A 72,089-nucleotide genomic window follows, 5' to 3' on the forward strand; every position below is an offset into this window, starting at 1 on the left:
AAAATCCTACAATCACGCAGCATCAAAACGTTAGGAGTGCGCCCTTTGCACAATAGTTCTGCGGTGGTTAAGTCCCGTTACTGTTGCTACAATGCCGAATGACCTGCGCCATGAGCAGCGTCATGTGCCGGGGCCGTCAACACGCCAATCGCTGCCTTTAAATCAAGCTTTTTCACATAAGTATGCTTATTGAGAGAAAGCAAACTGCTGCTAAATCGCTTGTTTTTTTTATTTTTTAAAGACGATAGTCTTTCTTGGGGACCTTCGACGCAAAAATTTTGGTCTCTATGTGTGTCTGTACATTTATCTGTTTGTCCACCCTTAACGGCACCTTAAACGGCACCAAAGAGATTAAACAATACTGTAAACAGCCGACCCCATCCGGAGCACCCACCAGCAGCACCCACCACCACCCACCAAAGGTTCAGCGTTCATACTTTTGCGATTGTCAATTAAAAAGCAATTATTACGCATATCCGAGGCACCATAACAACACGTAAATATTTTGTATGTGTGTCTTTAACTAGAAAAAGCATACATAAGTGATTTTAAGGATCGTAGCCTTTATAACGCTGCGCCGACCATGCAACGCTTGCACGAAACAGCAAGTGTTGATTGATTGATTGATATGTGGGGTTTAACGTCCCAAAACCACCATATGATTATGAGAGACGCCGTAGTGGAGGGCTCCGGAAATTTCGACCACCTGGGGTTCTTTAACGTGCACCCAAATTTGAGCACACGGGCCTACAACATTTCCGCCTCCATCGGAAATGCAGCCGCCGCAGCCGGGATTCGAACCCGCGACCTGCGGGTCAGCAGCCGAGTACCTTAGCCACTAGACCACCGCGGCGGGGTGAAACAGCAAGTGTTTCCAACGCTTTGCTATGACGACACGGTGGTGTCACCTACCCGTCGCCTTGCGTTCTACACCTTAGCACCTCAGAGACGGGCGCTCATGGCACGCGCCCCGTTTTCCAGGAAAGCTGCCAGGTAGCGCCCATGTCTCACGTGTGACGTGACTTGATGAGCTCGTTCGCCTCCGCTACACGCTCGAGGCCCTCTAACGCAGCGCCTCCCGAATAGAATTCATCAATTTTCTAGCGCAGAACATCAAATAAACGTTTTGTTCAGTCTCTCCAGACGTGAGATCTTCTTTCCATGACATTTGCGGTGTGACATGCAGATACGGGGCCAATATTTTTTTTTGTAACAATGATATGAATGACCAAGCTTACTACATGTTGCTGCCATTAACGTTGTCGCTGATGTTTTGCTGTCACAATAACAGTGCGTGTACGTTGACCGTGCGACCACGGTGAGGCCTGCAGAGATCCGCAGCGGGTTCAGTAAAAGAAGCGGCGGAGTCACGTGCAAGGGCGTACCGTTTAGCTACGCTCGCTCAGCTTTGCTGAAGTCGGAGCACCATTACGGCTTCCACGAGTGCGTGAGCGCTGTACTGACAGACATTACAGTTCCTGCTAAGCAAGCTGCGTGCCAAGGTAACGATGTAACATACAGTGGCGCTAAGGAAATGTACAAAAAACTGAAACGAGTGCTTTCTTCCTAAGACAATGGCGAAGAAAGCACTAGTTGGTGGTGGTGGTGGTGATGATGATGATGATGATGATGATGATGGTGGTGGTGGTGGTGGTGGTGGTGGTGGTGGTGGTGGTGGTGGTGGTGGTGGTGGTGGTGGTGGTGGTGGTGGTTGTGTGATGATGATGATGATGTCTCAGATATGGTTCATACCCACTATTGAAAATCGGCCAAGAAAAGATTGTAATTCGGGCTTGAAGAGGGAAACATATTGCAGCAACATGGCAAGTTGGGCCAGTTGGATTACATTCATATTTGAAAGCATGGGGCAAGCGCTGTCCTTGTCAGCCTCTTCTGTCCGTCTGTTTCTTTAGTTCGCTTCAACAAAATTTTCAATATTCAAGAGGGAAATCTCCATATTCTATTTTAAGATTCTGATGTAAAATATTTGGTGGAGGCACATCGCGAATTTAACCACTTATTCTGTCCAGTTGTTTCTGAACGAAAGTATCCTGAGCTGTTCGAAACCATGGCCAACGAGCAAGGAAAAAGAGTCTGAATCATTTATAAAAGAATATTTAGATCGTCTTTGCAGATAGCTATAAAACTTCAGATATGTCTGAGCCGTCAGGATACGGAAACGACGAGGCAATGTAGGCAGTCACACTTTCATATACGTAACGTATCCACTTACAAACCTAGGGAGCCCTAGACACAGTCACGAGGCTTCTCATTCCAACATAACCAGAGCCTTGAGTTTGTAAGCAGGGCCACCCGAGAACATTACGCACCCAAAGTCTATTATTTCTCCCATATACATTTTCTATATTATCATCAGTGTGGTCCTTTGTAGTCCATATCAACGGCTGATAAGTCTGCGAAAAATACCTAAGGCACGTTGTGCTTTAGATGCGATGCTCTTTATGTGGGAAGCCCAGTTTATCATTATAAATTACTCCCAAATTTATAAGCGACTCAACCTGGTGAATGGGTTTTTGTTAATAGTACATCGAAAATGAGATGAGATCTGCTAATAGGAATATCAACAACACACTTTTATTTACATTTAGGATCATGCAGGAACTCTCTAGTGATATCTACAGCATGTGCATATACGTCGGCAGTTCTTTATATAAAGAGTATATATAACTATCTGCCACAAAAATGCAATAGCATCTGCATATAGAAATACCTTCACGTCTTGACTATTCAGGATTGAGCTCATTAGTAAATTAAATAGTATTGGCGACAAGACAGCGCCTTGGCGGACACCACGAGTTTGTTTGAACTTTGGCAATGCGCAACCATTCTTAGAGCAATAAAACTATCCTGCCCTCATAAATTACCACGCCCACGCAACTATATATTTTGGAAAATGGTGTCTCTGTAATATATCCAATCAAATTGAGTGTTCCACACTGTCATATGCTTTGGCTATGCCTAATGTGACTAGACCAGTATGTTGTCTCTGTTTGCGAGCAAGTTAAATGCAGCTTTCTAAGTCTGCGTGTGACCCACGTGGATGCTGACCCAAACTGAGCAGTTTCAAGACCCAACATGCCAAGACGCAAACAACGTGGGGCGGAAACAATACATCTGATCCGTCAGATTGTAAAAAAATCGGGCGGTACACGCATTACAATGGCAGGCCACCTTGTCAAGACTGTTCTTCAACCACGCCTTGTGTACCAAGCCCAGTTCCACCATCTAACAAAAGCAGAATGGGCATGTTTCGAAAGTATTAATCATGTAGCTAAGCGTGCGATTACTGAGCTTCCGCGCATGACGATGATTCCGACTCTACAAGCAGAATCACAACACGATTGATGAATTGGCATATCAGCGCCGTTCGGCCCGTGCACTGAAATGACAGCATTTCCAAGCGCTGCAGCGTGAGATCGATACATGACATTCGCAGTACCCATTCCGACCGTTACGGCCACTACCGCTCTATGGCAGTGTACACAGCTCACGGACAACAAGCCGCTTGGCCGTCTTCGTCGTCCGATTCCTCGCCAGGCGACTGCGTTGGTCTCCCATCTTCATCGCACCGACAACACACCAGCAATCCCTGTAGGATGTGTCGATGCCAGTATCACCAATGGCATGGTTCATACTGCCCTGGTATGCCCCCAACTACCACAAGCAGGACAAACATGCACGTATGCAGCTAACCCTGAACGACCGGCATATCTCGCTGAGCTCGCCGCTATACGGGACGGCCTAAACGCATTGCAGCGTTTCGTCGAAACGAACCACTTCTTTAAGATTGTGCTTCGCACTGATTCTACGGAAGCGATTCACGACATCCGCCGTGTGGCCCGATCAACAGCGTTTTCAGGTGCCATCCATCAGCTGGGAAGAAACAACGGCACAACCATACGTATCGAATGGGTTCCACGAGCGCCAATGTCTGGTCAGCTAGAGGCGGATTCTGACACTCACTCCCCAGCCATAATTTACCCACTGCCACTATTTTCCGAAGGCAACTGCGGAAAACTGCTGCGCCAAAAGGAATGTCACGAATGTTAGCGCGTAGCGTGGCCACACATAGCGTTCAGTGACCAGATGTTCGTTAGCTCTTACGCCTGGATGGCAGATGGAGTGGAGGGTGTCAAAAACAGCACGACGAAACTGTGAAGGAACATAGATACGAGTGCAGTTGTGTGAAACATCGCACCAGAGCTTAACGTCGTCGTCGGGAAAGTTGACTTGTTCCAGTCAAAGTGAAGAAGAGGATCGGATTCGTGGAAGCTCATCGTCTAATGCCTGTGCCCCCGCGACCGAGGACAATGAAAGGTTGGTGGTGCCTGTCATGGCATTGATGGTAATACGTCTGTGAGCGTCCGCTGCACTGTTAAAGCTGCCTTTTACATAACGTATGTCTGTGTTGAAGTCGGCAATGAATCGCTTAAAGGAGAGACTCCACCGTCATCTAAAAGCAGCACTCGCCTCGCAGCCTCACACCGAAGATTGGGTATCACACCTCCCCATCGTGCTTCTCGGCCTGCGTTCCTCACTTCGGCCAGAACTTGCCTGCTCTGTAGCCGAGATGGTTTATGGCTGCACACTCGGTTTGCCTGGTGACATCGTCAGCCCCGTTACTACGCTGAGTGTTTCGGATCCATCTTCTTTCGTCCAGCGTCTGCGGATCTTTATGCAAAACTTGCGCCCATCATCAACTTCAGCTCACACCAATAACAAAGTTTTTCTGCCGCCAAACCTACAGACATCTTCACACGTTTTTGTTCGTGTCGATGCGTCTCGCCATGCTCTTCAGCCTCGCTATGACGGTCCTTTCCCAGTCATCAAGCGTTCAGAACATCATTTTACAATCCTGCGTAATGGGCATGAAGACACAGTAGGCATTGAAAGGATCAAGCCGGCACCGATTCTGACAAGCTCCATCTGATCATTTTTTTTTTCTTCAAGTGCCCACGGCCACTTGTCTGCAGGGGGGGGGGGGGGCTATCGCACGAGCACCACACGAGCACTAATACCACCGTGTGGTTCTGACCTTCCTGGTGGGCTTAACCGCTTAGAGGAGGTAGCGCTTCGGAGACTTCGAGTGGTGGTTGCTCTTAAGCTGGCATTTGGAACCACCTGCCCCTTTTTTGACGCTCTTATAACTGCCGTGGACGTGACACACTTGCCCTGGTCATGGCCGGGCTTATAGCAAGCGCGCCTTCGTCATCTTCGAACAACGGGTCACCATCCCGGTCACCCTCCGGACTTACAAGAATGGTTAAGAGGACCATTCCATCGATCTCTGTTAAACTTTATGCACGAGTGCAACTTGTTTATTTAGGTGTGAGGAACCTGTGTTTATCTATGCTTTTTGTGCCAAAGGGCGGTCTTTTGAATAAAAAAAAAGTCTGCGTGTGCACACCGTATTGAACAATCCACTCTGAAGCCAACTTGATTTCGATTTAATAATAAATTCTACGCTATCCAAAGCATAATTCTTTTATGGAGCACCCAATCAATGAGCTTCACCATAATATCAGTAACATAAATGGGCCGAATGTTTTCGATGTTATAGCCGAACATTAGTCATTTTTGTATCGGAATTATTTTGGATAATTTTCAATCATGCCCCTCGACCTCATCTTCTTCGCCACCAAAATGCAATGGCTGCGACATAATCAGCAGTGTTTATTTTTTCTTTCTTTTTTCGAAAGCGTGTCTTATTATGATAGCGCTTGTCCAAGACGTCTACCGCGAAGAGCGAAACTTCATCATCACTTTCAATGCTTCACCTCCAGGAAAATGGAAAATATTCTTCCTCGATGTTGGAAATGTGCACATGAGAGAAAGGGAACACTTTTGTTTAGCGAACAGTTCTAACTTAAGCTCCGTACCAGAGATGTTCCGCGCAGGGAATTTCCTCTTTTTCGAAAAAATTTTGCCTGTCACTTACAGCCAAAGAAAAGAAGGGAACCTTTGTGATATTGCAGGAATTTTCAGGAATGGTTGAATTCTCCTATGGCGACCAATAAATAGTTGTCACAGTGCTTTTTCATCTGTTGAAATCGATTCTGGCACATGCACCACGCAAGCAAAGCCCTTGAGATTTGTTTCTGATATTTACGCAGAGCAATTTCTAGTTCACTAGTGGCGTTAGACTTGACACCCACAATGTGCGGTGTACGAACGGTATGTGAATTAATAAAATCATGCTTTTGTTGTGCGGCAGTGGAGGGGCTAGTGAAGATTTCAAAAGTCGCCAGTACGTGAGACACGTGTAATTACAGCCTGCGTGTGCATAGGTGGGACAGGGAATTAATGCTGTTGCGTAGGAAAATAGGCTTAGAATTTTCTCACCGTTTGCAGGAAAAAAATCCCCGAAACAGAAAATGTTATGTTCCCGAATGGGAATTCTGTGGCGTAAACCGGAACCTTGCTTCTCCGTACCAGCACTACCAGTCAATTGGCCCGGCGTTCGAAAGAAATATCGGGAAGAAGATGGCCATGCTTCAGCCACGTCTTACTTCTTCCTTCCTTTAACACCCCGTACGTTTCACTAAACTTATTTTTTTGTATCAGCAAATTGATTATCTGTTTGGTTCTTTCAACTATCAGCCAACCTCGTTACGTTCATTTTGACTCTAGCGCCAGAAATAAGTTACAAACATATGTAGGCACGAGATGGAGCTCACTCAGACTCATTTATGAAATATATTTAACCCTTGTGTCTCCCTCGCACTCCCACTCATGTAAATATTTCTCACCAGGACTCACTCATACTCTGGCTCACGGTTTGCTGACCTGTGGTTACAGATTTCTGCACAGCACTAGCATTTCGTATGCAGGTCGTTATGTAGTGGCCTATCTGGAATCTCTTAAGGTATATTCCGTTCACAAAACGTAACGCTGTGGAAGCATAGCAAGAAGTTCGGCTATCATAATACATAACTCCGAGTGTTTTGTGCCTACATTTAGTGTTTGCAAATGTTCGTGCAAGCCGATAACAAACCTGTGCTTGAAGCGCCGCAAGGGGCTGCAAGTGGGAAATCACATAAATAAAAGTTATTCTAGAGCGGTGTTCTAGCCCCAGTTTTCCACAATTTTTGGTCAAGGTGTCAAGCATGTTTGTACGTTATCAAAAATAAATAAATAACAGTTTCGAGTTTTTTGGTAAGAGCAGGCTCCCTACAGTAAGTAGCATGGCCAGAGCTGACACATTCGGTATGTGCCCCTCCCGAAATTTCTTTTAACTTGGGACGCTGAGCAATAAATGGCATTTAGGCCACACTTGCCTCCCCAGCCCTCACTTCAAACTAAGGACGTGCCTCCCCACTACCTGCGAACAAATTGTCGGCTACGATAGTTCTTGTGTATTTATTTTTATCGCATAGTGTCAACATTGCTTTTTAAATAAAATTTATAGACTGTGAATTTTAATTGATACTGCGTAGTGTTGTTGCCTGCACTGTAAACTGATAGAACTAATAAACGAATGCATTAACTTTAAAGCAAGTCTGGCTAGAACTAATGCTGCATTTCTTTAACTCCTACACTGTATTCTGGTTTGTCCCCTCTATCATGTACAAACTGTACAGTGATGGTCTCATAAAAATATTTATTATCATTTAAATAAATAGTTAATGCTTAGAACGCCGAACTATTGCTTGGTGCGAACACAGCTACAGCGACAAGTCACGCCAGTTTCTTGACTGTCGCACGCTATGTATAAAATGGGATACGAAATTAAAACCGTTATGAATCTCGAAAAAAATGACTGCCGCCGCACGAGCGTGGCAAAATGAAGTACCATTTTGTTTATACTTATGTCGACGTCTTACTACGATGAACCACTGACAGACTGAGCTATAACTATGCAATAGTGTAAATAGGCGATATTCCATATCTGTCTCTCTCTCTTCCTTTCTCTCTCTCAATCTCTCTCTGAAACTACACTTATTGCAAGTACCCAACCACGCACGCGCAGTACTTCAGCCCTAAGATATTGGCGACGCTAGAAAGATCGCAAAAGTAGTGGTGAGAAAAATTGCAGCGTAACATAAGGTACACCCAAGAGGATTCACGAACCTCTCCCCCCCCCCCCCCCGCCAATGTTGTTAGCATGCGAGAGGAAAACTCTGGCACGCTAGCTTCGAATTGCCAACCTCAAGGATCATTCATCAATCAAAGAAACTTCCTTCTACTTTCTGTGAATCTCAGCTTCGCGTGACAGTTACGCGGAACAAAAGAACAACGAGCTGAACGAGAACGCTCAATTTCGGGGTCGATACGGCACGTTTTTCAAGTCGAAAGAAGACGGGTGTCGCGTTTAAGGAACGTGGAAAAAAAAGCCCTCGTCTTAGCTTCCAAGTTCAGGGAGGTCGTACGAGAAAATAACCAGATTGGTGCAAAGAAGAGGAGTAAAAAAAAATGAACTCCGTCTTATGGTGGATTTCGACAGTCACAGCGCAAGAACGTGACGTCCGGTTCAGAACGAGAGTTTGTGCGAACACAAAAGAGCCTTTTTCCGAGTGACTCCTCATAAGTATAGGGCACACGATTCGCAAATAGCGTGCGAACCTTCGAGCCTTCTGCTTACATATCGGTGAGCCACGTTCGTAAATATAAAGAGAAGTCATATCCATAAACCAGTGCGCGGCAACACAGCGACCACAGGAGCCCCGAGATGTGAGCTCAGTGATCGATCAGTGATCAATCAGATATCCTTCAAAGGTCTTGACACGAATGAGCTGGGTGTAACTTTCAGGATTCATGAAGCGTGGTGGACAATATTTACATGCTTGCAAGAGTGCACTTGTCTCGGTGTAGCTCTTTCAATGCGTCAAGTGAAATGTTCTCATAATTGGTTCGGCCACAACCCTGCACGCTGACCATCTCTTCAGTGGGCCCGAAGCAAGAGAACTTCTGTCCAGCCACAGGTGATCGCGCACCTTGTTCACTGCACGTAGGGATCTAAGAAGCACCGTTTCGTTGCGGAGGACAGAGTGGAAAGGAAAAGCGTGGAGAGGGAATCAACTATGCTCTCCTTGATTTGCTACCCTCGATACGTAGAGAGGAGAATATAATGATTGAAGTACGGGAAAACAAGTATCGCAGGTTAGGCGCGTGCTGTGGTCGATGTCCAACGCTTCTGCAGCCGGGCATTCAGGTCTAGCGTAGGTACCGTGAGTAAGTTAGCGTGGCTTTCATGACAGGTTATCTGTGAGGCCATGGCGCCGGAAAATATTAAAGTATAGTTAAGTTGCATGACGATTAGTGCAAGCTTTGCCTGTCACAAATTTACCAAACTTCGCTAATATTCTTGTCATGCACACTAGCCAAAGAAAGGAAGCGTTTAATTAGGTTGAGCTTTGACAATTTGTTCTACTAAATGTTGTGCTATAAACGGCATGAATTTCACCAAAGTTTACCATTCGGGTGATTCGTTCGCTGTTGAATGTAGAAAAGATCGTTTGAAAACTACCAACAAGCTCACTCGGAGACACGGACAAGGCCCCTCTTTTTTTTGGTGTTCTATTGCCCTAAAAAACTTTGGTAATGCTTTCAAAGCGTTATATCACCTAAGGGGTTCCAAACTTACTCAGTAATAAGAAACAAACTATTTGTAACATTGCCTTACGAATAGTGTGAGCTTATATTTTATAGGTTATGGTTCATTAACTCTCAACCGTTTGCATCAACGTTATGAATATTGTAAAAAAGCAATATTTGTTTTCCATTCATGCCAATCACCACCTTAAGCATTAAGCGTGCTGTCAGCTTAAGTCCGATTCCCCAGCAGTCAGTGTTCATTCGATACGTATGCCACTCCCATTGCTGGTTGCTCAACTTTTATTTTAACGAAAACACTAATTCTTAACATCTGAATTCACGCAGATACTGCCATTAGGTAAGCGAAGACTGATTTTTTTTCTCTTTTCTTTTTGACAGTGACAAAATGGGCATTATTTCATGTTATACATTGCTCCGCACGCACCAACATAATGTGACCAGTCAACATTATCATCATTATTCTAACTGCGCTCACTGCAGCGTCTCCCCCGTGTTTCGCCAAGAAACCCGGTCCTGTGCCTTCTGCTGCCACGTTATACCTGAAGACTCGCAGATCTCGTTTGGCCACCTTATTTTTTGTCTCCCTCTCATGCGTTCACCTTCTCTTGGAATCCAGTCAGTTACCCTTGACGACCAGCGGTGATCCTGCCTACGCCCTACGTGCACGGCTCATGTCTATTTCTTCTTTTTTGATTTCGACTATGATATCTTTAACCCCACTTTTTCCCTGATCTATTCTGCTTTTTCCCTGTTCCTTAAGGTTACACTGATCATTTTACTTTCCGCTCGCCGCGTAGCGAGCGATGGAAACGCAGTGAGCGATACAAAGGAAATTGTGACAAGAAGTGCGCATTAACTACTTCCGAAATTATGATTATGATGGTTAATTTTGGTGCCTAGTAGCATGTTACCATTATTTCTTACGCATACTCTGACGTGCAGAACTTTTCATACGAAAAAAGATTATGGTTACGTGGTCCGTAGAATATGATTGGTTGTCAGTGCATATTATTACTGGCGACTGTTATTTAAAAAGCAAGCACACGTTGGGGACGAAGAGCACTGCACGCGTGCGCCACTTTTACGCGCATTCAAGACTAGTTTGGCTCCAAACTGACTAGTCACAACTAACAAGATTTCTCATTAGGAGCATCGCAATGGATTTTTTTTTTCGAAGGAGATGTTGCGCGCGTTCTCTGCATGAAGTGAAACGTAAGGCTATTTCTTTTTTTTTTTACATAGTGTTTTGCGATGATCTTTGTTGATCCTGTTGTGCCACATAAACAGTTGCCATTCTCTTTGGCAAACACTGTTGAATTGCGCGCTGCATAACTCTGCAGATTAAATGTCGAGAGGAGTGATCAACAACGGCAGCTTTTCCATTATTCCGTCGTTTGCAGCTAGGTACGCGGAACCTTGGCGAGCGCCGCAGAGCGTCTGTTCGTCTCAATGCAGGTAAGCATGAAGAGAAGGCGCACCGACCGCGTCGATCCCAGCGATGCGACCAGCGTGAGCGTGTGGCGCGCTTGCGGTCAGGTCTACGGCCAGCTGGTGAGGGACTCGGGTCTCCCCGGCTCCGACGTGCTCGTCCAGGGAGGACGCACGCGCCGGCTGCTCTGGCTCGCCGCTCTGCTCACCCTCGTCTACTACAGCGCCAGCGAGACGGGTGCCATTATGAGGGAGTACTTCACGTACAGCGTGGCCGTCGCCTTCGAGTACAGCGCCAACGAAACGTTCGAGCTGCCTGACGTCACCGTGTGCAACGTCAACCCGCTTCGCCGCTCGAAGCTGTGCGCCCTGGAGGCATCGGAGCGAGCCATGGATTCCGAGCTGGAACGGCGCATCTGTGGCAAGGGTCAGAAGTTCAGGGAGGTAGGCACTCGAGGAACGTTCATTGCGAGCACTTTCGTGAGGCATAAGGAACCTGAAAGCAAAAACTTTGAGCCCCTCATACATTCGCCTAAGGCCACAGAAAGGCGAAAATCATCTTGTTCTTTTTCTTCTGATTAGTCAATTTATTTACTCTTCTCCCGCAACCTTCCGAAACCTTTCTGCATATAATGTAGTTTCGCAATGCCTACGGGACTTGCGGCGTTGAGAGGTTTTTGAAGCTAACCTGCCTTTGCATGGCCTCCGTGATCGGCCTACCTTTCACCAAGCGACGACGTCATGTGAAATCATAGTGACCCCATGACGTCAAAAATTCTGGCAATCTTCGGCGCCACGGTGATGTAAGATGGTGACGGCGTGAACTGATGATTATTTCTTGCATCACTCGTGCCGAAGCTAACAGCGTGGTATGCCAACGCCACTGAAAATCACTTTTTGCATTCGATGTGGCATCTAAGGATTTTACCAAGAAAATATCGAGCCAATGTCAGGGACCCGTATGTTCCTTCTCTGACGGGCACCGTAGAGGTGTCTGTTCACCGAGAAGCAAGGCCAGCCAATCAGAACACGATGCGAAAGGGGCCTGATAACGCTACCGCGTTGCCCTTATAAGGGAAAGACTTAAGCGTCATTCAAGTTCTTATTTCTTCTTCTTCTTTTTTTGCTCTAAGAATGCAGCTGAAACACCCAGATGAGCCCCGTTACGATAAAAACTGTATCTAGGGCAAACAAAAACGCCTACCACAGTCGGCAAGTTCTTGATACAGACCAAAGAAACATCCCCGCGCGGTTGAGCACGCTGGATAACAGCATAACAACCTGCTTTTCGAGAAAAATATTGCATTAATCAGAATTAACATGGGAGTGTACTTGCTCACATGAAGTCTTTCCTCAACGCAGGCAAACACGCATGATCTGAAGCTACAGCAGCGAATATCGGATTGGCTCGCCGAGATGGTGGTGAGAGACGCGAAGCAGGTCAGCGTTCTCGGCCACCAGTTCACCGACACTGTCGTCGACTGCAGTTACCACGAAAAGGACTGCAAGAACTCCAGGCGAGTCTGACAGTGTTTCCGAAGCCGAGGCTTTTCTCAGTTTTACCGCCATGTAAGTGGCCGTAGACTGTAATGGTGTATGTAGCACGGTGCGGAAATTTTACACCTTACATTTTCTGCCATTCGTCTAATTTTGTGGCAATACGCCACGGCTGCTCTGTGGGGACCAGAGCAACTCACTACGCCTTTATGTCATTCTTGCGCACCACCCGCCGCTAACTACCGATTTAATTATGTAGCGAGGGCTTCGCACCAATGTCCTGCACAGCTTTGACGCTGCGCCGGTCTTTCTAAAATATGAATAGCTGTGACATTTACCGGAAGAAAAGGTCGTGACAACTTTAAATTTTAAAAAATCTGCAATTCCACGTGCCGAAACTACGTTATGATTATAGGGCACACTACAGTGGAGGATCCCGGATAACTTTTGGAGCTCTTTTCTTTTTTAACGTGCATATATAATCGAGTGAACAAGCGTTTATATTATTTTTATCTAAAAGTACCTTTCAGGCCCCTATAGGCATGTCTTCGCACTGTTTCCACCTAAACGTGGTGACCATGGGAATCGAACTTATGTCCTCGAGCTTTACCGCGAAATGCATTATCTGTTAATCTCATCTTATCTAGCTTACGTCAGCTGTTAGAGAAGCTAATTATATTAAACGCTGATTATATTAACGGGGCATCTGTGCGGTGAAAAAGTAGCTCAGGCAGTGAACGACTTTCGCCAAGTTTTTATTGGTGGCCTCTTTGCTTTACGCATAAAACTGCAACAAGGCGTTGTTGTCGCAATAATTTTCAGGCTGCACTGATACCAGATGGGTGAAAATGTACCGTACTGTTTACCTTCGTTCGTCGCGTCATAAAGCGTTAAATGCGTTTTGGATTTACTCCTCTTCCAGGTACTTCACTAACAACACTAACATCTGGTTCGGCAACTGCTTCTGTGTCCACTGTGAAAAAACGGATGACATCTTCGAGTACAACGCCCTGGCATCGCCTCGCCATGGTAAGCGACATTGGCGTCGCATGACGCATAAATCATTTTAGTTCGCGCATCAACCGTGGAGCGTTTTCTGTGCTCACTGTTTTCTGAACGAAACGTAAAAAAAAATGAATTGATGTATTCCTTTTTTTCCTTCCACCCGTTTCTTTCTAAACCCTATCCTCGTAAATATAAATACATGTTATCGAATTCAATCAAATGAAGTTGAGGTTGAATTCGTCATTGTGTTGATCCAATAGTGACTACATCCAATCACGTGTTTTTATTTCTTTACAATGTAAGGATTGCTTGAGGAAAGAAAATTTCAGAGTGAGAAGCTTAATTTTCTGAGAAATCGCTGTATTTAAAAAAAATGAAGGTCCCTGTTTACAAGCTAACTTGCCCGCTAACCCTACCATCATAACGTAACTTCTTTCACTTGTAGTAGTCGAAAATAGCTTTCAAACTTTCTTACTGACCATTTGCATTTCTCGTTCGCGTTAGATCTCAGGTTGCTTGCGAGCACAAGTTAAGCGGGTCACAAATACCAAATACATTCTGCTCTCTGAAGCACACTTTTTTGCCAATCCGTATTCTGTCGCTACAAAATAATGAAGCTCCGAAACAAATTATCAGGGCATCTTCACGCTAGGGGTGCCAGGCTTGAAGGCAGTGCGGGAGTGAGCAGCCTCATTTGATTCTCTTCAAATTTTTCCTTTATTTTCTCCTCGGTTTCTTTTCCTTTTCTCCTTTTTTTCCTGTTTTTTCTCTGTTTTTATTTCTCTATTTTTCTTTTTAGTTCTTCTCTTTCTTTTACTCACTTTTTATATCTCGCTTTCTTCCTCTTGTTTTCATTCAGTGTTTCATACATGGTTCTGGCTGTGTTACGCCAGGTGACGACATCGTACGACAGCCCAGGCCCCTAAAGTGCTCTGGGCTTTAAAAAAAACGAAGGGCAGGAGACAAGGTGACCTCAGGATGATGTGTGATACCGCATGAGAGCTTTGTTGTATTCGAGTTATTGCCTATTGTAGCGCGTATTTTTTTAGCGCTTCCTCATAGTGTAGTAAATTTATAGGTCGATAAATGACCCAGCCTCCTGAGGTATACTGCATCTGCGTGATGTGTCTCAGTTCCATTGTAACAGTACCTAATTAGTTGTGAGGGGATCGTCTTGGTGTTCCAGGTCTAGTGATGACGCTGAATCCTGAATTGCATGAGTACCTGCCCACGTCATACCAGGCGGGATTCCTTGTCATGGTACACGCTCACGGCACCAGGTACGTTACGCAGCCACTGCGGCCTTCGACAAAACATATACATATATGCAAAAATGGATGCGTAGACCTTTAGTAGCTACGCAAAGAAAATAGTAAAAATTAACACCAGTTAACTTGATCTATTGATTGATTGATTGATTGATTGATTGATTGATTGATTGATTGATTGATTGATTGATTGATTGATTGATTCTATTCGCGCAGGCATTCGGTCTGCAGCGACGGCGTGTACCTTGCGCCAGGTTACACTACGTACGTTGGACTTAACGTGGTAAGCCAGATTTTGCGCGTCAGCGTTGGCCACTATCATAATATACAGTGAAATCTCGTTCACACGATTCCGCTTAATACGTTTTTTTGTATATATTGCACTTTCTTTTTTTTACGGTCGACGCCTCTACAGGCAAAGCATTTTTCGTACGCCTAATACGATCTTATTTACGCGTGGGCGTGGATAATTCATTCGCGAATGCCTCTGAAAACGTCGTGTGGTTTCAATTACCACACCAAGGGGCCCTACGCCCGCGCGGCGCTAGTCCATAGAGGCCCTCGAGCGCTGCCGGTAATGTGATGACGAGAAATAAACAGCAGGACGTTGCACCGGCGCGATCATCTGCTAGTAACTGCACACCAAGCTTTACATGGGTTTCGCAGCCTCGTCGCAGGAGGCTTGTCGAGTTCAGTGATCAAACAGCTACTCGTTTCTGCGAATTTCAAAAAAATATACTCCCGCGGGACATGGGAAAATAATATCTTCAATGCAAAGAGACGGTCTCTGTTAGGGTTTTTTAATAACAACAAGTTCTGTGTCAAGTTCGTACTCTTTGTGGTCTTTCGGTTCCTATTTCAGATAGTGTAGTTTTAATATAATACGTTTTTATTCTTATCGCCTTTGAGAGTAGTATCAGTGATATTCGTTATATAATACTCTTTTTTGTGGTTTTCTTGGCACTAACAGCCTAAAACGTAAAAATGAATTTTTATTGACTAAATAAGCCAAACTGAAACAGGATAAGCTAGGGCGACCATGGTAAAAAAACTTCTCTTGTGCTTTACTTGTGGAACGCGTCTTGCGATCTGTGCTGTATTTTCTGTGCTCCACAGTGCCACAGCGGGGTCTCTCGCCCTCTACACCGCAGTGATGTTAGTACAATCCCCTGAGATCCCGCCCGGTACCGGTTCATCCATGGGAATTGCTTCAAGAAAACGAGGTAACGCATCTAGTGATAGTGAGGACACCGAGCTGTACTCCGCACCAGACGATGAGTCCTCGGAAGACGGCTTTGAACCTGTGCTCTCCCGCAAGGCCAAACGAAGAATCATGAACGCATCGTCGGCATCAAGTACAGCCACTGTGAGAACTGCGCCTGAGCCAAAAATGCCCTTCAAGTACTGGACGTGCTAAGTCCAGTGCAAGCAGCCCTAGAGTAGACCATGGCTAACCCACCACTGTCTTTCAGAAATGAGGTTTGTAAAGCAGCAATACTGCAGTGAAATGCCAGTGGACAGGGATAGCGCATTGCTGATTTTCGTCGATTTGTGTACGTCATTACGTTTCCCGTAATCGCCATCTGTGAGCAGAACTTATCGAGTGCAATAAGTCTCTCCGGATACGAACCTTTCATGTCGTCTACTGTTACTGAAATCAGCAAGGTTCTGGTGTTCAATCGCCAAGACCTCACTTACATGTTTCAAATAGTACCACCTCGTGACGAAAATCAATACGTATGCTTAAGAGTGAAAAAGAGCAGGCTCAACATCCCCGTCGTTGGCGCATACCTATCACCATCAAGCCGGTTTGATCAAAAAATACTACGAGACATCATAGCGTCAAGGCCTGACTCGTGTGTTATCATCGCAAATTCTAACGCTCATCATACGTTATGGGGAAGTCAGAAGACCAACATGAAGGGCAGAAATTTGGTGTATTTTGCCTCCGACAACGAACTTTGGTTACTGAACAATGGCAGTCCTGCATTTTTGCGTGGCTCCACATACAGCAGCCGTCTCGACCTGTCTTTTGTTTCGCGAAGCCTAGTGAAGCATACAGAATGCTTTACGGATGTAATAAACGCATGGAAGTGATCATATTCCGACATACGTCAAGATCAGAGGATTGTCGCCTCCTAAAGTTCACGACACGGTTAAAAGAGTGGACTAGAAAAAAATTTCAGTTTCGTATGAAAGACCAATGCCAAGAACACATACCAGACTTACAAGAGGTCATCAAGAGAACTGTGCAAGAGACTGTGTGTACGATGCCATGCTCTGTAAAAGTGACAGACATCGACATAGAGCTGGAGCGGCTTCGAGCCTTACGATGACGTGCTGAAAGACGGTATTGGCGCACTAAGGACATAGAAAAGATTTACGCAGTGCTAGACATATGCAGAAGAACCAACGTCGGTTGGACAACCTAGAGTCCCAACGCTGGATTAATATCTGTGAGTCACTCGACCCTCTTGAGCCTTTATTGCAGTTATGGAGGATGTTACGAGGTTTTCGGTCATCCTTCTCAGAGGTCACCATTCAATGCCTTGGACATTTACCAAAATCAACCAGATGTTGACGCTGCTGAAGCGTTCTGCGCCGAAGTTGTCCACCACCACGGCATTCCCGTATGAACCTCCCGCTCACCGTTCAAGATCTTAAAGCAGCACTCGCTTCATGCAAACGTACCTAAGCGTATGGCTCTTCTCACGTTCAACGCATGTGATCAAGTCGACGACGCTATCAATTGATGAACGACCACGTTGAAAGCCAGGCATGGCATTTGGGTAGATCTCATTATATACCAAGTACCACTCCAGGCGGCCCCAGATCATTCTCTCCATCACTTTACCCAAGCAACTAGCCAATGCCATCGGACGATAGGAGGAGTGTTGCAATGGTGGCTTGCCAGGTTTTATCCGCGGTACTAGATGACCAGTTTTCCCACATAAGGGGCGGTGTGTACAGGTGGCCTAGAAAGACAATACAACCTAAAAAGACAATATCTTTCTAATACACTAAACAAGTTAGATGATGACCAGCCCCTGCCCCGTCCTCGGACTCCTGCAACCGTGTCCACCTTTCCTGTCTTTTCCTTACATACGTCGTTCGCTCTCCCTGCGCCTCACTCTCCCTCCTCTCTTTCTATCCTTACATTGCTCCGACGTTCTGATGTACGCTGATGACACAGCTATAGTTATTACTGGTAACGATATCGAGGAAGTGTAATCTAAAACAAACATGGAGTTATCAAGAATTTCCAAATGGTTTTGTGCCAACAAATTAACAATTAATATTAAGAAAACTAAATATAAAATTTTTCAATCTCGTAACAAGACCGTAAATGTCAACTCCATCAATATAGCTATCGACAACCATTCTCTGCTCCATGCATCCTCTTACAAGCACCTTGGCGTTTACTTCTATAACCACTTAAACTGGCAAAACCACATAACGGAAGTTTGCACTAGGTTGGCTTCCGGATGTTATGCTCTACTGCAGGCCCGTAACTACTTCGATAGAGACATTTTACGAACATTAAACTTCGTATTCATACACTCTCACATTACATACTGCATTGAATCTTGGGGATGGACTTATGAGACTTACCTAGAACCTATTCGAATATTACAGAAACGATCTCTAAAATCAATAACATACTCTAAGCATGATCACCCGAGTAAACCACTGTTTAACGACATGCAAATTTTACCTTTTGATGCATTGCGTAAAGCAAAAACAGCCGGCTGCGTAAATAACATCATACGGCACAACAACCCTTTCGATGCATCCTTGTTCTACACTACTTCTCGGCCCACTAGAAATGCTGCGTCGGGAAACTTCAATCTGCCCTCCACAAACAACGCGTATGGAGAGCGTCAGTTGCCGTTTATAGGGGCAAAAATATGGAACAGCTTGCCGCCTGAAAGAAAAAAAGCCCAAAATTTCAACACTGTTATAAAAAAAATTATCTAAGCCTGAATGATGCGAGCTAACTGCGATTTCTTGGTTCCAGGAATGTCGCGTTGCAGTGACAGAAACATCATACGAGCTGGATGCTTATTTGGTGTGTGCAATTTTCAAAATGCGTGCCGCTATTCTGGATTGTGAATCTTGTTGTGGCCTAGCAATGAATGTTGTATTTGCATTGCATTTGGGAATACGTATACTGGTATTGTTGACTACTTAATATGTCTCTGAGTTGTCTTGTTTATGTTATTATGTACACTTTAGTGATTTGCTTGCGTTGGTGCACCTTTGGACACTATTGCGATTATAGATTTTATTGCGTTTGGCTCGCGGATCGCATGCTAAAAATGCTTGTAGTTGTACTGTAGAACACCCTGTGTTTCTGAGTGTTAGTTTCTTTTTTATGTAACAGTAAGCCTGCATCACTGTATACATTTTCTTTTTGGACCCAGGACTAGCTATTGGCTAATGGTCCAAGCAGTCTGATGATCTTTTGTATTGCATGATTCAACAAATAAAAAATAATAAGAATATCTCTTTATGTTTTAATCATATCCTTTTAATCCCTTCTCTACCCTCATCCCTCGTGAGCTACTGTTGAGTTGTCCTCCTCTTGATAGACAGTTACGGGGCTCACTTTTCTCTTCTTTTCAATTAAAATCACTTCCCACCCAGAAGAAAGTACACTGCACCATCGTCACGACTCATCATCACAGAAGGCCGTGCAAGCGCTACTGGGCTCCTCGCGAACTACTGGCCTGGCGAAATTTTTCTGAGTGGATTGATGTGTGTGTGTGTGTGTGTGTGTGTGTGTGTGTGTTGTGTGTGTGTTGTGTGTGTGTGTGTGTTTTGCTGTTATTTATCTTTTACCTCTCTCTGTCTCTTTTTTTCTCTCTCTTTCAACCCCCTATTCCCCAAGCCCAGTGTAGGGTAGCATACCTGATACTAGCATCTGCTTAACTTCCCTGTCTGCCTTTTTTCTCGTTTCTCTCTCTCTTATGGAACACAGCTCAGACTTTCGTAAATAATAAATGCATGACGGGAAAGTTACTTCCTTAGGAAATTGCTGCATCTGGTCCTTAATAATATTTTTTTTACTGTAAATCAGTATTCTGGTACTGGTGGCTGCGGAAACTTTATTGAGTTCGCATTTAATTTATTTCATTTAAAAACAATGAAAATCGACATAGGTTGAAGTATTTTATGAGAGGTTAAAGCTTTTTCAATGTTTTTAAGAATATATTTTTGAATGCTCGAAACTATAGTTAGTTAAACGGATAACCCTGGTACATCTATGGGACAGACGTTACATCTCGTACATCAAAAGCAGAGAACTTCTGCGAACATGAGCAGCTGCGTTTTTGTATTTAGATTTCTGGTTTGAATGAATTCGTTTTTTATCTATACTCTTGCGGCAAATATTGAATATAACAAACTAATGATCCCGCTGCTACTTTGTCGTACGGAAGTTCGGCTGCACTTTGCATGTTCAGAAAAGAATCACTCATTCACAGACGACTAAGTGCTGAAGATTTAGTTGCAAATATGCGACACCATATGGCAATTTCGTGACTACAGTATACACTAAATTCAAGAAATAAAGCTTTGAACCTCATGTTCACTTGAAATAACAAGCTCATAGCCCCAAAATGATGGAAAATATTTTAAACGATATCTTTTAGAGCTTAAGCCGGCTAAGTGGTCGTACTTCAGTTTCCCTTTCATACGATGGTGCTTCTCACAATGACGCAGCTTGCGCAGACTGGCCTGCCGGCTCCCTACGCCAATCCCTGCCGTCGTACGTGGCCCAAGTGCTTGCTCGAGCAGCTGGAGGAACCCTACGGAGCGTACACGAGAGAGGTGAAGATTATATCGCTACTTCCTTATCAACACCTTAGTCTTCGAAATAAACAGGAAGAAATAGTAAAACCAGTTACATGCCTGTGCAATCTGAGTAAACAGTGGAGCTAAAGCTCCAACACCTCAAACGCTGATTAGCTTCTTTTTTCATCTTCTTCTTTCTTTTTAGATACGAAGCAGCTCTAAGCCACGTTCCCTCCACCACAGTCGTTGAACTATGCCAAGTAGGTCAGTCGCTCCTGCGCGTTGACGTCACTCTCCCTCACTCGCAGCAGTTGCCGGCTCCTCCCAGCAAACCTAGGCGGCGTTGCTCCTCCGCCCGCTCGTAACTCGCTTCACCCTCTCCACCACCTGCAACACTCGACCATACGTCGAGTGGCAACACTCTTTCGGCCTGTTTATCTGTGATAAAACTTACATGAAACCCACCCCGCCACCCGTGTCTGCGTTTCCCAGAAACGTTTACTCGTGTAAAGGCTACACCGAGTTTCACTGCAAACCATTCTTCCAGCACCCACGTTGACGCCTGTTTCAGCCAGGTCAACGGTGTGCACGCCGCTGCTGCTTCGCATTCTATCATGGTTCCCTTCGGAAGTAGATTCATAATTTTTTATTTCTTTCTTTATTTCTTTCTACATCTCCGCCTTCTTTCTCTCTCTCTTTCTTTATCTCGGTGATCTCCCACCTCATCTACCCAGATATATTGTACAATATGCAAGACAGATAAGTGCAAGAACCGCAATTCTAGAGCAACTCTGGAGCACATACTACGGGAACGTCGAGGGACAATGATCAATACTGGGGACGCAGCCTCTAGTGATCGCCTTCGCACGCACTGGGACACCGTTTTGCCCTGCTTTGCCTTTGACGACCAACTCTGGGCTGTCCAACGGGCCATCACCTAGGCGTAGCCCTTTGCCCGTCCCTCTAACTGCAGGACATTTCAATACAGTTATTCGTACGTACGTGTTCATTCCCATCGCTCCTTACTTCCCTCCCCATAATCTCCTCTTCCTCATTGCTCTATCATAGTACATGCTGTGCTATGATGGCATAACATGGCCATGCTGTGCTAGAAGGTGTTTGGTACATACCCGCTTTCTCTGGCGCTTAGCACCCTGTTTCGCTCCTACGACAACGGTGCTATTCCGGTGTTTTAAACTAGAGACGAGTTAGAGTACTGAGTATTGTACACTATGGTAAACGTGGTCGTCTAATAAAAATTCTAGTTAGAGCACGTGAGTTATGATTAAAGTAATTTTTGCAATGGGAAGCGTATTCGTCTCTTCCCTCACTTTCAGTACACTTACAATTCACAGTACACACAGGGGGGGGGGGGGGGGGTGTATCCTCACCCGGAGTCATGGTATCAGACTTAAGGAGGCGTTCACTGCGTAGCTCCATTGTCTAACGAGTACCCAGCACCTCCCGCAAAATGTTACGCGGAAAATAACAGTAGTCAGTCCTCAGCCACAACACAGCTCACCGACAACGTCTCCTTCTTCACTCTCAGTCTGAAGCATCCTTTTTGGGTATGTCCCCCTATGCCCTGTTACATTCAGTCGAAATCACGTAACAATATAATGGAATACGGATAAAAAACGGATGATACAGTGTTATGCATTTCGTGCAGCTGTAATGGTGCGCAAAGTGCTTCATCGAAAGAGCAAACGGGAAGGGAGAGGGGCGGCATTTTTGACTGCAACACTTTCTTGCTCCTTGACTGTGGTGTAAAGGAGGCGCAGAAGACAGTCCGGTAAAAGTTCACAAAGCGTAAAAAATTAAACTGAATATTGCTCTACTTTTTAGCAGCATACGGCGTAACAAAGCACAGGGAAACATTGACGAATTATAAACACACGGTGGCTTGCTCTAGAAGCGCACCCATGGAAAACATTAGCGCGATGTGCTTCTTAGCGGGTTGTTGGAGCTTATGCTTCTGAAGCACAATAACTGTGCTTAAGTGACCGGTAGTCTCGATGTAACCAAGAAACAAGAAAGCAGTGAACAAGCAATAAACTTACAGTGCAGTTATCAAAACCGCAACAATGAAGAAGTGCCCCTAAACATTGCTGGCCTCTTCAAATCCCATCCCTTTCACATGGTGATTGTATTTGCGCAGCGCTGCTGTTTATGCCCTGCAGCATAAGATCGTTTGTCGTTCTGTATTGATTGCTACCTTTGCAGCGAATACTGTGCGACCAGCGTGCTCCCCACGTTCTCTTGTTGTGGCTGCGTGCAGGACTGCCTGAACTTGTGCCTGCAGCGCACCGTCGTTGAGAAGTGCGGCTGCCTCTCCGCGCAGCTGCCGCAACTGCAAAAGTTGGCCAAGAGGTACGGCGCCTGCGGACGACACGGTAGGCTATATTATACTGGCTACGCAAATTTCAGGCCTTCGATTTTGCCTCAGAGTCTGAAGTAGAATACGTTCTCCGCCATAGCCTATACCTGTTTAACACGCTCATGTTCAGTATTCATGGATTAAAGAGTGAAAAACTTAAAATCGCATATACCTGATTCATACGCACATATACGGCATTCATGAATTAAAGAGTGCAAAATTTAAAATCGCCTATATTTCATTCATTCCATACACAGTATTCGCGGATTAAAAAGTGAAAAACTTAGGCTAGGCCCTGCCTGCACCTTCGTTTACGGCGTCTACATTTCGTGTCATATCGGCTTGATTTCGGCTCGAACACTTACCTCAGAGCCCACATTATTTTTAGTGACTAGATCGGCAGTGTCATGATGTGGTTATCACGAGCAATTGCTCATAGTCGTCGTACAAAGAAAATTGTGTCGCGTATCAGTTCGCGAGTACTATATTCTACATGTGTACATGCCCATGACATATGTGAACGAAATCACCTTAATAATTGTTGGGGTTTAACCCCTTAAAACACCATATGATTACGAGAGACATCGTAGGGGAGAACTTCGGAAATTTGGACCACCTGGGGTTTTTTAACGTGCACCTAAATCTAAGCACACTGATCTCAAGCATTCTGGCTTCCATCGAAAATGCGGCCGCCGTGGCCGAGATTCGAACCCGTGACCTGCGGGTCAGCCGTCGAGTGGCTAAAGTTGTATCTGTGCATTTGATGTCATGGGATGGACAGATAAGCGCTCGTTGGCGAAGGGACCGTTGGAGAAGTTACCACAAAATGGGAAACGAGCCAAGGAAGACGGAGGTGCGGTGATTAAACCAAGAAATTAAGGTATGGTACGAAATCAATATGCGCGAGACGGGCGAACCTGGATGTGATTGGCAGAGACGTTTATCATATAAAATAGGCTGACGATGATGTTCAGGATGATCATTTACGAAAAGCTGTTTCAAGAAGTTCAACTACTCCCGGGAGGCGACGCACGTGACTTCAGAAGAGTTTTTATCGAAAGGCTTAAATATATGAGTACAAATAAAGGAAGACTATTCACAAAGAATTTATGAAAACGAAAGCTTCGACGCACTACTCCAGTGTAGAGTAGTGATAGTATGCAGTTACATTAATGCGCTTAATTCGTAACACGAAAGATACAGTAATGCAATGACACGAGAAATGTATTACAAATAAGTCATTGTCCCCTACTTACATATTCGTGAATAAATATGTCTAACAGAGAAAGAAGTGAACGTTTATTTTGAAACAGTGTTCCGAGCAATGCCCGATGTCACCCTGAGGTGGGAGGGCTCCTTAGTCCAGGAACCCTCTGGCTTCTACTGCCCTCTTGGCCCTGGCGACGAGTTGTTGTTGCTCTTCCAGGTCCTCGAGGGCGAGCTTCGCCTCCCACGTTTCGGTTAGGTCTTCGTTCGTCCGTCCTGCTTCGTTATCAGTCGTGTGATGTTGCAGATTACGTCTGGTATTGCACTGGCATGCAAGAAGCAAGTGCGCCAGGGTGTCCGGTACGTTGCAAAGCGGACACATAGAGCTATATCTCTTTGGGTAGAGACGGTGCATTAGGGCTCCATGTGTGTATGTGCTGCTTTGCAGGCGTCTCAGTATTACGCTTTCCTCTTTTGTAAGTTTTGGGTGTGGTGGAGGGTATACTCGTCGCTCCAGCCTGTAATGCTAGAGTAACGACGAGTAGGTGTTTTGAACAACTTCCGACTCTTCAACGACGGATCAAATGTCCTGTGGGCAGGGGGCAGCCCGGCTGACGTGCTCACGGGCAACGGCGTGGGCCGCTTCATTTCCCTGCAGACCCTCGTGTCCTGGCACCCATAATACACAAGTGTAGGGAAGGGGAGTGCTTCGCCGTTTCAAAATATTGATGGCATTGGCTGAGATACGGCCCTTAGCAAAATTCCTGCAGGCGGCTTGTGAGTCGGTGAAAATCACCGTGGCGTCTGTACATGTTGTGGTTGCTAGAGCGATTGCCGATTCTTCAGCGGCGTCTGATTTGAGTGCGTTGACCGTGGCTGACGCTAATTCTCGGCGTTGAGAATCTACGACGCTGACAGCGTATGCGTTTCTACGCGGATACTTGGCTGCATCAGTGTAGCGGGCGTCCGGGTCTTGCTTGAACTTGCGTCGAATAGCGTTAGCTCTAGCCTTGCGTCTACTTTTGTGGAAAGTAGAATTCATGTTGCGTGGAATAGGTGCGATGGACAGCAACTCTCTAATATACAGCGGGATGCGCTTTTTCCGGTCTCCATCGGCGATGAACGTGTCGCTGTAGTTGAGGTACCGGAGCACCGACCTCTCCATGGGCGTCAGCTTGAGCCTCTCCAGCTGACTATTCCTATGCGCTTCAATGAGCTCTTGCCACGTGTTGTGGACGCCCATCTTTAGGAGACGTGTGGTAGAGGCCATTGGCGGAAGTCCCAGGGCAACTTTAGTGGCCTTTCTTATCATGATATTAAGTTTTTCAATTTCAGCGGTTTTCAACTTTAGGTACGGCGTGCCGTACGTAATGCGGCTGGTGAACAGAGCTTGCATTACACGTAGATTGTCGTGCTCTTTGAGTCCGTTTCGTTGATTCGCGATCCTCTTGACGAGGTGCGTGAGTTGTGATAGTGTCCGTTGGAGTCTCGGTATGGTGGCAGCTCCCGATCTATCCTTGTAGATGTGAACTCCAAGCACTCGCAGGGTCTCGACTTTTGGAATTAAGGTCCCTTTCAGCGTTACGCTAGGGTCGGGCTCGTCGTATAGAGGGGGTCTGCCTCTTGTTCTCGCTTTGAGGACGAGGTGCTCGGATTTCTCGGAGGCACAGTAGAGACCGCAGTCTCAGATACCGTTCGATGGCATCTACGGCGATTTGTAGGCAGGTCTCTTGTCTCCCAGTGTTCGAAGCCCTGGTCCAGAGCGTGACGTCATCAGCATAGATCGCGTGCCGTAAATCAGGTATTTTGTCGAGAATTTTTGGCAGATTGATCATAGCCACATTGAAAAGTAACGGCGAGATGACCGAACCCTGCGGCGTTCCTTTCTTCGGTAGTTGGAAGCTTTTGCTGTGGATGTTGCATATGCCCACAGTTGCTGTACGGTCTGTCAGGAAGTTTCTGACATACGTGTAGGTTCTAATGCCACAGGCAACGCCTTCGAGGTTGTTGAGGATCGCGTCGTGGCTGACGTTATCGAAGGCCGTCTTGACGTCAACTCCGAGTATGGAGTACATACTTCGATGGGCGAGGTGATCAAGGAGGTCTTCTTTGAGTAGTAAGAGCACGTCGTGCGTCGAAAGATGCTGCCTGAAGCCAAAAATGGTGTCCGGTAGGTGTCCACTATCTTCCAGGTACTGGGTTAAGCGGTCGTGCACCATGTGTTCGAACAGCTTTACCACGCACGAGGTGAGCGAAATCGGGCGTAGGTTCTCGATGCCGAGTGGTTTGTTAGGCTTAGGGATCATGGTGATTTCCGAGTGCTTCCATACCGCAGGTAGCTCTCCTTTATCCCAGCAGTCGTTGTAATAACGGAGAAGAGCCGTGGTGGCCTGGTGCGGTAGGTTGCGTAAGTGCTTGTTGACAATCCTGTCTATTCCGGGGCTGGTATTTCTTGTCAACTTCGTTAAGGCTGTGTGCAGCTCAGCCAGGCTGAAGGGCCGGTCGAGTTCAGTGTTTGGTGCGCCAGCGTATTCTTTGGTGTGAATTGAAGCCCTAGTGGGTGCATCGCCACAGAGCTTCTTTTGTAATTCTTCTAGGAGGTGTTCTTCTGTACCGGCATAGTTTCGAATAAGCCTCTGAAGGTGCTGCTTCTGTGCTGCTTTGGAGGGTTGCGTGGCTAGAAGTGTGCGTAGCAGATGCCAGGTTTTCTTGGTGCTCAGAGTCCCCTGCAGCTTGTCACAGAAAGCATGCCAGTTCTGCCTGGCCAATCGGTTCGCATAATCTTGAGCTTGCTCGGTGAGGAGAGAAATGCGTTTCCATAACTTTCTGTTTAGTTTTTGCCGCTTCCACCATTTTAGAAGTCCTCTTCTAGCCTCCCAAAGGTGGAGGAGATGCGCGTCGACAGCGGGTGTATCGACGTCAAGCTGTATGTCCTTAGTGTAGCGTTCGGCTATTTTGAGCACATTCTTAAACCAGTCTTCATTGTCGATTATGGTGGTTTCAACGTCGGGGTCATTCCTAAAGGATTGCCATTCCGTTAACCGCGCTATTCCAGTCTTGGTCTGTTTACGAGTGTGCGCTATGGAGAGTTGGATGATGTGATGATCACTACCTAAAGTTTCCGGTAGCACACTCCACTCTGCCCTAGTGACGTTCGCCGTAAATGTAAGATCTGGATTTGTATCCCTGGAGACGCTGTTCCCGATTCTAGTCTTCTGAAGAGGGTCGTTCCACAAGGTTAGTCTGTGATGTTGAGCAGTATCGTGCACTCTAGAACCCTTCCTCGTGGTGATATGATAGCCCCATGCCGTGTGAGAGGCGTTAAAGTCTCCCATTATTACGATCTGGTGGCCATTTGTGCGCTTCCTGATTTCTCGTATAAAGTGATCGAAGTCTGGTAGTTGGTCTCGTGGTGGGCTGTATATATTGGTTATGAAAAGACTTTGCTGCGTCTTTCGTTCCGGCAGAATCTCTATTAGGGTATGCTCTATTTGAGTGTCCTCGATTTCGTGTTTTTGCGTTGAAAGTGCTTTCTTGACAAGTATGGCAGTTCGATGGGTTTGTGCGCAGGTCGTGTAGCCTTGCAGTCGTACGTTCTGCGTGTTGGTTTCCTGAAGTGCAATGATGTCCGGTTGGTTAAGCTTGATGAATTCTTGTAGGCTTGCGTGTCGAGGGCGGTATGACCGACAGTTCATTGCCATATGCGTAAAGTTGAATGCTGGTTTATATACTTATGGTTAGGGACTGCCATCTTCAATCGATTCGATGTCACGCCTGCCATCGCGACTCGGCGAGACTGAGCGAGAGGCATTGTGATGTTCGCTCGTGCCTTCTTCCGAGTCATTTGGCGTGGGTTGTTCAAGCTGTCGAACTGTGCCATGGTTACGTAAGTTTTCTTCACGTGTGCGATGAAATTGTTGACTTGCGCAGCAATCCCATCAATTTTGGCATTAAGCGTAGTGATCTTGTGTTCAAACATTGAGGCTGTTTTTTCTATTGCAGACTGGACAATCTTTTCCATCGTGGCGTGCATGTTATTCATGAAAGATTCTTCGAATATCGTGCACCTTGCGTTCACTAGGGCTTGGACTCCTACCTTGGTCAGCGTCGTTGCCGGCTCTGTGCTTGAGTTTGCTTGTTCTTGATATTGTTGTTCTGCATTGTCCGAATGTCCTTGCTGATGCGTGCACGTTTCAAGTAGTTTGTCAATGAGCTCTTGTTGTCGTTTTTGACTCTGAAGCAGTTTATTTATGAGACTTTGTTGGCTTTGCAGTTGGCTGTGCTGATTCTGGAGCTTTTCTTGCTGGTTTTTCAGTCTATCTTCGAGACCCTGTATGGATGTGGTGTCCGACTTCGAGGAGGTTAAGCTGCTGCGGTCATTATATCCACTTGCCATGGCAGCGTAGCTCGCACGTTTAACGGAACGCGAGCGCGTGTGAGAGCGGGAGGGCGAACTGGAACGCAGTATTGATTTGGATCTACTGCGCGCAGAGACGGAACGCTTGTGAGAGAGGGAGCGCGAACTCGAACGAAATTTTGACTTGGAACTGCTGCGCGTGGAGACGCGGCCCTCATTGTTACTGTTAGAGGTAGCGGCCGATATGCTAACCTCAGGGAACTCTTCTCCGCTGGCATTCCAGTTGTTGTCTATTTCTTGAAGCCTGTTGAGGCGCTGTTGTCTTACGTTGAAGGGTTGTGGACTTGGCTTTAGTCTCTTTTTGCATTCTTTACTTGCTGTTTCGTGTCCTTCCCCGCAGATCTTGCAGATGGGTGCGCATTCATGTCCCTGCGTTTGTCCGGCCTTGCCACATTTATAGCAAAACTCCGGGATAGGTTTCGGACAGACGTCCTGGCGGTGACCCGTATTGCCACAAGCTCGGCAATACTGCACTGACTTACGATATGGTCTGCAGCGGAAGTCTACGCTCTGGAAAATTATGTAGTAGGGAACGTGCGGTCCTTCAAAGAAGACGACTGCCGCGCTCGATTGACCTAGCATTCGGGCATGAAGAACTGTGTATCTTGCTGGTGCGCGAATTCCAGCCATGAGTTCTGCGGTGCTCGTACCGGGTATCAAGCCGCTGATGACGCTTCTGGAGACATCGTCCGGTGTTCTGATGTTGCCGTTCACCGTGTAAAAATTTCCTCCAAGCTGTATTTTCTGGATGCTTACCAGCTTCTTCGCGTCTTCTTTGGCGGCGGTGCTTGCGATGATTAGGTTTTCCATTCTCTGGACTTGTACGCGTACCTTGTCGTTAGAGTCTTGCTATGATAGTCCACTCACTCTGCCGATGGCATGCGTGACAGCGACGGTGTTCCATTTGGCGAGGTCAAGACCTGCTTGCGGGTGGTAGACGATCTTGAAGTCATCGAGCGGCAGAGGTCGCATCTTGGGCCTGCGTTGTTGCTGCGTTGGTGATGACTTTAGCGTCTGCTCATTGATAGGTGGCTGCTCTGTGGGTTGGTTGGCCGGTGACCTTGGATTGGCGACAGCCTTCTTGTCTTTCTTATTTCTCGTGATCCAAGCGCTTTCCGTTGCAATTGTTCTGCCACTGCCAGCGTCATAGGTCCACAAATTTTCTGTTGTTTTGTTTGCGTCCACTTGGTCAGTTTGCATTGCATTTTCTTCGTCTTGCTGGTTTCTTTGCATTTCGCTTGCTGCGGCTGCGTCTCTGCTCATTCTAAGCTTTTCGCCACGGTGAGCGCGAGCGCTCGTGCCGTGCCGTCAGGAACGCATGAGCGCGTTGTGCACGCGCCGCGCGGCTTTGCCCAGGAACGAACTTGGCGTTAGGCCTAATAAACTGGACGCGCGCTTGTCGGGAATTAAGTCTTATATCTTGAGACAGAATGCACTCACCCAAAAGAAGCAGGTGTCCCCCGATTCCTCATGTCTTGGTGGCTGAGGCTGTGAAACTCTTGGGTTCGTCACTGGCATTGTTTCGGGTTAAAAAGCACGGAAAGCAGGAGCCCATGCGAGACGTGTCTGCTCTAGACGGCCCCCTAGCGGTCTCAGCCCTATGTCTAAGAGTTTTTAAAATAAACGTTGAAGTCTGTGAGACTACGGGTGATGGACATGTGTTTATTAAAGGTTTCATAGCTTACTGGGAAATAGCTTACTGTGGTAATTGAGGCCAAATAAAGCATACCGGATCCTTCATTTGACTACCCTGCTATCTGAATTAGTAAGTTAATTAATTGGTATTTGCTTCTTGTGGTAACTACAGAGAATACTTTTATTTGTTTGTGGCAACAGTAGAGAGTTTAATCTGTCACTTTATATATGTATATTTAATTGTGATATTGATTGATTGATTGATTGATTGATTGATTGACAACCAGACAACGAAGAGTTAGCTTTTCACAAAACACAAACTTTTGTTCTGTTGTGCCAACGGTATACAATGTGTCACATTCATACATGTAAATTGAATGTATGACTGTCTATTAGGCAAACTTGTCTAATAGACTTTGACATGTTTTCTGAGACCTGCAGCAATGCTGAGTTACTGCTGATTCTAAAAAAATCCATTCTTTCTCGCACTCTCTTTATCTCTCTCTCCTTTTCGCAAAAGAGAATTACTGTAACACGTGGTATCATCGATATTGATCAAACAATATTACATCTTGCAATGTCGGATTTGTGGGGTTCAACGTCCCAAAACCACCATATGATTATGAGAGACGCCGTAGTGGAGGGCTCCGGAAATTTTGAGCACCTGGGGTTCTTTAACGTGCACCCAAATCTGAGTACATGGGCCTACAGCATTTCCGCCTCCATCGAAAATGCAGCCACCGCAGCCGGGATTCGAACCCGCGACCTGCGGGTCAGCATACTTCTTGCAATGTCATACACACTCGCATATGTTCATGCCTGCGAGTTTCTTATCGTGGTTATCTAATATGGGAAGCCCTATGTGTGAACCAGAAACTGCTCCTTGGAACAAAACTACAAGAAGAACGAGAAGTTCTAGCGCGGATATTTTGCCCATGCTTACGCCATTCCGCGTCTCATTCCGATAATTCCACATGCTTCCCTAAGATTCTCATGGAAGTATATGATAAATGTATAGAATAGGTGTGGATTCCCTAGGGAAACATACAGAATTAGTGCAACGTCATACGGAAAGTTTAAATACGAGGAAGCAAACGGCACGTCTCTTGTGTTTCAGAGCTCGAGTGCGCGGCTGAGGTGTCCACGAACGAGACGAACATGCAGCTTGAGAAACGCTGTCGGTGCCGCAGCTCTTGCGTGTGAGTGCAACCTTGGTGTTTAGTGTTCTTTTTTTCTTTTTACAGTGAAGGACTAACTTTTGTGTAAAAAGAACACGTAACCGGTGGAATTCGGCGGTAATCTGTTCATTACAGCGTCAATGAAAATAATCATCGGTGTATCTTTGCGGCATTGTGAGGTAACAAGTGAGTGCTAGAAAAGGTAACAACGCCGCAAAACTTTATACTAGCCTTTTCGGAGCCTTTCGCACGGTCTTCGTAGACAAAACAGCAGGCTGAACAAACAGTCTACCTGCGTACCAGAAAATAAGGCGTCGAATAAGGGCGGGCATTTGAGTGGGCCAGTATACAACGTCCCGAATTCCCCCCTTTAACTTCCACTGCTGCGGGCAAATTACTAGACCACGGATAATGCCGCAAAGAGCCGTGCTGAGGTGACCCCGCCACCGGCGATCGTTAAAGTCGTAATGTAGTCATGGCTACATCACTTTCAAACGGCGGCTTTATCCCAATCTTTCGAAGTATTGCCAGCATTTGCATGTAAGATTCTTATGCACAGTCGTGGCCTAATTATTATCGTTTCTGGCTGATGTGTACGGTGGCAGAGCTGTCAGGGGTCTGATTGCTTCATCAGTTATGAATCACTGAAGTAAGGATGAAGGTAGAAATAGACGGAAAGGCAGGGGGATGAGCCAGCTCTCAAACCGGCTAGCCACACTGCGCTGAAAAAGGGAGTAAAGGGAATAGAATGTTTAAAAAAAGATGGTTAAGGAGACGGCACTGCTTAAAGTCTGCCTTAGACCATATGTGCGCAAGTAGCGCAACAACGTATTTTAACGCCGTCAGGGCTGAGGGCGGTAGCAGCCAGTGTTCCAAAACTCTTCTTTCCACACAAAGCGTTATTTTCAAGGTCACGACTGAGTCAGCGCCTCCTATATAGAGGAGGCGCTGGCTGAGCGCATTGAAGCAGGGACGCTCACGTAAAGGTGGGCTATTGTTTCACTGCAATACAGTTATCCAATGACGGGCTGTTAGCTACAGCCCGATCAGAAATGAGAAAGCAAATGAAGGCGACGTGAAACCACAAGCGTTAGAAGCGTTCTGAAGGACCGACTCGGCAAGGGGGCAGAACAACACCAGCATAAGCCACGGTCAAGAGGTTTCCGGCGCTTTTCGCGAAGCAAACTTCTGTTTAATAAGCGTGTTCTGGCACTTACTGAAGAAAACGGGTGTCGCTACTTGACCGGCATCGTCGATGAAACCATCAATTCGAAGTTAGCACGTTTGTTTTTGTATTTTCGAACTTATGTATACCCCAGACTCCTAGCAAGGTCATTTACAAATAATTAGCCCAGTCTCGAGCATTGGGGATAAGGCGAACTGCGTATTCACAGTCCCATTCTATAAAAGTTACAAAAGTACCTCCCGCATTGGTCCCATTGTTCGTGAAGTGTGTTGGTTCACTTCCCTTCTTTAGAAACCTTACTTTGAAATTCGTCATTTGTGGTGCTTTTTTCTGTCTTTGAGGTGGTATTAGCTTTATTTGTTTTTAGGTACTTGCGTTGATTACAATCCTAGTAAGTACAATAAAAAAAAAGAAGATACGGGAAACTTGTTCCCATAAACAGCGCTTTTGCAAGCTGGATCCGAGGCCGGCGTACTCCCATAAGCAAACAAGTCCTCGCATACCTGCAAAAGAACCACGTTCATAGTCCACAAGTGCCCCATGCATTATTTAAGAATGTTTCCGCACCCAGTCATGAGTTTTCCACATGACGGATCATTTCGTCCCTTGTAGATTAAGTGTGTGCCTGCATAGTATACGACGGCAGCGACTATATATGCTCATCAAACGCAAACATTTTCTCTTTTTTTTTTCAGAGACGTCACGTACAAGCGTGACGTCACAGTAACAAAGCTCAGAGAGGTAAGCATCCGCTGAATGCACACGAACGTGATGTGCGCCCGTGGAGCATGATCACAGAACTAATCACGTCTCGCGTCTAAGCACACGAACAAGTGAAAACCTCACGCAACTAGGCACAGAATTACGCGGCCTGTACAAACAACTCGTCCCAACTTTTAAAGCTGGTAGATCAATGTGTACAGGCCTAACTAACTGTAAACAATGCCTGCGAATTTGAGACACGATGTACCGTTACAAAATTGATTTTTTTTTTCTAGGAAACGTAGAGCATAAAAAAAGTCCAAGTTCAGAAGACCGAATGGGCTAGACAACCGCTGAAGAAATCGTTTTAAGCTTAGGTGCCACAGGTTTGGGATACTACCACAGGGATGCCTTTGATGTCGTGTGTAACGTCATTAAAACTACTAAACAAGTACCATTTTTATGTTGTCTTCAAAAATTCTCGTTATTAAACTGCGGCGATACCTAATTTCTTCAAAATTGTTCAGATCAGGTTGGTACGGCAAATACGAGGTCGAAAGCTTATTACCGCAGTAGTTTTAATTTTATGTAATACGTGTCGTTGCCATTTATTTTTTAATATTCTAACATTTTTCGAATAACCTTTCAAATTGTCAACTCATTCTTCGCCAATCCCTCAAAGTGGGTACGGGCCATGTTTTTTTTTTTTTTTTAAGGAAAAACAAGGTGACGTTTGGCATAAATAGTAACGAACAGTATCACAAGAGATGGAAAGCGTGAAAGAGAGAGGCAGAAAGATAAGGTGCCAGATGACGAGGTTAAGAAGTTTGCGTGGCCTCAGCAAGTACACGACCAGGTTAAATGGAGAAACAGGGGCGTAGTCCAGCTTAACATGGTGGGCACCAAATATTTCTAATGATCCCCCCAAAAAGACGGAACGAGCTCAATTCACAGAACACACATTTCAAAGATCTGGTACACACAAAAAGTACACTTAGTCCAAAGCGTATTTTCTTCAATAAGGCAAACGTGTGTATGCTTTACCATAGTTTCTGGTTTGGTGTATATCTGGGTTACGCTATCTTCAGTATAGTCAGTGCGCTCAATATAGTCAGTGTATTCAGTGCGCTTATCTCAATCCAGTGACATATAGCGAATAAAAGCGAACCAATTCCGCAGACAGCACAACAAAGTCGACAAAAAAAATTGGTCCCGTATCTGCATGTTACACGGCAAATGTCGTCGAAAGATTATAGTATTGCGTCTGGTGAGAGTGAACAAGACGTTTACTTGATGTTCTGCGCAAGAAAATCGGTTAATGGTATTCCGGAGGTGCTGCGTTAGAGTGCCTCGAGCGTGCAGCGGAGGCGAACGAGTGCATCAAGTCACGTCACACGTGAGACATGAGCGCTATCTGGCAGTTATCTTGGAAAATTAGGCGCACGGAGTGCGCGCCCGTCACGGAGGCGATAAGGTGTAGAACGCAAGGTGACGGATAGGTGCCACCACAGTGTCGGGACCTTAGTCTTAACAAATCGTTGGAAACACTTGCCTTTTCGTGCAAGCGTTGCATCGTCAGCGCTGCGGGATAAGCGCTACGGTTTTTAGAATTACTTATGTATGTCTTTTCTAGTAAAAAGAGACACATACAGAATATTGTCGTGTTGTTAGGTGACTCAGATATGCCCAAGAATTGTTTTCAATTGACAATTGCACAAGTTTGAACGATAAACCTTGAGCAATATTGGTGGGCTCTGCGGACGGGGTCGGCCATTTGGGGTGTAGTTTGGTGCGTTTTAAAGTGTCTTCAAAGGCGGACATACAAAAAAAATGTACAAACAGACAGACCAAAATTTTTGCGTCGAAGGTCCCAAAGAAAGACCATCGTCTTTACAATTTGGTCTTACGTGAGATTACGTGACGTCGACAGCCACTCTCAGTCTGGTCTGATTTTCTTTTTGTGTTCGCGTTCAAGGAAATAACAATTGGTATTTGTTGCAAGTGCGATTTATCTAAACTACAATCGTTGCGTGTGACTATTGACCTCATGTTTTCAATTTCATCGCAGGATGTCGTGAGTACTACCGAAAAAGACGGGTATGTCACAAGCTCACAAGTGCCAATACGTGTCTGTCTTTTTTTTTTCATATGTATACCTGTTGAGTATAATAGAACATAATTTTTGTGTATAACCACTTTATTACATTTCTTTATATACAATGTAGAAGTCTCAAATAGCAGCTTTTTGTCGGCGTTACCACAACACTGCTGCTCCGGAACTCTCACTTCCGGGATATAGCTTGTTTTCTGTCTCGGCGTTGCTTTGCGTGGGTGAGACCGCGTCTACGTCCATCTTCGTCTGTTGTAGAAAGAAAATGCGAGGTCTGGAACGCTCTTGTTCTTCATCGTCGTCACCCACAGCGCAAAGTAAGCGTGCACAATGATTTACAGATACGTAGCGGGCACCGCGCTTTTCAGCAGAATGGCGAATGCCATAGTGGCCTAATGGGGGGCGACAAACAAACAAACAATCTTCCCTACTTCACCAAAGTTACGGTGGTCGTATAGTGATATGACCTGCGTCTATTGTGCTGTGACGGACATACGATTGGCGCAAATCTCTGCGGCTTATTTTTGCTCTATGCTACTTCACGTTTCCGCAAGTTTGCGCTTAGCGTATGAGCCTATAACTTGACCATACGACAAAAGCCTAGGGCAGTCTACGGAACAAATTTTAATTAGTTAGTTAAGCCTGTAGCGCTAACCTTCACGGCACGAAATTTACATTACGCACGTGCGCAAGCTTATTGTTGTGAGTGAAGTGCGCGAGTCAAGTGACTTTCAAATTTGGCGCGTAAGATGAACTACTGACAATGTGTGCAAGATGGCGTATTGCGCCAGTGCGGCGAACATTGGCGATTGGAAAAAGAAGAAAATTCAAGGGAATGGGAGAAAAATCCAGAGCCAGGGCATCGAAGAACGAGGAAGAGGAGATTCGGGCTCGTGCTTGGAAGAAGAAGGCTAGGGTGCGGCGTGCGACCTCGTCGGGTGCGAGTACCTCCGGGGCGTCAGGGCATCCACCTAGCGGGCGACTGTTTCCACGGGGTCCTGGTGACCATTCAACCGCAGCGGCTATTGGCGAATCCTTGGCAAGACCTTGGTCTGATGTTCGAGCGGAAGACAGCGCAGCAGATGACGTCTACCGGGAGCGGGAGCAAGCCGTCGGGCTACGGGCCCGAGCTTATGCACTCTCACCACGGCAGCTTCCCCAATGGACTATTGAAGGGCGTGAACCGCTGGTGAGCCGTATCCGTCTTCTCTCGCGTCCGGACTCAAACACGAGGACTTTAACGAAAAGGACTGTTTAGACTCTTAGAGGTTTCCGCTCGCTAACGAAACTGACAGTGCTAATTAGTTAACATTTTTCTGATCTTAGTATTTTCCTTTTTGTGGTTTTTTTTTTGTGTGTTTGTGAAAGTATAATTTTTTTTTGCAAATCAAACGCTCACTTCCTTTTCTCGTGAGAGATTAACGTTTCACAGCTAGCTCGACTGGCTTTATTTACTGAACCTGTCACAAATTGGCGTCCGCTACGGCAGGACGTGAGTGTTTGCCACTAAAAAGTAGATTTGAGTAAGGCTAACTAAAAAAGTAAAATGGGCTCACGAGAGTTGATGGCGCTGGCAGAACGCATGGGGTTGGAGGGAGCAGAATTGCAGGCTTGGTTTGACGCACGAGAAGCGCGTGAGCGCGATGAACGAGCCGCGGAGAGAGACGCGAAGAAAGAACAGTTGGAGCTGGAAGGCCGCAATTTACAGCTACGTCTTGAAGTAGCAAAAACGGAGAACCAAACCCGAGAAGCAAGCCAGCGACACTTGGAAGTAGAAGAGAGGACGCTGCAACTGCGCCTGAGAGTAGCTGAGGCCGGTGTCGGTCAGCCTACGGTGGCTGACACGGGCAACCAAAGGAACGCGCCTATGGTAGTGAACCCGCATAACTTTATACCCGTTTTCAACGAGGACAGAGACGACCTTGACGCCTACCTGAAAAGGTTTGAGAGAGTGGCGACAGGTCAAGATTGGCCACGGGAAAAGTGGGCCACGGCTCTTAGTTTGTGCCTTGGCGGAGAGGCTCTGAAGGTATTTGGACGGTTGTCACCGAACGATTCCCTGTCATACGACGAAGTCAAATTGGCACTGCTCCAGCGTTTTCGCTTCACGGCTGATGGCTACCGTGAGAAATTCCGGAAAAGCAAGCCTGAAGACGGCGAAACTGGAAAACAGTATGCCACGAGACTCCAAAGTTTCTTTGACAGGTGGATAGAAATGTCTCAGACAGAGAGGAATTTCGATTCAGTCCGTGACTTGATTGTAGCCGAACAATTCATGGCGAACTGCAGTAGTCAGCTGGCGCTCTTCTTACGGGAGAAGAACTGCAAGACTCTGGAAGCCATGGCAGAGGCAGCTGATATATATATAGAGGCAAAGAGATTGAAGAACTTATTAATAGTTCAGAATAAGAGTGAGGACACAACTGGGAAGGCTAAATTGATTTCAAGCCCAAGAGCAGAGATGCAATGTTTTGTTTGTGGCCGTAAGGGGCACAAGGCTTCTGACTGTCGAAGTAAACCTAAACAAGTATTTTGTACAAACTGCCGTAAGTGGGGGCATGATGTGAAGGGCTGTCAGAAAATGACTGGCACTTCGAAATCAACTACATCTTGTTTAATGCTACCCAAAGAAGAGACCGGTCCACAACAATCCATGATTGATGGCGACGACTCGGACCGAGACGACAATGTTATGAGCACAGTCACCTTTTTGGGACATCGATTGGGAGATGGCAACATACGGCCAGTCGAAAGCACGATACAGAAGATCACCTGTGCTTCTAAGCCTGAAACAAAGAAGCAACTCCGGTCATTCCTTGGACTGGCTGGCTATTACCGTGACCTGATACCTCGGTACGCCGAGAAAGCACAGCCGCTCACTGAGATGACGAGGAAGATGGAGAAAAACAAGATTACGTGGACCACGGATAGAGAAGAAGCGTTTGAATCACTCAAAAAGGCTTTGTCTTCTGGGCCAATCGTCAAAGCACCCGATCTGAAAAGAGAATTCGTGCTTCGGTCTGACGCCTCTGATTCTTGTATAGGCGCTATCCTTATGCAAGAGCATGATGGCATCCTCCACCCTGTGTCATATGCCAGTCGTCAACTTCAGCCTCGCGAAAAGAGATACTCAGCAATCGAGAGGGAATGCTTAGCGTTGGTCTGGGCGATAGAAAAGTATCATGTTTTTCTGTACGGAACGTCATTTGTCGTACAGACCGATCACCAACCACTGCAGTATCTCTTAAGGGCAAAACACCTGAACAGTAGGGTATTACGGTGGAGCCTCGCGTTACAAGAATATTCATTCCGAGTCGAGCACATTAGAGGCTCTGAAAATGGCGGCGCAGATTATATGAGCCGGTTGTGAATTTTTACGTTTTCTCGAGACAAGCGACTACTTCAAGTTGTTTGTTTGTTAAGGACATCTTGTGAATGGACGACGCGTGGTGACTTCTCGCGCACTGAACTGCAGTTTATTTTTCTTCGCAAAAGAAACTTTTCAAAGGGGGGACTCTTGTTGTGAGTGAAGTGCGCGAGTCAAGTGACTTTCAAATTTGGCGCGTAAGATGAACTACTGACAATGTGTGCAAGATGGCGTATTGCGCCAGTGCGGCGAACACTGGCGATTGGAAAAAGAAGAAAATTCAAGGGAATGGGAGAAAAATCCAGAGCCAGGGCATCGAAGAACGAGGAAGAGGAGATTCGGGCTCGTGCTTGGAAGAAGAAGGCTAGGGTGCGGCGTGCGACCTCGTCGGGTGCGAGTACCTCCGGGGCGTCAGGGCATCCACCTAGCGGGCGACTGTTTCCACGGGGTCCTGGTGACCATTCAACCGCAGCGGCTATTGGCGAATCCTTGGCAAGACCTTGGTCTGATGTTCGAGCGGAAGACAGCGCAGCAGATGACGTCTACCGGGAGCGGGAGCAAGCCGTCGGGCTACGGGCCCGAGCTTATGCACTCTCACCACGGCAGCTTCCCCAATGGACTATTGAAGGGCGTGAACCGCTGGTGAGCCGTATCCGTCTTCTCTCGCGTCCGGACTCAAACACGAGGACTTTAACGAAAAGGACTGTTTAGACTCTTAGAGGTTTCCGCTCGCTAACGAAACTGACAGTGCTAATTAGTTAACATTTTTCTGATCTTAGTATTTTCCTTTTTGTGGTTTTTTTTTTGTGTGTTTGTGAAAGTATAATTTTTTTTTGCAAATCAAACGCTCACTTCCTTTTCTCGTGAGAGATTAACGTTTCACAGCTAGCTCGACTGGCTTTATTTACTGAACCTGTCACACTTATATAGTTCAACACGTTTAAAAATGAGAAACGAAACATTAAGTTGTGACGTTTTACTTGTTAAAAATTTTACCCCGTATCTGCATGTTTTTGCAAATGTCACCGAAAGACGATAGTCTTGCGTGTGTTGAGAGTAAAGAAGACATTTATTTGATGTCCTGCGCAAAAAAATCGATGGGTGGTATTCTGGAGGCGCAGCGTTAGAGTGCCTCGAGCGTGCAGAGGAGGCGAACGAGCGCATCAAGTCACGTCCTACGTGAGACATGAGCGCCATCTGGCAGTTTTCTTGGAAAACAAAGCGCGTGGCTCTGAGACGAGTGCGCGCTTTCATCTCAGAGGTGATAAGGTGTAGAACGCAAGGTGACGGGTACGTGCCACCACCGTCTCGTCTTAGCAAAGCGTTGGAAACACTCGCCTTTTCGTGCAAGCATTGCATGGTCAGCGCTGCGTGATAAATGCTACGGTCCTTATAAATTACTTATGTATACTTATGTATGTACGCACATGCAGGATATATACGTGTTGTTATGGTGCCCCATACACGCGCAATTATTGCTTTTTAATCGACAATTGCACAAGTATGAGCGCTGAATCTTTAGCAACATATGTGGGCGCTGCGGATGGGGTCAGCCGCTTCAACTACCCGATGCCGTTAAGACTTGAGAAACAGACAGACAGACAGACAGACAGACAGACAGACAGACAGACAGACAGACAGACAGACAGACAGACAGACAGACAGACACACCAAAATTTTTGCGTCGAAAGTCCCCAAGAGAGATTTAAAATACAATGTGATTATGAGACACGCTGCAGTGGCAGGTATTCGAATTATTTTGACCATCCGAATGAAAGCGTGCGGTGATTATGTTGTTGTTGTTGTTGTTGTTGTTGTTGTTGTTGTTGTTGTTGTTGTTGTTGTTGTTGTTGTTGTTGTTGTTGTTGTTGTTGTTGTTGTTGTTGTTGTTGTTGTTGTTGTAGTTGTTGTAGTTCGCCTCCAGTTAAAACGTGATCGTCGTGGCTGGGATTTGAGCATACTCTGGGTAAGCAGCGCAAAATATTAGAGTAAGCTTACCACGATGGATATTCTTGGTTTTCGGAAAATAAAATGTACTGCAGTAGAGGTTAGAGATTATTTTGACGTTGAACAACAAAAGAACTGTAAAGAAGACGGAAAAGTGGTCGCATTTGTTTGATGCTCATTGTAAAAATTCAGTAACACTGCGCCACTTTTCTGCCTACCTGTGACACACGGTGACCGTTAGCGTGCACCATAGAGGCTGCTTTTGATCGCATTCTGCAGCACCTAAAACACATCCTACTTGACATGAAGCGCTAGAGGAGTTCCTACTTTGCATTCGGCCATAAACAAAACCAAATGCTTATATCTATACCGTCATTTTACAGTTTACGCTGGAGTCAGGGAAGATGGAAGTTTTCGATTACAAATTTGTAAACGGGAAATGTGTGTGCTGGAACCAACGTCTTGACGGTCCGACTTGACTTCCTCAAAGCTGAAAACACTCTTTTACACTGCGGCACGAGCTGGCTATGCCACACAGTGACCGATGACAGTCGAGCTTTTTCAATTGAGTTTTATTATTTCATAACTGTACATTGTGATAGGAGGTGAAGGGAAAAGCCATCTTAATGACTTGAAGGACTCAATCACCCCGTACAAAGACAGCAGCTAAGTTTCAGGCATGCTCCTAACAGTGTGGCACTTCAACACTGATATTGATATTCTAAATCTTCTACTGTAACATTGTAACACTTAACAATGACGTTTGAAGGGTGCATTTATATAAAGTCAAGCAATTTTAGACAAAGAGCCAGAGTTTTAAAGAATCACACAAATCAGACAATTTTGCATCGCGCATATAAATTTGCTTATAGCTGTAATCATTCAATAAAAGTCCTGCATGTGTCGAGTTCTTAGCATACAAACTAAGGCTTGTACAGCGCCATCTCAATATGGCTAGCTAAACCAAAATTAGTCCTTGTTACGTAAGCAACAACTCCTAGCTCGCATGTGCCTTAGAAACTGTATAAATGTACAGAAACTGAGTGGAAACTGCAGGCACAGAGCAGCGGTATTGGCAAAGGTTCACGTGTGGCGCAGTGCCTATTCCTGACATCTTTCTGGCGGCATGCGGGCAAGCTCTGCGGAGATCCTTACGTGACTGGCATGTCGTGCGAATTTGTAGATACGTCAACGACGTTTTTCATTATGTACAACGCGTTAACCAGCAGCTGGGCTGCTTGCATGGCTGTTGTAGCAAACGTGGCAGGTTCCAGTCCTGGCTGGCCTGACACGTTGTACGCGGTCATCGTCATCCTATAGTGGTAGTGTCTGGAGTTCACAGGCCAATGTGCAATCGAGTACAAGCGTAATGGGTATCCTAGCATAATAGTATACCTATATGAGGCTGAGGAAGTATGAGCTTATGCAGATGGCATTGCCCTTTTTTGAGTGGATAAACACAGCGATTACGAAGCAGTGAACACCCCTTTACGCTTCTGTGAAGTCGCTGGTGCCAGCATAAATTTTGATGAAAGCAGAGGATTCTGGCAAGGCATGTGGGCCCAAACTCATTCCGTCTTCTATTGGAATATCTATTGAAATGCGACTTCTATGTGATACCTTAGTGTGCCTCTCTATAACAATCGTAACAGCGGCCCACAATGGACCTCTGCGATAACTTAGATCCTCCGAAAGGTGACAGCATGGCACGGACGAGACCTTTACATTTTTGCGAGAGCGAAAGCGTGCATAATATTCTTTGCATCAGAGCTAATTCGTGTTCTGCAAGTGTCGCACTGCTCTCGTAAGCACATTCAAGCTTTACAGGATATTTGCCAGTTTTATTTGGTGCTCTTCATGGGAACCCATGAAGAGAGGCAACCTTTTTCTTCCGCTTGAAAAGAGTGGCCTTCGCCTATTGCATTTGTTTGTGTGACAGTTGGTGTTGCATTTTTTTTACCTCAAGGACGTGTGACACTCCTTTTCTTGAGTTGTCCTTCGAAATCGTCTGTTACCACGCTCCTTTTATTTATTTCGCAACAGGCGTTGCTAAGGGATCACAGTTGTGGGGATTCCAAAAGAAATTGTGGACACTGTCAACTTTTCGAAAACTAGAATTTGCTTAGAGTATTTGTATAATAAAGGCAGAACAACATTAAGCGCTGCACTTGTGAATAACCTTTTCTCGGAACCTGTTTATAGACTTCCATATTCTCATTTGTCTGGTCACAGTGTGTTATTTCGTGTACGTAGAATGTGGATATCTTTTGCAGTAAAAACATTTTCCTTTAAACTGCACACCTCCGCTCTACCAGTGGAGAAGTGGTTCAAAGAAAAATCAATATATGTGCCCTGGACAGTAAGTTGTAGACTTTGCAACCAACCTGAAACGATGGAGCACTGTTTCATTCATTGTAGTCAGGCATTTAATTTTTGGGACATTCTAAAAAGAACGATCAGAAAAGAGCTTTTAATAACAGCTCATGGTATTAGGTTTATTCCTTTCAAAAAAAGCCTGACTGATAACACTCCATATGATCTGTTTATGTTGTTGGGACTTTATTCATTATACGGGAAAGTCGCATGATTGACAAACACGCCGAACCACCACGGTCGACGAGATCGGTCTTCCGAGAAGAATACTGCCCAAGTGCTATATGTTGTTGATATTTTTGACCACGTTCCGGAGTGGCTTCCCCTTTTTGACGCTTGTGTGTGTTTGCCTGACTTCTTAAGAATTATGTTGTAGGTAGTTGAAAATTCCTGGTGCTGATAATATGCTTTAAGTAAGAAGTATGTTTTGCGGCGTAGTGGCTATAGCGTCGCGCACTTAGAATAGAAAGGTCGCTGGTTAGACGCCTCGCTGCAAAAGTTTTTCTTATGGCTTTTTTCTTTACTATCTGTTGGTATATATTTTGAAGTCATGTCCGTGACGGAAATACGTCAGCAAATGCGTGGTGGACCCCGGCAAAAAACACTTTCATGTTACAATAAGGTAATCGCCTTTCTTTCTTTATCCACTCTGTCAAGAACTGCCGGCTCTCCATTGCGAAAACAGTATTTTTAAAATCCGCACAGCTGATATCAAACAATCTTACCCCTACATTTATAATTAATGTTATAAACTGTTGCTCATGTCAACAAGAGCACCAGAAATAGGAAGAGAGGAAGAAGCAGGCCCATAGTTGCTTTGTAAAAGTGACACCACGTCCACCTGCGGGTCTCGTAAAACGTATGCACCCATATCTCATAAAATCAAATCACGTGAACGCACAAACGCATTCGCATATTACATGGAAACACACATGTCTTTAAATCTGATTGGTGTTTGCCTCAGTGGAACAGTGGCTCATCTGCTCACCCGAAGGTCACAGGATCCATCTCGGCCGTGACGGTGGCATTTCGATGGAGATGAAATGGTGAAGGCCGGTGTACAACACGATGTCAGTGCGTGTTAAAGAACACCACATGGTTAACATTTTCAGATCCCTCCACTACGGCATCTCCCATATAATCATATTGTGGTTTTGGGAAGTACAACCCCAGCCAGTATTATGATCGGGGCCTATACCTTCATGTACGTTCATATATGGGAGCGCGGGGGGTTTCAGAGTAGCCCCTCATTTACGTATGGATCCAGTAATGATTCCACTGCTGTTCCTCTTTGCAGGCCACCGGTTCGTCTGGTCCTGTACTTCGACTCGCTCACCTATGAGCACATTAGATCAGTCCCAAAATACGATGTGAGTAGCACTTAATGCATACCCCCACATCCTCTCAAGTATACCGGCTTAGTGCATACCCCCACATCCTCTCAAGTGTTTAGCGGCTTTAAGTTCATTGTTGTGATTACTTCCTGGTTATCTCTGTTCATTATAATATTTTATACCTGGTCCTACAATCTAACCCGGTTTCGAGCATTCATAGTCTCGTTGTGGCCTGCATTGAGTCCTTCAATGACGCCACCTGACAAGCGTGAATGAACAAGCCGGATAGGTGGACAACGTCCGTTTTTTTTTTAACTCAGCAAAGAGCATTAGATCAGATAGCACAGGCAGAAGCTTTTGCTATCTGACCTAATGATGCTCTACACTTTGACGTAAGTCACACTGCCGCTTACGCCTTTGCCCAAAACGACTAGATGATGAAAACATTCTTTTTTTGGGGGGGTGCATTTACCCCCTCCTACTGCCAACGAAGATTTTGTGCAGAAAACGTGTTTTTACACTGCCTCTTGGATAGGAGGCATGCATGGTAATCTTCGTACACTTGACGCGGTCTTGGAATGCCTTCGAGATCGGTTCACGTTTGAATAAACGGCGATGTCATGTGATCGCGTCATCATGTGACGTGACATTATGTGGCGTGCACTAAGTCGTCATGGGGCGGCGTTATCACATGATGATCGTTACATTTTTTAATCAATCGTATTGACGCCGACGTTCCCTTTCCCCGTTTGATATGGCATCTAAGGCCTTCATGAAATCATCCTCCTTGTATACATTCACAGGAGACCCGTGTGCTCAGCAACCTGGGTGGTATCAGCGGCATGTACCTGGGCCTGTCCTTCTTCGTTCTTTTCCAAGTGCTTGATATTCTGGTCGTTGGGGCGCTGCGGCTGAGGAAAACGCTGCGCTGGGACGCGCGCGAGCGCCGCCTGGTCGTGCACGCAAGGACCCGCTCACAAGAAGACGTCCAAACCATCTCGTAGAACTTACCGGCACTCAACAGCAGAAGGCGTGGCCTCCGCGATGCGTTCCGTTACGCGCTGCCACAGCTGAGGCCACGCAGAGAAATTTTGAGAATTTGAGCTTTGAAAATGGCACTAAAGAGAAAAGCAAGGTGTCTCGCGTGAGCAAATTTTGATTTTGAAAATTCCGAAAAGCACCACTCTTTTGTGAGAAGACGCTCGGTAAGCGAGAAAACGCGCGAAAGGTATATAAATCCCTGGATTAATTCTTTTTCTTCCTTAAGTGCCGACAGCAATTCAGGCGCCACAGACGAATCTCATTGGTTTGCAGTCGTTTTCACTACCCATGTTCCTCCTGACACTCCTCCAGCACCTGGTGAAACGCGTTCCCTGCTCGCATCGCGTTCGGATATTGTCCGATGAAAGATGCGTGGCTATTGTACTTAGACCAGTAGACGTGCTTGCTCACCAATACTTCAGCCTCGGCTGGCCCGTTCGGCAGCTTCGCTGGTTTTGGCACTCCTAACGCCGCAAAGCTACCAGATGCTACACTCCCCAATGGCTCTGCACCAACAGCAGCACCTGAAAAGGAGAAAAGGAGGTGGGCTCTGTGACTGCACCTCAACGCAGCCATCTGACCCGCTAATCTTTGCGATGCAGACGATCTTCCATATGGTCACCAGCCAGCTACTGCTGACCTCGGTGCGCATCTTTGCCGGTGCGTCATCGGGGTGCGCACTACCGTGCTTCGCAGTGGCGTCGGGATGCTACCACTTGTCGCTCGTCACCAGCCGACCCGGGATGACCGTGCCGCCAGGAGAGCAGTGGCTACCGGAGGCCAAAGCATTGTGGACGGCCACATCATCATCGACGTCGACAGCTCCCCTGCATATAAAAGCGCACCCACAGCCGGCACCGCCCCGTGGGCTCTGTGACTGCACCTCAACGCAGCCATCTAACCCGCTAATCTTTGCGATGCAGGTTAGTAAATCCTACGCGCTGTTTGCAAAAAAACTAGCAATTACGTCTTGGTGCAGTTGCCGAGCCCACGGTGCTGTCTCGCTATTGCCGCCGAATGTGTTTCCCTTATTCATTCCTTGTTGATGTTGTCAGGTGATGTGGAAACTAGCCCTGGCGGAAACGATGCCGTGTTGACAGAACTTCAGAAAATAGCCGCAGACCAATCCAAAGTAATTAGTGAAGTATAGAGCCTCAAGTCTCAGCTAAACACTACTGATAGAACATTAACGTATTTATTAAAACGGATGACCGACCTAGAAGCACACTACCAGGCCCTTATTCCTATCCGAAACGACATCGAAAAGATGCGGGCAGACACAAGCAGCATGTCTCGCAAGATCGAGGAGTTAGAAGACCGCCTAGACGACGCGGAAAATCGACCACGTCGAAATATTCTCATCTTTTATGGCATCTCCGACCCTACTGACAGCGAGACATGGAACGATTACGAAAAAATAATTATCGATTTCTGCCATAATATTCTAGGAATAACCGTAGGACCTCATGACTTCGAAAGAGCTGATCGCCTTGGTCGTCATTCGTTCGGTAGAAATCGTCCCATAATCGTAAAATTCGCATGTTACAAAACAAAGGACTCGATCCTATCAAATGGCCGGAAATTAAGAAATACTAACTTTAGCATTGGAGAGGACTTTTCGCTCTCCGTTCGACACGCGCGAAAACAATTATAGCATTTGCCAAGGCTAAATCTGCTAAGTTCTCCTTGCGGTATAAAACCCTGCACATCGGTCCGAAACGTTATATTTTTGATAAATTGTCTAGCACAGCTAAAGAAATCACATAGCAGTCGCTCTGTCACCATGTACGTATGTACCTACAAACCGACAACGCCCGGCACTTGCCAAATTACTCTCATTTTCCATGATATTTACTAACATCTGCAGTTTCCTTCCAAAGCGCGAACTCTTATCGAACATTGTTTTGTCATCCGGAAGCAATATACTGGTACAAACTGAAACTTGGCTCAACGATAACGTTTCGGACGCTGAAATTCTGACTGACTTACCCGAAATCCGCGTGTATCGTAGCGTCCGAATGTGTACTCGAGGGGGTGGTGTTCTGGTCGCAATTCACCAAGGTATATTATGTTCCGTTGTACACGTAACGTCCGACATTGAATCATTATGGCTCATTTGTCACGCTCCTCCCCTAACAGTACTTCTTGGCGTTTGTTATAGGCCACCGCATACTAATCCAGACTCATGTAGGCACCTAAACAATAGCCTAAGGCAACTTGTTGCCACTTACCCCAATGCTCGCATTCTTCTCTTTGGTTACTTTAATTACCCGAACATCGAATGGCATAACCTAGGCATGTCCTCATTATTATGTCATGCAGAGGCTAAAAACTTCATTGACGCATGTTTAAATTTTAACCTGAGTCAGTTAGTCTCGGAACCAACACGCGTTACGCAAGAAACAGCAAACATCCTAGACCTAATACTAACTAACAGTCCTGACAACCTTTCATCTATCAGTTATCTCCCAGAAATCAGTGACCATAAAATCATACATATTCTATTTTTATTCAGTTCTGCTCCAAAGTACACATCCGAAAAAACAATATGCCTTTACGACCAGGGAAACTACGATGGAATAACTGAAGACCTTAACACCTTTTTTTCTGAGTACAAATCAGTGTTTCCCACTCGCACAGTACATGAAAACTGGTCAATATTCAAAAATAAATTAAGTGTGCTCAGTAATATGTTCATTCCGAGGGTTACCTTTTATACTAATCACAATAAGCCATGGTTTTCTGTACGTTTAAAACGGCTGGAAAATAAAAAGAAACGGCTCTTCCGTTCGACCAAACGCCGTGACACGCGTAGTGACTGGGATAAATACTTCTAAGTGGAAAAATCATATCTAGTTGAGATCCGGAACGCCAAGCATACATTTTATCACGATGACTTACCAAAGCTACTAACCAGCAACCCCAGAAATTTTTGGCAACTTTTAAATCCAAAGCAGGCTCACAACAACACACTGACTAACGACGCGCATGAACCAGTGACAGACCATGAATGTGGGAAAATATTTAACACCGCATTCGCATCTGTCTTTACTCAAGAACTTGACGCAGCTTCACAGTCACCATCAGTTAACATCGAAGCATTCATGCCAACTATCTCATTTTTCGAAGAAGGCATTGCGTCCGTAATCGATAACATGAAGCTTTCATCATCAGCCGGTATGGAATCAGTTACTTCTAAGCTACTGAAGAATGGTAAATCAATTTGTGTCGCCTATTTATCTTTGATTTTTTCACAGTCACTCGCTTCAGGAATCATTCCAGATGACTGGAAAACGGGGAAGGTCGTTCCAGTGTACAAATCAGATAACAGAGACTCACCCTTGAACTACCGCCCCATTTCATTACCTAGTGTACCCTGTAAAATCATGGAACACGTCATTTACTCTCAAATCGCAAGTTTCTTGGGCTCATGTAATTTTTTTCATCAATCACAACATGGATTTTGTAAAGGTCACTCTTGCGCAACACAATTAGCGCTATTTCTTCACGACTTGCACACTAACCTAGGCCGTAACATGCAGACTGATGTAATTTTTCTAGACTATACGAAAGCGTTCGATTAAGTTTCTCACCGCCACCTTTTGCTAAAACTTTCACACCTGCACCTAGACCCTAACATTCTTCGTTGGATTGAACAGTTTCTCACTAACCGTTCTCTATCAGTCTTTGTTAATGGCCACCTATCTAACTCTCTCCCAGACACATCAGGCGTTCCCCAAAGATCTGTCCTTGGTCCCCTTCTTTTTCTAATATATATTAACGACTTGCCCGACCATGTATCCTGCAGCATTCGCATGTTCGCGGACGCCTGTGCCATTTATCACACTATCAGTAACCAGCATGATCACCTGTATCTCCAAACCAATCTTAACAACGTGCTTAATTGGTGTAACACATGGTAAGGACCCTTAATCCTTCTAAATGTAAAGTCGTGTCTTTTTCTCGTCGCCATAGCCCATATCGCTTCCACTATTCCATCGTTAACACCGCAATTGAATCAGTACCATCTTATAAATATCTTGGAATAACCTTGTCTTATGATTTATCATGGCGTTCCCACATCGCTAATGTAGTTTCAGCATCTAATAAAGCCCTTGGGTTTCTCAAACGCCATCTCCGCCTAGCCCCCCTACATGTAAAATTACTTGCGTACAAATTTTTAATCAGACCAAAATTAGAATATGCATCTGCCATATGGAGCCCACATCAAGCGTATTTAATCAAAGCATTAGAAGCGGCACAAAACCGTGCTGCCAGATTCATTCCCTCATCTTACTCATACGATATCAGTATTTCATCTTTGAAAGCGAAATCTGGACTGCCACTCCTTTCTTTGCGCCGCCGCACTGCAACTCTCGTGCTTTATCACAAATTATTTCATTCTTCCTTCAATCACCCACCTTATAGATTAGCCGCAGCACGCATATCTCATCGAACCAGTCATCCATTTCAGGTTTCCTGCCCATCTTCGCGCACCACTGCTTTTTCTGCCTCGTTCTTTTTTCGAGCAGCCACGGACTGGACGGCCTCCCCCGGGACATCGCCAACATCGCCTCATCATCTGCCTTTCAAGACCGTATTATTGATTATCTTCAATGCTAAAACAACCCTTACTGCTTATTGTTAACCTAAATAAAACCCCACACCTTATGTAATGCCCCTCCTAGAAAGGGGGGCCTTTAAGGTAATAAACTGAACTGAACTGAACTCAACAAAACAAAATTGTAAATGTTCCATGCTTAAAAGAAAATGGCGGCAGACACCGGCTGCGCACGAGAGGATCAGAAGAGGCGGTGGTCGCTACCTCGGAGCCAGGAAACAATCTAGGAATTTTAGTAATTACGGCTGGCGACCCTGATTTCGCATCAGCTCGCCGTAACATAACAGATTTTGACGGCATCTGCTTGTGCCTTCACATGATTAAATATGGGTAAAAATAATTTACATTGAGTTCTCGGGCACCCTAATCCCGAATACTTATTACATAGCTTCAGTGTGTTTTTGGAACCGATGTTGCCAAAATACACAAACTTTGGCATTCGTGACGTCAGAGTGGCGTTCGCGCGCTGTTGCTCTAACGCGAAGTTCAGTCATGAAACTTCAACCTGCGTCTCCTCGTCTCATAGTTAACCTGTGATGACGAAATAATGTAAAAAGAACTCTAGAAAAAAACTTTTTTTTTTCATTTTGAAACGTCTTAAACTTTGTTTAAAATGTTCCACTTCAATACTTCTTTAAGAAGCCGCACTCAAAGCACGGACCTAAATAAAAATGAAAAGAAAAAAAAAACAACTGTGTCCCCTGTGGCAGCGATCGCATCTCAAGTAAAAATTAAGGCGTTTTCCCACTAGCGGCGCGAAGACTGAAGAAATGCCCCTCTCGTTCTTTATTTTTCTCTTTTTTTCTCTTTTCCACTTTTCAGATATATATATATATATATATATATATATATATATATATATATATATATATATATATATATATATATATATATATCTGTGTGTGTGTGTGTGTGTGTGTGTGTGTGTGTGTGTGTGTGTGTGTGTGTGTGTGTGTGTGTGTGTGTGTGTGTGTGTGTGTGTGTGTGTGTGTGTGTGTGTGTGTGTTTGACGGAAGAAGGCAGGGATGGTTAGGAGAAGTAGATGAGGAAGAAGTGAGAATGGAATAAACATGGCGATGAGCCAAGCCACGTCTCCCATTCATCATAGCGTCACACGAGTCAACTTCATACGTTTGTTCTGCTGGGCCGCAAGAGAGTGTTCTCAGTCCACTGCTTTTTCTTATTTATATTAATGACTTACCAAGTAATTTATCCTCACAAGTGCGCATTTTCGCTGATGACTGTATATATTTACCGAGCAATAACTAGTACTTGTGATCACATAGTAATCCAAAATGACCTCGACCTCATCAGCAATCGGCGTAATAGTTGTCTATGTCCCTTAATTCAAGTAAATGTAAAGTAATGTCCTTCTCTCGCAAACATTCTAACTCTGAGTTTTCTTACTTTATTATTGGCAATACCGTATCTAGTGTTGACTCTTTTAAATATTTAGGTGTAACCTTCACATCTAACCTTTCTTGGACTACCCACATCATCAACACCTGCAGTGACGCCTTACGATCATTCGGCTACATACGCCGCAATCTACGTAAGACGCCCACAAATATACATGCTTTAGCTTACGTAACATTTTTTCGCCCTCAGCTAGAATTCGCTTCTGCTGTTTCATTTCCTCATTACAGCTATTTAACTAACATGCTGGAATCAATCCAGAATAGAGCCGCTAGATTAATCTCACAAAACTACGATCATAGTGCAAGCATAACACAAATTTTAAAAAAACGTATCACTTTGCCTTTTGAGCAGCCGACGTGATCTAAACCTCCTTTCATTATTTCATAAATACGTACATGAAACAAGACCATTATCATTGACATTGCAAACATCTGCATTCACATCAAAGAGACCAAATGATCATCGTTCATTCACACGCATATACGGTAGAACATGGATTTTTAACTCATCTGCACTCCCCCGTGTCATCCGCATGTGGAACAGCCTTCTAGGTGAAATCGTAGCTGAACGCAATCGGGAAAAATTCCGGCACCTTCTACTCACTCATTTCCAAGAATAACTGCTCGTTTTATCCATATCGAAATCGGCACCTACGCGTTTATTCACTACTACTATCTCGCTTTTTTTTATCTTACTTTAAACTTCTTTTGTTTGATGGTTTGAATACTAACATGCCATTCAGTTCTGTTGTGTTTTATTCAGTGATGTTATATTCTGAATAATGTAAAGTCTTTTCACAATTTGTGCTTGTTTTTTAACTTCTTTTACGTCATTATCTCACGCGTATACTCATCTGATGTTTATTGCCGTTGTATTCCTATTAAAATTATTATTAACATTTTCTCATTGTTATTCCTGTTAGGACTTGTATAATAATTGACAATTAGTTCATGTTATTGTTTGTATGGAAATTGTACGAATTCGTGCACGTATTTCTTTTATGCTCCACTTACACAGTGCCCTGTTTTGTCTGTAAGGTATTTTGAATAAATAAATAAATAAATAAACAGGATGAAGACCAACCAGCCCCTTCATCAGTCGCTCATCTACGCGACCAATCATCAGTCGCTATCTACGTGACACCCTGAGCATTCATGGACTACCGTAGGAGCGCCTAGCGTTACGCATCGACCAGCATCATGTCAAAAGCATCTACTGACCTTCCCATCCGCAAGTACACCGTAGCAGCAGACGATGGACCCTACAAGACTGGTTCGACCTGTTCGAGCTCCACGCTACCGCTGCATCTTGGTCGGAACTGGAGATGGTTACAAACTTCAGCGACTACGTCACCAATGAGGCATTTAAATTTTACTTAACCAGCATATTCGAGAACGACGAGTCATGGAAAAAATCAAAGAGGAGATTATTACCTGTTTTAACGAGAATGATCAAGACCTACTCATTGCCAACCATCTAGAGACAACCGCACACTATCGTCAATTTCCTAAGCAGTCCTCAACCATTCGAAAGCCCAGCGCGAATCGACAACTGCCTCAAGATGAAGTGGCACATGAGTTGACTTACAGAAGGCCATGCGTATATTGGGGAAAACCCAACCGTCAAGCGCGCCTCCCTTCTGCGGAATAGTCAGCATTTCAGTCATCGCTTCAGCATATGACACGAGACGTTGCTCAACCACCTGATGCCCTTCACTCTTCGTCTCGCATACGTGGTCCACCACCTGGGTTTTCGCCACGCGGTTCTTCAAGCTCTTCTAACGTTCACCACTTGCCTTATAAAGACGCCGTATTCATGGTAGATGACCTGGCCCATCGTAAAAAATTCCCTGCCAAGCCATTCTTCTTCCGTACGGTTTCATGCATCACCGTCCTGTGCACACTCCCTCGAGAGTCCAAACAAAACAGAAGGCTCAGACGCATCGAACGTCGCACACTACCAGGCGCAAGAACTACTCGCAGTGAACAGCGAGAAATAAGCCCCTGAAGAGCTTCGTGTCATTTCTATGGCACCGCAGACTTGCCAAAATCAGCTCGTACACAGTTGTCTTTCGGAAGCACCCGTATAATGAAACCCGTCACCGAAGCCTCTGAAGAGCACGCTAGCAATGATGACGCATTACCAACTATGCCCGGCAAGCAAGACACCAGTTGACCATTCATCAGCTGTCTACAGGACGCGTCAAACACCGAAGGAAATGAATGCCCAAATCCAGAAGGGGCGCCACTACAGCCATCTCCTGAGCAGCCTCAGCAAAGCAAGCAAAGCCAAGTTCACAAACTCATGCTACAACGAGAGAGACTGCAACGAGGGCATCGATGAACGCAAAATTCGATGGAAGCGCACTCACCAATTGAAGAACATCGAAAAATAAGATCTCTAATTCAAGACGTCAGGCACTTTCACACAAAAAAAATGTCACCAAAGACACTCCCTGCACTTGCTATTACACCGACTGCACCACCGCAAAAAACGCCGACAAAGACGCGGAGGCACTGCTTGCACACCGCAAGCACTCAGGCACTTCATCACAGTCTGTCAAAAAGCACGAAAGCAAGAAGCACCGGAATTGCACCATTCACGACGAAATATACAACCACGACGACATACGGGCCACCGATGCAACAGTGCGTTCCAACCTTGCTTAGTCGCCAGAACAGTTGAAGCATTATTGTCAGTATACATGTGTAGCGCACCCTGTCCAGAACGCAACAGTCAAGCTCGTCCGCCAGAGTCGTCATAGAAATCACCAGACTGCTCCCTCTGCGTTGAAGATTTAGTGAGATTGTAGAACACCGTCGGCACGTGAAACTGCGAATTGGGCCATAATTTTGTTTATTCTCTTCTTCAATTTGTTTTAGTTTGTAAGCGGTGCCATCTTTCGGGGGGAGGGGGAATCCTGTGACGCAAGAAGGCAGGGATGGCTAGAAGTAGATGAGGAAGAAGTGAGAATGGAATAAACATGGCGTATGAGCCAAGCCACGTCTCCCATTCATCATCCTATATGTATATATAAATATATATATATATATATATATATATATATATATATATATATATATATATATATATATATATATATATATATATATATATATATATATATATATATATTGTATTAGCGTATTTTTATTAGCATAGTAATATTAGCATATTAGTATATTGTATATGTATTGTATATATATAATACTGCAGACGCTTGATGTACCACCTTTCGGGAGTTTCTTATCCACCAAACACGCGACTCCGTCGTCAACTCCTGCACTTTAAGCTGGAAAATGGGGTTCTCTACCACCACGTCTACCACCCTCACGGTCAGCGCTGGGTTCCTGTACTGCCACGCTCTCTTCGACTTCAGGTGCTCGAAGCCTTCCACGACGACTTGACTGCTGGTCATCTTGGTTTAAAAAAAACTGTTGACCACATTCGATGTCGTTATTACTGGCCTGGCCTTTCTTCTAGTGTAGCGGGGTACGTCGGTTCCTGCTACCTATGCCAGCGTCGTAAACTCCCCACGTCTGCACCTACTGGACCTCTACAGCCACTTCCGTGCCCTTCAACACCTTTCGAGGTTGTAGGTGTTGACCTTTAGGGGCCTTTCTCCGTCACATCTGCTGGCAAACGATAGATAGTGACCGCCGTGGACCACCTCACACGCTACGCTGAGACTTCCTCTGTTATTACAGGCTCAGCTGTGGAAGTTGCAGACTTTATTCTTCACGCCATAATCCTGCGTCATAAGGCTCCTCGTGTACTGCTTAGTGATCGCGGCAAAGTGTTCCTGTCACAAATGGTAAATGAAGTACTGCGCGTTTGTGGAACTACTCACAAGACAGCTTCAAGCTATCACCCTCAGACAAATGGTCTCACAGAAAGATTTCACCGAACCCTTGCAGACATGATAGCCGTTTACGTCCAACCCGACCACAAAAACTGGGATACTCTTTCACTATTCCTGACATTCGCTTACAACATCGCCGTTCAGCGAACAACTTGCTACTCACCGTTTTACCTCATGTACGGACGCACCCCGACTACCTTTCTCGACGTCTCCATCTTTAGCAGCCATGGAAATTCATGTCAGTCTTCTAGCAAAGAATACATTTCCCGCCTGGCCCAGTCTCGCCATCAGGCTCGCATCAATAATGAAGCGAGACAGCACGAGTGGAAGATCATCTATGACGAATCCCACCACGTTGTGTCTTTGCAACTTGGTGACGAGGTGCTGCTTTTGACACCTATTCGCTCTCCTGGTCTCTGTGACAAATTCCAACCACGCTTCATTGGGCCATACATTGTTTTAGAACAGACTTCGCCGGTTAATTATCGTGTGACGCCACTCGTCACCCCAACAGACCGCCGCTACCGCAGCACAGAGATTGTCCACGTTTGTCGCATGAAACCTTTCACGCGACGTTCCCCGTCACTTTGATTTACGGCGGCCAGGGTGTCCGCTTCCAAGTGGGGGGGGGGGGGGGAATTTGTGTAGGCATTTGTTACTTACATCGTCCTCATCCCTGCATGATCACAATCACCATCATCCGCTTGTCTCTTTGTCCTCATTGCCACTCTGGATCATCATCATCGTCTTCGTGTGTGTACTGGCTCTGCACGTTCGTTTTTGCGAGGTCTTTCCTCAATTAAACGCTGTCGCAACCAAGACTACCATGGCTTCATAATATATATATATATATATTGTGATGAAACGGTGAAGGCAACCTTTATTAGGCCCAGAAGACACGATGAAGCGACCACGCCCAAGGCACTGAACTCAGACAAGCCAAGTCCCCACAGCAGATGAAGGTGACGACCACTCAAGATGATGAATATGTGTAAAGGTAGTAGATGTGCTTAATGAATGCCTACAATATATATATATATATATATATATATATATATATATATATATATATATATATATATATATATATATATATATATATTATAATGAGGCGTTTTAGAGTGGCACTCTTTTATAAAACAGGAGAGCGGTCACGACACGTCAAGCGGTAATGGCGGAACTAGCCTGAGTCCCCAGCCAACCAAACGTCGTCTTCTTCACCCACTGAGTCATACCCCCTGCCCTTCTGAGTAGCATTTCTCTTCTTCACTACATTTTCCTCCCCTCCGGAAAAGAGCCATCCTGGCGACTCATGGGCAGGAGACAATAGAGGGATCGTAATACGGTTTTAGGCGGTCTATGTGGACGGTCTCACGTCCACGGCGTCGTTGATCATGGGGCTGCTCAAGCGGCTCTACGATGTAATTGATGGGTGAAGTTTGTTTAACCACATGGTAAGGTCCGTCATACTTGTACATCAGTTTCGTTGAGAGACCAGGGCTGGTTGAAGGGATGCGAAGCCAGACAAGGTCATCCGATGCATAAGAAGCCGGAAGCGTCGGGCTATCGCGGTGGTGTTTCTGGCGTTGCTGTTCAGCACTTGTGAAGGAGCGGGCAAGCTGACGGCACTCTTCCGCGTATTTAGCAGCTTGTGACATCGTCGTCGACTCAGCAACATCCCGGTGGTAAGGAAGGATGGTGTCTAGCGTGCAAGAGGGCTCGCGACCATAAAGGAGGAAATATGGCGAGAAACCAGTGATTGTCTGACAGCAGTATTTTGCGCGTAGGTTACAAAAGGAAGAATACTGTCCCAATTGGTGTGATCGGTTGCGACGTACATCGACAGCATATCTCTAATGTACGGTTGAATCTTTCCGTAATACCATTTCTTTGAGGATGATACGCGGTGGTGGTGCGATGAATGACTTGGCATTCCTTGAGAAGGGATTCGACAGCGTCCGACAAAAACACACGCCCTCGGTCACTCAGGAGTTCACGTGGTGCACCGTGACGTAAAATGATCTGATGCAGTATGAAACGACCGACGGCGCTGGCTGACGCAGGAGAGAGTGGTGAAGTTTCTGCGTAGCGCGTAAGGTGATCGATAGCGACGATTACCCAGCGATTTCCAGCCGGTGTAATCGGAAGAGGTCCATACAGATCAATACCAACACGGTCAAACGGTCAAGCAGGACAAGGTAAGGGTTGTAGTGGAGCTGGAGAAGTTGGAGTGGGATTCTTCCGGCGTTGACAAGCGAGACAGGAACGTACGTAGCGACGGACGAAGCGATACATTCCACGCCAGTAGTAGCGGTGGGACAGGCGGGTGTAGGTTTTCAACACTCCAGCATGGGCGCATTGTGGGTCGGCGTGAAAGGAGGCGCATATGTCTGAGCGGAGACGTCTGGGAATGACTAGAAGCCATTGGCGCCCTTCGGAGAGATAATTACGTCTGTATAGCAAACCATCTCTGATAACGAAGTGCTGTATTTGACGGCGCATACCTCTAGGGATATTTTGCGAGGGAGTTTGATTCAACAAGTTGATAAGTGAAGCGATCCAAGGATCTTTTCGTTGCTCCTGTCGCATGTCACTGACACTAAGTGCAGATACGTCGGGGGCAGGCGAAGACGGCGGCTTGTCACTACATCGCAGAGGTGATCGGGACAAAGCGTCTGCGTCGGAATGTTTTCGGCCAGATCGGTAAACGACGTGGATGTCGTACTCTTGTAGCCGAAGCGCCCAACGGGCAAGCCGGCTGGTGGGATCTTTTAACGAGGAGAGCCAACATAATGCATGATGATCTGTAACCACGCTGAATGGGCGCCCGTAAAGATATGGTCGAAACTTGCCTATGGCCCATATGATGGCTAGACACTCTTTTTCGGTGACTGAATAGTTGGCTTCTGCTTTTGTGAGTGCACGGCTGGCGTAAGAGACGACGTACTCATCAAATCCAGGTTTACGCTGGGCGAGCACAGCACCGAGGCCAACTCCACTAGCATCCGTGTGTATTTCCGTCGGCGCAAGAGGATCAAAATGTCGCAGTATAGGAGGTGACGTAAGAAGGTGGCGGAGTGTGGCAAATGCATCATCACAAGCTGACGACCAACTAGAAAGGTCGTTGTTGCCGGCAAGAAGGTCAGTCAAGGGCGATATGATGGAGGCGAAGTTGCGAATAAAACGACGAAAGTATGAACATAGAACGAGGAAGCTGCGAAGTTCTTTTAAGGTCTTCGACTTGGGAAATTCGGCAACGGCACGGAGTTTCGTCGGATCCGGAAGAATGCGATCTCCAGATACAACATGGCCCAAAATTAGGAGTTGTCGAGCGCCGAAGCAGCACTTCTTCAAGTTGAGCTGTAGACCGGCGGCGGTGAGGCAAGTAAGCACTGTCTCGAGCCGCTGAAGATGCGTTGAAAAGTCGCTTAAAAATATTACGACATCGTCTAAATAGCACAGACATGTCTGCCATTTCAGGCCACGGAGGATGTTGTCGATCATGCGCTCGAAAGTGGCAGGCGCATTGCAGAGCCCAAATGGCATGACGTTAAATTCATATAAGCCATCAGGGGTAACAAAAGCCGTCTTGGGGCGATCAGCCTCAGACATGGGAACCTGCCAATAACCTGAACGCAGATCTAGTGACGAGAAGAACTCCGCGCCTTGTAAGCAGTCAAGGGCATCGTCTATGCGAGGTAGCGGGTAAACATCTTTGCGCGTGATCTTATTCAACCGGCGGTAGTCGACGCAGAATCTTATTGAGCCATCATTTTTCTTGACTAGAACAACTGGGGAGGCCCACGGGCTGGTAGAGGGGTCAATAACACCTCGCTTCAACATGTCGTCAACTTGTGCCGCGATTATGCGACGCTCAGATGCCGATACCCGATACGGACGCTGACGTAAAGGAGCGTGAAGGCCAGTGCCGATTTCGTGAGATACTGCGAAAGCACGGCCCAAAGTCAGTTGCTGGTGGTCGAAGCTGGCGCGGAAGCGCTCGAAGAGGGGCGATGATGTCGGTGCGCTGCTGGGCCGTAGGGTTGGTGTCGATGCAGCGCGAAATTGCGTCGGTGAATGATGGGGAAGAGGATGACGCGCAGCAATCAACAGCATCAATAGGTAGCGTAGTCGAGTGGTCAGGAACTACACGTGCACTCGAGGGATCAATGTCATCGGCAAAGCCCAGGCACTCTCCGCAAAGTAACTCGGAAGGCGAGGGAAACGGATTTGATACATAAATTGCACTTGATCCATCGTGAATATTCAGAACGGTGAAAGGAATCAGGAAGCACTTGCGGCGAACAGCGGTTTCAGAAGGCGTAAAAAGAACAGTTGAGCCACTAGAGACGTCACAGGAAAGCGGAACTAGGGCGGACGAGAACGGGGGTATTGAAGTGTCGGTGGCAACGAAAACTTTTGCAGGTGAAAGGGAAGAGTCGAGTGAAGCAGCGTCGCATAACGGCGCGAGCTCCACTTCCGCGCGAGCACAGTAGATGACGGCATGATGAGTGCAGAGAAAGTCCCAGCCTAATATAATGTCATGGGAACACTGCGGGAGCACTACAAACTCGACGACATAAATATTGTCAGCAATAACGACACGTGCTGTGCATGCAGCAAAAGGTCGAATTCGTTGCTCGCTCGCAGTGCTCAAAACGAAGTCGTGTAGAGGCATTGTGACTTTTTTTAGTCGACGGCAAAGTTTTTCAGTCATTACAGACACTGCGGCGCCAGTATCGACCAATGCAAAAACAGGTATACCTTCAACGGAGACAGCAACGACGTTGGACGGCGAAAAACAAGGTCTTGTGGAGTTCGAAAGATCCGCAGTTCTTGCCCCCGGAACTGCGGCTCCTAGTTTTCCTCAGGGACAGGGCGAGGTCGACGTAGCATAGGAGAAAGGGAACGGCGTTGAGGTGAAGGCGACCGGTGTCTGTTGAAGTTCCGGCGAAGTGAAAATGTTTCCATGGTGGTAGTCTCGACATATACAGCCGGCTCCGGTCGTGGGGGTAAATCATTATTTTTGGGCCTGACGTCGTCACACAGGAAAAACTCACGCCGTCGACAAAATCGTGCTACGTGACCCGCAATTCCACAGGCGAAGCATATGGGGCGGTTGTCTAGAGTGCGCCAAGGGTTCTGAAAGCGAGGAGGTGGTGGTCGGGAGAAAGGACGGGCAGCCTGGTACATAGGCTCAGTCGGTACGACAAAGGGACGCGTGGACGTAGGCGTTCGCGACAAAGAAACGTGGCCGTTCGCGACAGGTGGACGTCGGGTTCCGTTCAGTGCTTCGGCATAGGTCAACGGAGCAGCCACAGGTGGTGCGTGAGCTGTTGGTAGCGCCTCGGACACTTGCTCCTGGACTACTCGCTGTATTGATGGCGCTAAAGTAGATGGGGCACCTTCGGAGGTATAAGGCACGAGGGACAACTGGCGTGCGACCTCCTCTCGTACAAATTGCTTGATCTCGAGAAGCAAAGTGGTGTGATCTATAGAGCCAGCCGACTTTAAAGCGGAGATTGTTGCACATGGCGCGGTGGCACGACGAGTGGTGTCCCGCTGTTTCCAGAGCTCATCATAGCTCTGACACAGTTGGATCACTTCCGCTACCGTTTGCGGGCTTTTGGCGACAAGCATCTGAAATGCGTCGTCAGTCACGCCTTTCAAGATGTGTTTGATCTTCTCGGCTACTGTCATGGCCGAGTTGACACGCCGGCAAAGGTCGACCACATCTTCGATATAACTGGTGTAATTCTCACCATTCTGCTGAGCCCTGGTACGCAAGCGCTGTTCGGCCCGTATTTTGCGAAGCGCTGGACGGCCAAACAAGTCCGCAAACGCCGTTCGGAAGGCCGACCAGGTGGGGAGGTCTCTTTCGTGATTACAGTACCACCGACTGGCGACGTCGGTCAAATAAAATTGGACCACAGTAAGCTTGTGCGCATCGTCCCACTTGTTGTGCTTGCTCACCCGGTCGTATTCGTCGAGCCAGTCTTCCACGTCTTTGTCATCGGTTCCACTGAAGGTAGGTGGATCGCGTTACCGAAAGGAGCCAAGACAGACAGGAGCTGCAGTAGTTGGAGCCGAGGCGGCCACCTGCTGATCATCGTCCGTGGGCATCGTAGCAACTGGAGGCAACGTATGGTTTCGCAGTTCCAGGATTAGGCGTTACCCAGCACTCTCCACCAATTATAATGAGGCGTTTTAGAGTGGCACTCTTTTATAAAACAGGAGAGCGGTCACGACACGTCAAGCGGTAATGGCGGAACTAGCCTGAGTCCCCAGCCAACCAAACGTCGTCTTCTTCACCCACTTAGTCATACCCCCTGCCCTTCTGAATAGCATTCATCTTCTTCACCACAATATATATATATATAATGTAGTGACAAATACGGGCTCTGCTAAAGAAACGATGAAGAAGACGTTCGTTGTGGCAGAGGATGAGGAATAAATGAGGAAGGACAGGGAGGTTAGCCAGTTCTCAGACCGGCTGGCTACCCTGTACTGGGGAAGGGGATAAGGGGGATAAAGGGTGAGAGAAAAGAGACGTTGTAAAAAAAAGAGAGAGAGAAGGTCATCAGATGACCCACGACGCTGTTTACAGTCTGTCTCTAAGACCACTTGCCCGCAGAAAGCGCAACAACGCTATCAATGCCTTGCGAGCAGAGGACGGTCTCGGCCAGTGTCCTAATACCCTTTCTTCCGACAATTGGCGATTGTCTATTCTATCTAAAGCTTTTGACAGTTCTTTTCCTGGCACGCTGAAGCGGGGACACTCGCAGAGAAGATGGGAGAAAGTCTTTCGCAGCCACAGTTGTCACATGTCGGGCTTCTGGCCATTCCGATTCGAAACGAATAAGCATTCGTAAAGGCCACCCCAATACACAGATGGCACAAAAGTGTCTCCTCTGCTCTGGTTATTCCTGATGGAAGACGGAGCTGCAGGTATGGGTCCAAATTATGAAGGCGGACGTTGGTGAATGCCGGTGAATTCCACTAAGCGAGTGTCAGTTCTCGTGCAAGTGATCGAAGCCTTGCAGCGACGTCCGTTCTTGATAATGGTATAGCTACACAAGGGGCATCATCATGAGCAGTTCGGGCTCCTTCATCTGCACGGTCGTTTCCATCAATGCTGCAGTGGCCTGGTATCCATTGATACGCTATGTTATGTTGTTTCTTTATAGCCCGGTGATGAAGCAGTCGTATTTCAGCATTTAGCTGTTCGTTTGGTCCATGACGATATGGCGAGGCATTGTCCTGGAGATCTGCTTTGGAGTCGGAGGATATTGACCATGTCCGTTGCGGTTCTTCAACTAGGAACTCCAGAGTGGCACGAATGGCGGCGAGTTCTGCCGCCGTGGATGATGTCAGATGCGAGGTCCTGAACTTTATCGTGATGGATTTCTCCGGAATTACCACTGCACCTGTTGAACTTGTTGAAGTGACCGACCCATCCGTGTAAGTATGAATGCGTCCACAGTGTTTCTCATGCAGAAACAGTAATGTTGTTTGTTTTAGGACCAAATTTGACAAATTTTTCTTCTTTTGCATTCCGGGGATGGTTGTCAGGGCTTCCAGTGGATGCAGACACCACAATGGTAACGACGGTCTTGCTGCGTGCGTGAAGGTCGTGGGAATCACCGTGTGATGTGGGGCAATAATAGAGCAGAACGCAGAGCATGGCCTGGAAGTTGGAAGGGAGGCGAGGTGATGCGGTTGAACCCGGGTGGCATGTCTTATGTGCGTTCTTAAAGCATCGACACGAATGTAGGTTGTGATAGGGTGTTCATGAGCGATTGCGACAGTCGCTACTGAGGATGCGCATCTCGGCAGCCCGAGGCATATTCTCAGTGCTTGAGCTTGTAATGACTGGAGGACGTGTACGTTTGTTATGCGGGCCTTGCCAAGCACAGGTAGGCTGTAGCGCATGAAGCCAAGAAAAAGTGAAGCATACAGTTGAAGCATGGCTCGTACCGATGCACCCCATGATTTTCCCGCAAGAAACATTAGGACGTGGGTGATCATGGTCAGTTTCTTCTTCATGTAAGCGATATGAGGGCTCCAAGACAAGTCACGATTTATTATTACTCCGTTGAAACGGTGAGTCTTTTGATAGCTGATTGTGTGTCCATTAATTCTGATGCGGTATGGCGTCATTGTCTTGAGCGTAAACGCAACCAGTGAGCATTTCTCAGATGACAGCTCCAGTCCTCGTCCTTGAAGGTAGTTTGACGTCAGTGTAGCCGCTGTCTGAAGCCTGGCTCGTACGTGTAGACGCGTGACCCCTGATGCCCAGATGCAGATGTCGTCCGCGTATATCGACAGATGTACGGAGTGTGGCAGGACGTCAACGAGGCCGATGAGCGCAAGGTTGAAAAGTATGGGGCTTAGGACCCCACCGTGAGGTACGCCGCAATAAGTATGCAGTTGCCTTGTTGCGCCGTCTTCTGTCTGAACGAAGAATGTTTTGTCCTTCAAATAGCTGTAGATACATTGGTAAACGCGGCCTCCCAATCCAATGCTGCCCAAGGCGTCCAGGATGGTTTCATGTAATACATTGTCGTATGCAGCCTTAGTATCCAAGAAAAGTGCCGTTGATAATCTCTTTAGGCTCTTCTGCTGTTGTACAGACGTGACAAGATCAACAACATTGTCTATGGAAGACCGTCCACATCGAAAGCCGGTCAAAGCATCGGGGTATATATTGTTATGTTCCAAGTACCACTTCAGGCGAGTCAGCCCCATTCTCTCCATCACCTTTCCAAAACAGCTGGCAAGCGCAATAGGGCGATAGGAGGCCATGTCCAGAGGCGATTTGCCTGGTTTGAGCAGAGGCACAAGGCGGCCGCACTTCCACGAAGGAGGAACCAAACCGTTGCTCCACGAGTCATTGTATACAGCCAAAAGGGCACGCCGAGCAGTTCGTCCTAGGTTAGCAAGGGCCATGTAAGTGACTCCATCGGGTCCAGGCGATGACGAGCGCTTGCTTGCTGCATATGCTGCCTGAAGCTCATCTAGAGAAAACATATTGTCCATCCGAGTGTCTCTGGACGCCGGCGCATTTCGTAGGTTACTCGTGTTGATCCCGGGCCCCTTGTTTGCAACCCTGGCACAGAAGTCTTCCGCTACATCGATTTCACGCCGGCCTTGGTGGAGAGCAAGGCATTTGAACGGACGATTCTGTTGTGGCAATGTTCGTAGGCCGCGGATTATTCTCCATATTTGCGAAAGAGGTTTATGGGGATCGAGCGACTCGCATAGTGACTTCCATCGTTGCGACTTTAGTGCATTGATTCGACGTTGAATCTTCTTTTGTAGACGTTTCGCTTCCCTCAAGTCGTAGATGGATTTCGTGCGCCTATAACGTCGTTCGGCGCGACGACGGATTGCGCGAAGTCGCTACAACTCCACCTCATATTTGCAAAAATCTGGCAAAGGTCCACAATTAAACGTTGCCTCTTGAATAGCGGCCTTCGTTATACCTTCTAGGCTTTCAAAAGAACCTTCTTGGTTTCTCTCGCATTGCTTCTCTGCGGATGATCTGTACTTTGACCAGTCTATCCGTGAAGTGGGTGGGATTTGCGACTTGCTTAGCCCCTTGATTTTTATATAGGTGGGGATGTGGTCACTGCCATGCGTTTCATTGTCCGCAAACCACGGCACCTTGGTGTTTAGGCTACTTGACACAAAAGTTAGGTCGAGACAGCTACTATATGTCAGACCCCGTAAAAACGAGGGAGCACCGTCATTTAAACAATATAGTTGGTGGTCAGATGCAAAGGAGGACACATCTCTTCCCCGACAGTCTATCTTCTGGCTTCCCCACAGGGCGTGATGAGCGTTAAAATCACCGGTAATAATCCATGGCCCAGGTGTCGCTGATATAATGGCGCTTAATCTTGCTGGGTCGAAGCGGCCTGAAGGCGAAATACATACTGCCACTAGCGTGAAGTTCACGTTCTTACGCTTAACTGTCAGGCACACGTATTGGTTGCTGTTGTCCGGTGTTACTGGATGCTCAATATATGTGAGTTCGCACCTGATGTAAACAATGACCTTACAGGTTTCGTTACGGGTTGCAGATCTGAAAGCTGCAGCTGCTGGTGAAACCGCTGGCTGCTGTCTCACTGATGTTAGGCACATTAAACGGTTGCTTCACTCCGGCGTGGCGTCTAACAGTATTCTTACATTTGGGAGAGAGTGCTGGTTGTCTTGAACTGGAACTCCGTTGCCGGACTCTACCTCAACCCCACGCCTCGCCAATGCCGGACGACATGACCCAGCCACCCGCAGTCATGACAGCGAGATCCAGTGATTTTCAATGCCACCGACGACCAAGACGCCGAAGACTGGCTGTCAGAGTATGAAGCGGTAAGCGCCCACAATAAATGGGATGACACAGACAAGCTCGCTTACCTTAATTTCTATCTCGCGGGTGTGGCAGAACTGTGGTTTAACCAACCACAAAGCGGAAATACCCTCTTGGTCAACCTTCAAGATGTGCTTTGCAGGAGTCTTTGGACGACCCACTGTTCGCAAGCTGCGCGTCCAACATCGCTTGCGCTGCCGCGCACAACGCTCTGGCGAGACCTTTACCTCGTATATTCAGGATGTTCTGGGCCTCTGCCGTCATATCAATTCCGACATGCCTGAGTCACCGTGGCACGAGTCACCGTGGCCACGGACTTGCACATCCCTCCTCTATCCTGTGTTCTTGTGTCACTCTTCTGCGACGACGGACCCTCTGTCACCGCCCTCTATGTCACCTCTCACGCCTTCGGCTCTCGCAAAAGGTTCCTTCTCCCGTTCGCAGTTGTCACCGAAGAAAACTTACGTGGCTTCATTTATATAACAAACTCGCTTCCTTCCCCAGCTATATTATTTCGTGGCGAAGTCCTCAGTCACCTTGAAGAAACTGATTCCGTTTCATCCAGTCACCTACCTGATGACTTGCCACCATCTCACTTAAACACCATGACCTCTGATACTTCTCCCACTTCATCTCCGGAGGTTTTTTTTTTTCCATCGATTGACCCTAAGCTTCCCGCTGCTCAGCGCACCCAACTCCTGGCTCCACTCGGTTGTTTCAAGATGTCATTTGACCATAGCCAACCTTCTTTGGGTCACACGTCTTCCATCGTTCACAAAATAAACACCGGAAGCCATGCGCCTTTGCGGCAGCGCCCATATCGAGTTTCTCTCGCTGAACGCCGTGCCAATGATGATCAGGTGAACGATATGCTTCGACGTGGCGTAATACAACCTTCACACAGCCCTTGGGCCTCTCCGGTTGTATTGGTAAAAAAAAAGAACGGCAGCTTCAGGTTTTGCGTTGATTACAGGCGTCTGAATAATATCACGAGAAAAGATGTTTATCCGCCGCGCAGAATCGATGACGCCCTCGATTGCCTGCAAAGAGCAGAGTTCTTTCCTTCTTTAGACCTTCGATCCGGCTACTGGCAGGTCCCTATGAACGAAGCTGGTCGCTCTAAGGTTTGTAACGCCTGCAGATTGTGCGAGTTCAACGTCATGCCATTCAGCCTCTGTTATGCGCCTGCCACCTTCGAGCGTCTCATGGACAACATCCTTAGAGGCTTTAAATTGAACACATGCCTGTGCTATTTGGATGACGTCGTCTTTTTCTCAAAGGACTTCGACTCCCACCTCAGCCGCCTCGCAAACGTCCTGACTTGTCTTTCGGACGCTGGACTGCAGCTGAAATTGATTGATTGGTTGATTGATTGATTGATTGATTGATCGATTGATTGATTGATTGACTGAATGATTGATTGATTGATTGATTGATTGATTGATTGATTGATTGATTGATTGATTGATTGATTGATTGATTGATTGATTGATTGATGGAATTTAACGTCCCAAAACCACCATTTGATTATGAGAGACGCCGTAGTAGAGGGCTCCGGAAATTTTGACCACGTGGGGTTCTGTAACGTTCACCCAAATCTGAGTACACGGGCCTACAACATTTCCGCCTCCATCGGAAATGCAGCCGCCGCAGCCGGGAATCGAACCCGCGACCTGCGGGTCAGCAGCCGAGTATCTTAGTCACTAGACCCCCGCGGCCGGGCGCAGCTGAATTTGAAGAAATGCCACTTCGCTGCCCGCCAGCTTACTATGTTAGGGCATGTTGTCAGCAAGAGTGGTGTCCGTCCTGATCCAGCCAAGCTTCACGCTGTCGACGTCTTTCCCAGGCCAGATACACTAACAGAACTCCACATATTCATCGGCCTCTGCTCATATTTTCGCCATTTTGTGCGCAATTTCGCCACTATAATCGCACCCCCTGACGCAGCTACTTGCCGACAATCAAGATATCTGGGCGTGGTCCCCAGCATGCGTCAAAGCCTTCGCCTCTTTACATCATCTTCTGACATCACCACCTATCCTACGCCACTTTGATCTAGACGCTCCAACCTAAATCCATACGGACGCTAGTGAAGTAGGCCTCGGCGCTATTCATTGCTCAGCGTAAATATGGCTTCGATGAGTATGTTGTATCCTACGCTAGTCGCACCCTCACTAAAGCGGAAAAGAAGTATTTAGTCACCGAGAAAGAATGCCTTGCCATTGTTTGAGCAATCACAAAATTCCGACTTTACGTATATGGCCGCCCATTTGACGTCGTGACTGCATCACCACGCATTGTGTTGGTTGTCGTCATTAAAAGACCCATCTGGTCACCTAGCTCTCTGGGCACTACGTCTCTAAGATTATGACATTCATGTAATTTATCGGTCAGGCCGCTACCATTCAGACGCCGACACTCTTTCTCGCTCGCCACTTCCCCACGATTATGTTACAGCGTCTGTTTGCAGCTGCGAATGTTCTTCGCTTGAACATGCCGACATGTCCGCTGAGCAACGCCAGGATCTATGGATAGCGTCTCTCTTAGAGCACCTGTCTCAGAACTCTCCACGTACCGACAACCGTTTACTTCGACGAACTGCTCGCCATTTTACCATCCGTGACGGTCTTCTGTATTGGCGAAACTACCTATCTGATGGCCGCAAATGGTTGCGCCTGGCCACATACGTCCTGACGTCTGTGGCTCCTTCCGCGCGTCTGTGGCTCCATCCACAATGCGCCCACGCAGGTGTAGTGAAGACGTATGCTCGCCTATGAATTTTATATTACTGGTGCGGAATGTGCCGCTTTGGTAGGCAGAACGTCCGTTCATGTTCCTTGTGCCAACGCCGAAAGAGCTCCTCTCGCACAACCACAGGGCCACTCCAGCCACTGCCTTGTCCTTCTCGGCCTTTCAGCCGCATCGAAATCGACTTGTACCGTCCCCTACAATACACACCAAATGGAAACCGCTGGGTCATCGTAGCCCTGGAGCACCTTCTCACTAGGCCGAAACTTCGGCGCTTCCCGAGGCCACTGCGCGTGAAGTCGGCTTGTTCATTCTGCACAACCTCGTCCTTCGGCATTGTGCACCCCACGAGCTTTTTAGTGACCGTGGGCGTTCCATCTTGTCGGAAGCTGTAGAAGCGCTCTTACGCGAATGCAGCATCGTGCACCGAACAACCATCGCATATCGCCCCCAAACCAACGGTGCCATTTCAATATTTAAACGATCGGCATCAGGATTACTTGGCAGACGTGAACATGAACAATATAATTGCGACTTATGCATCCGTATCAAAGGAAAAGGCTGGGGCAGGTATCTTCTCGCGTTCCCTTAACTGGTTCTTTTCGGTTATACTTCCCGATTACACACCAATATTCATAGCAGAATCATTTGATATTGTACTGGCACTACGGAGACTTCCTTTGGGCGAATCAGAAGCATTCGTAATCACAGATTCTTTTTCAGTATGTGCTGCTCAGTCTTCGAAAGCCAATTTAACACTTATGCACATATTTCGACAACTCATACCGACAAACTTGCAAAAACTGCTGCTGTTATGGGTACCAGGCTATCGTGGCATATATCTCAATGAGATGACGAATGTACTAGCCACAGTATCTCTTAGCGGTCCCCTTATCCTGATTATGCCTGATACGGCTTACGCGAGAGCAATAACGTTTAGAAACCTCTGTTTGCATGAATTCAACTCCTACTCATTCGATAAATTTTGAGATTTTGCACATCTAAGATGCTGCTGGAATATACAGTGGTGCGCAACACGGCAATCGGAAGTTACTTATACCTGATTGCGTTGTAGAATTCCACAACTAAATTATTATTTACATAAAGTTGGTCTAGAGGCGTCTCCTTTATGACAGGTTTGCGAAGAAACGGAAACGATAGATTATTTCTTTTTATTCTGTCGCTGATATTTTTATCAGCGGAAAAAATACCTGGTAGATCCACTTGAAAAATTAGGGTTAGAGTTAAATGTTGCAGTAATTTCATCGTTTGGCAGCTATAAATTTGGTTATAGCCACAGTGACGTCTACTCTGTCTGCGGTATTTGACTACATAATAGAAACAAAGCGATTGTCAAGTTAAAGTGCCTCACCATTACCTCTGTCTCAAATCACATCTGTTGGCCTGCATCGATCCTTACTCAGATATACAGCTTTTTCGATTTTTCGCTTTTTCTCCCTATGAATATATATATATATATATATATATATATATATATATATATATATATATATATATATATATATATATATATATATATATTTATTTATTTATTTATTTATTTATTTATTTATTTATTTATTTATATATATACATACATATTCAGTCCAAAATTGCTTTGTGTTTGTAAAACCATAAGCCTTTTACTTAAAGATCCTGCCGCTTGGTTCTTGGCCGATTCCCCTTTGTGGGTGTGCGCCAGAATAACAAGGATCATCTTCATCATCATCACCATAGACTCTCGCAATCATCTTTTGTAAATAAACGCATCTCACTGTTACAAGATTCGTGGAATGTGTGGGGTACTACGGAGCGATCCCAGGTGAACGATCACGGAAGTGATACCTCAAGAACTACGCCGAAGTCGCCGACTGGCTGGTCTACCACCACTCTCTATGGATCCGATTGCTGACGGAGACACCATGCACTCTTCGTTTAGCGCTACAGGGCCTCGACACGTGGTACCACGAAGCTTCTCTTGGAGGGTCAGAGAAGATGTCGACGAATGGCTGAAACACTTCAACCGTGTGAATAAAAACAATTGTTGGAATGTGGCCTCCCGGTTGACCAACATCGGATTGTTTCTTGAAGGGACGGCGTTAGCGTGGTTTGAAAACCACAAAGAAATAATAATGACATGGGAAGCGTTTGAAAAAGAAATAGCAAGCTTCTTCGGGGACCCACTGATCAAGAAGAAGCGCGCTGAGCAAACTTTGATTCAGCGTGCTCAAGTTTCCGGTGAAACGGGCCCAACTTATATTGAAGAGATTATGAAATTTTGCAAGTCTGTACACCCACTCATGAAAGAAGACGACAAGGTTGAACATCTCCTCAAAGCGATTGCTGAGGATCTCTACAATTTCCTCATCGGCAAGGACATCTTGGCGTCTTTAGCAAACGTAATCCAACACTGCCGCACGTTCGACACACTGAAGGCTACACGCATCACTCCCAAATTTGGTAGACTTGCCAACGTCACCACCGTTCCAAGCGTCGACGTCCCTGCAACATCACCCTCTGAGATTGCCTCAATTATCAGGCAAATCGTCCGTGAAGAACTTGGACGACGTGATGCTGCCACCCCCCCGAGGGCACATGCTAGCGGCACCTCCCCGACATACGACGCAATGTGTGCTGCCGTTGATGCCGAGCTATATGATGTGCCCCGATCAAGAGCACCGGAGCCTCCAACCGACAACCTACATCATCGCCGTGGTTTTCAGAACGCCTCCCGCCAACCACCTACTATGGTGTCTTCGAGGTACGATCATGCGTACATGGCGCCTCGTGGAAGGTTTAGCGACGTGCGTGAGGCCTCTGTGCGCTATCACTGCGGTTTTCATGGACATATGGCTCGGTTCTGTGGTCAGAGGCGTCGCCCCCAGCAGCGCTACAACGAGGGACCATCAGCTTCTTCTCGACAAAACAGCTGGCACGGTGGTATGCACTCTATGCGGGACGCACACGTTTGGGACGGCTCCCAGTAAACCGCCCGCAGTGACACACATGTGGGACGCAATTTCCAGCGTACTTTCCGCAGCGACTCACCTTCCCCCATGAAAAGCTTGACGCACACCCCAGCACGCCGCTCCGTTCACCATCTCCTGGTCGACGCGTGCCCTCTCCGCCTCCGGGAAGCTATGTGGTGCGGCCAACGGAGGTGTGGTCGCCGAACACTTTTCACTACATCCACCTATGCCTCCACTCGTTTTTGTGAATAAAAATAAGATCCCCGTGCTTATTGATGGGCTTCCTACAATGGCTTTGATAGATACTGGAGCAGCTGTTTCAGTGATGAGTCAACTTCAAATTGCGGCTGGGACATAAAGTGATGTTTCGCTGGGACAGTTGTGCGTCATTTCGTGCAGTGAGCGGGGAGACGCTGTGCCCGATCTGTGTGTGTGTTGTAAGTGTTACTTTGGGCGACAATGTGTTCCAGGCCAAATTTGCTGTCCTGACGAGCTCCAGCCATGACATCATCTTGGGGATCGACTTTCTACGCGAGTGCGGTGCTACTGTAGACTGCGATGCCGGCGAGATTATGCTATCGGCATTTACTGATGATCCCAAGTGCTGTCAAGGATGTATCACCGTCATTCAGGATGTTGTCTTGCTGCTCAACTC

The 72,089-nt window shown here is 46.4% G+C and overlaps 1 protein-coding gene across 1 annotated transcript; it reads left to right on the forward strand.

The window, feature by feature from the left end:
- Positions 1-11,037: 11,037 nt before the first annotated feature.
- LOC142793015 (degenerin-like protein unc-105) lies at positions 11,038-45,406 on the forward strand. Its single transcript, XM_075885725.1, has 8 exons — positions 11,038-11,448; positions 12,367-12,521; positions 13,424-13,530; positions 14,693-14,786; positions 17,266-17,404; positions 22,849-22,940; positions 44,366-44,438; positions 45,206-45,406. Exons 1-8 carry the CDS (start codon positions 11,038-11,040, stop codon positions 45,404-45,406), a joined length of 1,272 nt encoding a protein of 423 aa, XP_075741840.1.
- Positions 45,407-72,089: the final 26,683 nt, after the last annotated feature.

This window comes from Rhipicephalus microplus, chromosome 2, assembly GCF_043290135.1.
Source record: "Rhipicephalus microplus isolate Deutch F79 chromosome 2, USDA_Rmic, whole genome shotgun sequence".
NCBI classification, from domain to species: domain Eukaryota; kingdom Metazoa; phylum Arthropoda; class Arachnida; order Ixodida; family Ixodidae; genus Rhipicephalus; species Rhipicephalus microplus.

Excerpts from the sequence above, each read along its gene's own strand:
- LOC142793015 (XM_075885725.1), top strand. The coding sequence starts at position 11,038 with ATGAAGAGAAGGCGCACCGACCGCGTCGATCCCAGCGATGCGACCAGC. Across the intron at positions 14,787-17,265 it reads GTACACGCTCACGGCACCAG|TTATGGAGGATGTTACGAGG; the intron begins GTACGTTACGCA and ends CCTTTATTGCAG. Across the intron at positions 44,439-45,205 it reads GATCAGTCCCAAAATACGAT|GAGACCCGTGTGCTCAGCAA; the intron begins GTGAGTAGCACT and ends ATACATTCACAG.